At 40.7% G+C, this 72089-nt stretch overlaps 3 protein-coding genes across 5 annotated transcripts; all 3 read right to left on the reverse strand.

Annotated features, from left to right (window-relative positions):
- Positions 1-1153: 1153 nt before the first annotated feature.
- LOC120557798 (CMRF35-like molecule 8) lies at positions 1154-6506 on the reverse strand. The gene is made up of 9 exons (XM_039798422.1): positions 6285-6506; positions 5595-5855; positions 5029-5334; positions 4594-4905; positions 4047-4151; positions 3621-3644; positions 3413-3499; positions 2745-2791; positions 1154-2602 (listed from the first exon to the last, which is right to left on the reverse strand). Exons 1-9 carry the CDS (start codon positions 6325-6327, stop codon positions 2324-2326), a joined length of 1464 nt encoding a protein of 487 aa, XP_039654356.1. The 5' UTR covers positions 6328-6506; the 3' UTR covers positions 1154-2323.
- Positions 6507-12239: 5733 nt separating this feature from the next.
- Positions 12240-44744, reverse strand: LOC120557803 (polymeric immunoglobulin receptor-like). 3 transcript variants are annotated; one of them, XM_039798425.1, is made up of 8 exons: positions 44634-44744; positions 35521-35820; positions 34953-35261; positions 34518-34829; positions 33767-33790; positions 33563-33649; positions 32913-32959; positions 32120-32772 (listed from the first exon to the last, which is right to left on the reverse strand). In XM_039798425.1, the coding sequence occupies exons 1-8, from the start codon at positions 44674-44676 to the stop codon at positions 32494-32496; spliced, it is 1401 nt and encodes a 466-aa protein (XP_039654359.1). In that variant the 5' UTR covers positions 44677-44744; the 3' UTR covers positions 32120-32493. The 3 variants fall into 3 exon arrangements, 2 of the variants coding, with proteins under 2 accessions (XP_039654359.1, XP_039654360.1); XM_039798426.1 differs by lacking the exon at positions 33767-33790; XR_005639021.1 differs by lacking the exons at positions 32120-32772; positions 32913-32959; positions 33563-33649; ... (3 more) ...; positions 35521-35820; positions 44634-44744 and adding exons at positions 12240-12318; positions 12808-12894; positions 13523-13664.
- A 14785-nt stretch (positions 44745-59529) lies between these two features.
- On the reverse strand, positions 59530-62958 carry LOC120557804 (CMRF35-like molecule 8). Its single transcript, XM_039798427.1, has 6 exons — positions 62882-62958; positions 62322-62630; positions 61277-61381; positions 60645-60731; positions 60307-60353; positions 59530-60166 (listed from the first exon to the last, which is right to left on the reverse strand). Exons 2-6 carry the CDS (start codon positions 62542-62544, stop codon positions 59888-59890), a joined length of 741 nt encoding a protein of 246 aa, XP_039654361.1. The 5' UTR covers positions 62545-62630; positions 62882-62958; the 3' UTR covers positions 59530-59887.
- Between the last annotated feature and the right edge of the window lie 9131 nt (positions 62959-72089).

Raw genomic sequence — 72089 nt, forward strand, 5'->3', positions numbered from 1 at the left:
ATGGGGAAGTTAGGTAGTTAAATACGCTGGTTGCCTTACATGACACCATTGTATTCATATATCCTACTCCTACCAATCCAGGCTGTTATTAATAATGCATGCGTGTTGCTTCCCCTAAAATAAGGGGGCTTCCTGATTTTTTGACCTTCCTGTTCCTTCGCTTATTTTCATGTTGTGGTAAACGACTAGTGGGGCCTGCGCTGGTTGTTTAATACATTGATCAACATTGATTGTGATTGGTTGGTTCGCTGTGAATGCAGAGCCTGCGTGTCACGCACTAGCAACCAACTCCCTTATATCAGACACAGACTTCTCCTGTAGATTAGGGTTACTCTTCCAGCTCCGCAGCTTCAAACCGTTGTTTAGACAGACACACAATCACAAAGACACACTCACACAGACAACACACACACACACTCACACAGACACACACTCACAATGATACACACTCACACAGACACACACAGACACACTGACACACACTCACACACACACACTCACACAGACACACACACTGACACACACTCTCACACACGCACACAAACATACACACACCACACACACAGACACACATTCACACACTCACAAAGACACACACACACTCACACAGACACACACACACACTCACACACACTCACAATGATACACACTCACACAGACACACACAGACACAGACACACTGACACACACACAGACACACTCACACGGACACACACACTCACACTGACACACACTCTCATACACACACACACAAACATACACACACACTCAGACACACACACAGACACACATTCACACATACACACACTCACACACTCACAAAGACACACATTCACACAGACACACTCACACAGACACACACTCACACAGACAGACACACACACACACACACACACACACTCACAGACTCACACAGAGACACGAGGTGGAGGGCATGACATCAAGTCTCTTAAGAAGCCAAACAGCTAATCGTCCTGAAATGTTATGTCTTGTGTTGTGTACGTGTCTACATTTTGTGTTCTTTGTTTGTACCATTTTGGCTTGTCTATTTTTTCTTTCTTGTGTCTCTGTTAGTAAAACACTTATACTTATTGTTTTGTGCCATATAAACACATACGATTTGTAAATTCAATTATAAGATGAAAAAGACCACTTAAAAGTAAATCTTGTTTATTACCACTATTTAAGCATTTCATGTAAATCAAATACAATGTTGAAAAGAAAACAAAAGTGTCAACATGTCCAAATGCATTATGTTGGTTAAAAAAAAGGGAAGGTTTTCAAAAAGAAGAAACAAATAGATATTGCATAACATATTGCACAATAAATACAAGAATTGAAACCATATATACATTAAACCAGTCTGAGACATATTTGTGTGAGGGCTGAGGGTTTGTTGTTGCATACAGGCTGAAAAGGACATTCAAAACCAGCAGCAGTAAAAGAGCAAATTTGTGATGTAACCACTGTGGTTACATTAAACTGAAATATGATTCACAATGTTCTTGTAGCATTCAGTAATATTACTCATCAATGTGGTACAATTAAACAGGTAAAGTTGAAGCATGTTAGCGTTTAACAGTGGAGGTTGGACTCGACAACTAAGATCCATGTTTTTGCCTTTACTGTAATTCAGATGTTGATTGAGTTGTGTGGTCCTTATTGAGGTGGTAGTTGGACATGTCGTATTGAACTGCAGTGCTGGTTGAAGAAATTGAGCGTTGCGTCAGTTCTGGCAGGCCATGTAGTCAAGACGCTGCTAAACCGCTATTGGCCAATACATGGTCATCAGCTGAGCTGCATCAGCTGAGCTGCACAGCTGATCTGCATCAGCGCATCAGCTGGTCAACTCCCCTCGCTGCTAAATGGCTACATTCAAACAGGGCGCCCTACTTAAAGCGGCTTTAATGTGCTTCTAACTGCTTGCTGCTTGTATCAATGCTACCCACCTCCTCCCCTGCTCCACCTTGTTGTGTATAACGTGGCATTTGCTTCTATGTCATCGTTGCTGCTCTGTTCAATGGGGGAATAGTTTAGCTCTCCCAGTCTTAAACTGAGTGAGCATCCCCTAATGCTGCTGCTGCTGCTGCTGTCCCCTGACGCTGCTCTTTCATGGTGCTCATGAACGGTCAAGGGACTCTTCTGAACAGAGCCATACCGCCAAATTTAATTTGTAATTTATTCAATAACATTTTCTAAAGCATTTTTATTGTCTGTGTTGTTCTTGTCTTAATGGACCTGACAGAACTGGTAACTTGGTGTGTATCAGTGCAGAAACCATGTGACTAAATTTTAAACTGAAGTGAGAGTGTCAGGACTGGTCTCAGTGCTGCTGTGGGTTGTTGACAGTAGAATAGAAAGGGTCTTCAGGAAGTCTGGATGGATGATTGACAGCAGAGTGGGCGGGACTATGGCCGCCGTCCCACACAGTAGAATATGTGTCACCACTAGCTTCTCCAGAGCTGTTGGGAAAGTTGACCGTGGAGTAATGCTGCGAGGCAGAGGGGTTTGTGGGAGTGTTGGCTGTGACATAAATAGTGCTGAGTGCAGTTCCTGAGTCTGGCTTCTGGGGGCGCTCCTGTATCTCCTCATAGACACCATCCTTCCAGAGAACAAAGACAAACACAGGAGGAATATCATTCATATGTCATCCTAACATTAAACATTAACCAGAGTGGCAGAGGTTCTAGCATTCTAATGTTAGCATTTAGCTAGTATGGCTAGATAGACTTATGTACACTAACCTCATTGTTCTGTTCTCTATTTCTTGTGTCTTTTGAACGCTGAAATCCTGCAAAAAGAAAGAAAGAAATTAACAAGCAGAATCACACGCTAATCTGTCTCATCACAGCGGGACCTACTGTACAACGGACACAGTTACACCTGTTGATGTTTGAGTCTGTTGTACTGCATAGAAATTAATAACATATTGTAGCTAGGGCTGAGTTAAAATAATCGATTTTCCGATTAAAATCGATCTTTGTTTGAGTGATCGGAAATCGATTAATGTTAACATTAACCTTGTGCATTATAAGAAAAGTTTGACGGTTGCTTCTTGCTTGCACAATTTACAGCATACATTTTCTGAGAACCTCTTTTTTTAATCCAAGCAATATTGGTATTGTAACTGAAATTTCCCTAACCTAATTAATATCAATCAAACCGGAAATGTAACTGAATCGTGACCTTGTGAATCAGAATCAAATGAATTCGGTAAATCATTGGCGATAGCCAGCTCTACTGAAACTAAAAGCTGTACAAATATCAAATTTACAACCATGAAAAGGGCAGTCTGGACCTTTTTTATTATTTGTATTTATTTATTGATTCATGGATTTGTTGAATCACCGCTTGCCAGCCCACCCAAAAAAGTGTGTATCCATGTACGTGTGTGTTCCAAGAAGTCTCTTACGTTTCCAGACGAGAACCAAAATGAGCAGCACCAGCAGCACAGCCACACAGACGACCACAGGTATGGTTCCAGGTAACGAGGAGGCCCCTGCAGGAGACACAACCACACAACTAAGAGACAACCAGCTTTATTTAAACACACACACACAACTCATCCAGAAGGGTTTATCTGCTGCAGGAGGTTTCTGTCAACTAAAGTGCTTCCTCACCAGGACTTGATGTAGTTGGAGGACCTGAAAATAGATATAAAATAGATTAGAGATATACAGTAGGAAAGTATAGAAAATAAGAAATGTAATTTGCCAAAACTTGGCAGAAAACAAACAAATTGTGCTATCATGAGCCTGGGACTTTAACTGACTTGTCATGTAACTATTACTTTTGGACGGATCAATCTGTTTTTTTTTTAAAGAAGATGATATAAGTTGGATGAAAGTTGATGCCTGAAACTGTACAGGTCAACGCTGCTAAATTATGATCTTCCTAAAAACACAGTTATTTGTTAACATAACTTGCTAAGATGAACTATGAGATGATCAGTGTTCAGTGGTTATTGTTGCTTTTATTTTGATGCTGGTAAGCATTTCATTAAAGTTAAGCTCCGGCTGCAGTAGGTTTCAGAAATGCTTTCTTACCATCGCTGTGGGCAGATGCAGTGGTCGACTGGGTGGAAGAAGCAGATGTAGGAACTGGATGAGGTGATGTTGAGATAGTAGAGGAGTTCAATGTTGTTGGAGGCACTGCAAATAGATAAAATATGAGATAAACAAAATACTGTACATTTGTTACTGTGGGATGATGTAACACAATGGTGGTTGAGCAAATGGTCCACTGATTGACATTATTAGAGGTGTCTGTGGCGACATTTCAGACATCACAATCGTTGCACAGTTAGTGACGCGTTTTTCCATCAGTGAGCAGTGATTGGTCCACCAGAGAGGGTAGGAGGAGTTAACGCAACAGACTCACTCTTCAACTTACTTGTGTGTGAAGCGGCATCGTTTTTTGGTCTCTTAATTACCGCTTATTACCAAAAGGTGGCGCCAAAGACAACAAAACAGAGGTCTTTGGGGTTGTAACTTGAACCTGTCACAGGTGAACTTCACCATCCATCAATAAACTAACTACAATCTGAACTGGGGTCAGATTACATCCAAACCATACAATAATGTCACAACTCACCGACAGTCATCACAAGTTTGTGGAAGAATGGGTTGCTCTGTTTTGGGTCATTTCTTTCTGCTCCACACCAGTATGTCCCAGAGTCTTCTGTTGTTACGTTTCTCACTGTTATGGTGCTACGTCTCTTGTCTCTGTCCTCCATCATAGAAAACTTTCCAGCGTTGCTCTGTTGCGTGCTTACTATCTGTTTACATATAGATGGATCTTCTCCTTTACAGATAAATTTTTTTATCGGAGTACCCTCTGGATATTCACACCAGTATGTGAGATTCTGTCCAACAGTTGGAGACTTGGTGAAGCTAGTAATAGTATCTGTAGACAGACAGAAAGACAGTGTTGCCTATCAGTAACTGTATTTAACATCAGATTTCAGAGACATCTTCATTATATGTGTGAGTAAATCAAACCTAAAAGTGTCCGATGTTTGTTTCTCACCTTCAACCTCCAGTTGTATTTTTCTGAGTGCAGCTCGGTAACCTTTATCTGTTTCCACTCCACACCAGTAGACACCAGCATGCTGTGAGGACACATTACTGATGGACATGTTGAAGCTACTGCTGGTCTCTGTGAGAGTGAAGGACCCGTTTGTCTTCAGAGAAGATTTTGTTGATAAAATATCCTCACAGATTGAACCCTTCTCTTTGCAGAAAAACATGACTCTGGAGTTTCTTTTGTTACATGAGATGGTGGTTTTAACTGTTCTGTATGCAGTTTGATTAAATGGTGTCTGACAGCCGTCATCTGTAAATAAACAAGAAAGGTAAAACGTGTGAAATCTTTCCATCATGTCTAGTACTATGTGCTTCATGGCAAAATTATTCCCATGTTTTGTAACTTGGTTAGTCAGTAGATGATGACTAGAACAATAGGAGTACTGTATGTCTAAGTGTGCATATCTGATACCTTAGTTATCTGAGGGTGTAGTTACTCTTTAACACAGTTACAAAGTGCTTTAACAAAGGACATGAGAGACAGTGATAAAAAGAGGCAGCATTTCTTACCAACTTTCAAGTCCACTTCATCACTTTCAGATTTTTGGTCAAATATAAATGTACACTTGTACTTCCCAGATTCCCCATGTTGATGTGGTTTGTTGACCACTTTGTGCTTTCTGGTCTGCCACACATTCTTTTGAGTGCTTCGTATGATTTTTTGGCTGCCTTCAACTACAGATCTTTGATATTGTTTAATTGTTTTATGCTGGCAGATGAATTCCACCCATCTGCCTGTGCATCCCTTCACATCCGATGAGGCCTCCCAGCCTGTAGATCAGAGAGAAAAGTTCACATCATGTCAGATTCTAAAACAATCTCAGAACTGCAGTCTGAATATGATCTCTATCAACAAAACATACACAGTCTGTCTGGAACATGATCGGAAACACACTCTCAGGATTAATCAGTAGATTACAGATTAGTCCTATAAATCTCTTTCGTTGTATATTTTCTGAAAAAGCCTCTGCTTTTTTTCTCTACACTGTTTTTACACTTGATTGTTGTTGCAATTACTGGAGTTATGGAGCAGTACATTATGTTACTGTAGGATTTCTACTCATATTCATTTAGTAAAGCACTGTAAAGCACATTAACACAAAATTATTTGCTCAAACTGAACCACAGAACATATTGAAAACAGTTTTTCATTTGAATGATTGTATCTATCAGTGAGGAGGTATTAGGTATTAGTTGTACCTGTTATCATCAGTGAGAGGATGAGTAGAAGAAAGCTCTTCATTATGTTGCTGTTGGATGATGAGATCTTCCGTCAGATTATTAAACTCCAGCTGGTTATTTCAGGTCTGTCTGATTGCTGCGTCAGTTGGTCGCTCTCAAGAGTTGGGTTTCCTGAATTTCTGTCATAATATGTTACTTAAAAAACGTCTTGCCTTACCTTTCTATCTATCCTTCCCCTTTTTGTTCTTCACAATTAGAACTCCATTTTTAACCCTGTTCACAGTAAACAGAAACAGTCATGAGAAAGAAAATACACTTTGTATTAGAAAGTCCCTGACAAAAACGCCACAATATGCCACAAACAGTAGAATAGTGGTATAACAGAATGCCTCACCATTATTCATTATTTGGCTTTGATTCAATAAGTAAATCATATCAACATCACTTCCTAAATGTAAGAACAACTGACTTGGAAAAATACAATGACAAATAGAAGCAAGAGATTTTAAATAATCCATGAAGGGGAAGTTGGGGGTTTCAGCAGTGTTAATGTCAGGAGATATCAGCCTTTTTATACCATTACCTGTTATAAACAACAACCTTCTTCGACCAAGCTAATGGGGATCCTAATAATTAAAATAAATGACTATGAACATAAGTAGTAGTCATGATGGTACATCCCCCCCGCTGTCTACGACAGCCTTGCATCATCAATCTCGCAAGCTATTATGAAGCCAACATGATGTGACACAATGAATTTCCTGCTAACAACACAAAACCACAAGAACCTGCTGCTGATAGGGTGGTGTCTGTAATACTGTCACACAGCGGTCCATTATTTTACCTTCCTCAATCCTCTAGTGATGTACTACGTGTTGTCCAGGTTCTTTCCAACAACGCAGTAGTGTAACCTGTTTGGCATTTTAACTTTCTGCGGTTAACACAAGCTTAAGAGATGTTCACATCAGGGTTGCACGATATTGACAAAATGTGATATTGCGATATCGATCATGAATATTGCGATACCGATATTAATTTTGATATTTTTTAAACATATGTAAAATTACAAAAGTTACGGGAAAATGCATCAAAATAGATTCATAACAAATCAAACAAGTTTTCTTACAACACAAGGTTTATTTCAACTGACGGTCATATTGGACTGGTCCAACAGGAATAACTAAATAAGGACCATGTGTACAGAACAGGACATGTTTTACTGGTTGGACAGTATAAAATATATAAAGAGAACAGGACACAACTTTTCTTTCGCTTTTCTGATTTGTTCCATTTTTTGTCACTCTGTCGAAATATGTACACGTGGTACGCTCCATAGGGTTTGTCATGTACTGGACCCGTGTGCACTAACATGTGCAAATGGCACGGTAACTGGCCAATGAGACATGATCATTACAGCCTTTTAAGCGAACTCTAAATCAAACACAACTAAGCCACACAGCCAACAGACGGGACACAGCGCTCCACAGAATAAACAAAATATTGCATACTTATTGCGACACTTTCGATATAATATTGCGCAACGTGATATTGTGATAACAATATTGAGTCGATATACCATGCACCCCGAGTTCACATTTTGTTCTAAGACATAAAATACTTAGGTAAATACTCCACTTGTGAATTTCTAAGCTTTTATGAGTCTTAAAAAAGGCGGTGGCTAACAAGTGACTAAATGAGACAACAAAGGTTGTTGTTGGGGGCATTAAGCGTCTCCATGGAGACGTTGAAGTCATGCCAAGGTGGTGTAGTTTGTTTATAGCCTAACGTTTGCTTTTTACTCCTGGCTATGGTATTTATGCTTTTAAAATCATTCAAGTGGTGCCGTTTGTGATGATTTTCTTGTTAATCCAACTGTCCTGGATTAACTCTTCTTATTATTAATGAATATAGATCAGAGGTGTTGATTGAGTTGTGTGGTCCTTATTGAGGTGGTAGTTGGACATGTTGTATTGAACTGGTAACTTGGTGTGTCAGTGCAGAACCCCTGTGACTAAACCTTAAAATGAAGTGAGAGTGTCAGGACTGGTCTCAGTGCTGCTGTGGGTTGTTGACAGTTGAATAGAAAGGGTCTTCAGGAAGTCTGGATGGATGATTGACAGCAGAGTGGGTGGGACTATGGCCCACTGTCCCACACAGTAGAATATGTGTCACCACTAGCTTCTCCAGAGCAGTTGGGAAAGTTGACCGTGGAGTAAGGCCAGTTACACACTGGACGTCGCACGAGCGTGTCCGTTTATATATCGGCTCCCATGTTAACAGGTTAGAGCTTATACACTGCCTGCGCAAGACGCGTGCCTGCTAGAAATAGAACCGACGCCCAGGGGCGGATCTAGAAAAATATTTATGGGGTGGCGAGAGGGGGGCAGGAATTTTTGAGGGGTGGCAACATATGTCAGATGTATATTTACTGAATTTAATCAGTTATCACAGTTTGATGAGAAATAGTATGTACACACTACAAAAGGGCACAGGCTGCCATTTACAAACTCATACAGACAAACTTCATCTCATGCAATCAATGTCCTGCATTTGAGGTTTCATTTGAAATAGTTCATATTAGGAATAAGTGACCGTACAATGTGATCTCACTTAATAGGAGATATAGAAGTATGATAGAAGTAAGGGGCATTATCACAGGAAAGGCATTAAGGTAAGACACAGGTGATGAGAGGCAGATGTGTGAGAGGGGAAGCAAACTGTTTTCGACTGTGTCAGAGAGGCAGCGTTGCAGGCAGCATTTGCACAAAATTAGGAACTGTCATTGATTAGTTCTAACCATCAGACTGTGTTAACACACACTAACATTTTAGCCTGGGAGAGTATTTTTAGGTTCATTTGTTTATTTTTTGTTTTATTTATATATATTTTTTATTTTTTATATTTAATCTGAGCAATAGATCTAAAATACATTCTACACAAAATATAAAAACTCATCTCCCCATCTCATCACACTTTCACACTGCAACTTTCCCTAATTATTCATATTTAAAGGAATATTTCACCGCTGGAAAGCTGAATATATCTTTAAATTGGGTCACTTATGTAGTAGAAATGTGAAAAGAAAATTGAAATTGGTGCCTTCTAGGCCGAGAAAAGCCAGAAAATGTGTTTTTGGCTTATATGGATGAAAGACACCAAATCCCAGAATGCACCTGCTTCGTTGCTTTGAGTCCACTCCCAAGCCACGCCTACCGCTTGACAGACCGACAGAGGCATTCAACTCAACTCAAGCATGTTTTAATGTCATTTCAACCATATACACGAAACAACGTTTCATCGTGATTCAAGTGGTGTTACACATTTAATATAAAAACGACAATATATAAAAACGACATACGAAACGGGCTACATTTAGTACACACACTTTATAGGCTCCGTGAAGTTCAGCTGACACATACTAGCATTAGCGCTTGGTGGGCTGTAAACACCGAGCATAAACACATCCGTGAATTAGCGTGCAATGTAGAATGGTCGGCATTTAACGGTCATGTTTCCACAACAACAAAAACACAGCAGTCTCTGAACTCACGTTGGGAGTGTCGTTGAAGTTGGATGTAGTCCAGTTTGTGGCCTAAATGAGCAGACACTTGCAAGCAGGATCCGTAAAGTTCAGCTAAAGCATACTAGCATTGGTGTAGCTAAGCACAGAGTATAAACACAGCCGTGAATTAGCGTGGAATGTCGAATGGTCGGCATTTAACAGTCACAAGCTCCACCAGCAGTTAGCAGTAGCTAGTTGGATTTTATTTCTACACCAGTCCGTTTAACACTGCCCACCTCCACGGGCCGGCGAGAGCAGCCTGGTAGCTGGATAGTCCCGGTGCCGGTACACTGTTGTTCAGGCATGTTTCCACAAAAACAAAAACACAGCAGTCACTGAACTCACGTTGGGAGTTTCGTTGAAGGAGGATCTAGTCCAGCTTGTTGTTTAATGAGCAGACACTTGCAAGCAGAAAAGTTGGATGGGCAGGAATGGACGGTTACGTTAGTTCATGTCAGCCGGCTAGCGGCATTGAGCGACACCGCTGGTCTCCGTGCAGGCGAAGCTCACGTAGTGTGCCGAGTATTGCGTCTGTAATAACGTTTTCTACATATTCTCCGATCTGTACCGATGTATCCCGGTGGTACACACGTCCGGTAGTTTGAATGCAGATAATTGTTGTAAATGTTTTCTGCTGAAAACCGAAAGCCTGTTTAGCGAAGGTTCAAGATGGCTGACAGTCGTTTTCATTCGGAATACCTCGGCCAGACTCGGCAGTCCAACCCCCTGTGGGCGTGTTGAAAACATACGGAAGTAGATCCTAATACTGGCTGTAGCATGGGCTGTAGTCCTTGCCACTGGCCCAAAAATCTTCCGACGACGCAAAAATCGTCATTTTACGTCATCGGAAGATTTTTTCCAGGCCCCAAATGCAGAGATCTCTCGTCTCAGGGGGACACGAGGGAGGGAAACTCGGTCATTCAGAAATACTATCGGGTTTCTACTGATACAAAGCTGAATGCTAAATCGGTGAAGTATCCCTTTAAGCTTTGTCATTTGTTGTTCTTATTCATATCTAACTTAGTATACTATGCATCAACAATTTCCATACCGTGTGGACCAGCTTGACTGGAGATGGTTGGTGATGGCCCAGGCACTCTGCTTTCCCTTTCACTGTCTGAGCCCTGCACTTTCTCTCGCTTTCTCCCTCCTCCTCTCGGTGATGCTCTCCCTCCATATCTTCACCGCTGTGGTCTTCTCCCACCTCCTCCTGTCCCTGGTCGCCTTGGCCTTGTACTCTGTCTGTCGCGTTTCTGTTGCCCTTTTCTCTCTCCTTCCACCTCTTCTCTCTCTCCTTCCACCTCTTTTCTCTCTCCTTCCACCTCATCTTCTCCATCTACCTTGCTCACTTGTTCATTTTCTATTTCTCTCGCCTTTCTCTTTGGAGACAAAAACTGAATATACTACCTGTCCTCTTCATTTCTGTAAGATTCAAAGTAACAATGTTTTCCTTGACAGACGTTGAATCAATATTAGCTTTTGTAGCCTACTTTACACAGAACAAACGTCAGACCCTAAGTAACATTGTATAGTTGGCGAAATAACGTTCTTCAACCTGATTTTTATCATCTCAAAATCAGCATCGCAACTATGCTAGCACTGTGCTTTCGTTATAATTTCATCTCATGATAGATGTTAATCCGTTTTGACCTCTTTCCTCCTGTGTCTCCATTCATCGCGACTCCTGGCTCCCTCGCTTAGCGCCACTCAGTTTTCCAAACAAAACAGGCTGTCTCAGCTCTGGCGTCATCTTATGCTGCATTCACTGCAGTCGGACATATGGTCAAATTGGCCATAACTTTTACCGTAATTCGCTGCTGCCAACTGGGGTGGCAGCAGGGGTGGCAAGGCTTTCTTTTAGGGTGGCAGTTGCCACCCGATGCCACCCCGGTAGATCCGCTCCTGCCGACGCCTATTTTTCACGCGAGACGCGAGCGTGTTGGAAGCGTTTCCAGGCAAAATAGAATAGGAAAATATGTTTCTATGTCATTTAGACACTAATGCATATTAATAAATGACATGTTGATGTTTGCAAGCCTCTATGTTTTGATATATATGCAGATATATGAATGTAATTTTAAAAAAAAATCGATTTTCTAATATTGCACCTGTCAATACAGAATGAAATATTCTGTAGCCTACTTTGCCGTCAATACTGCCGACGTTGTCTTTGCTGTAATCAAATCAGTATATATTTATATTTAAAATGGTATTTCATTTTATCAATGGGAAACATACATGTGTACAGACAAGACCAGCAGCAGCAGCGCCGCGTCAGACACGTTTCTGGTGTGTAAAGACATAGAAAAATCCACGCAGCTGACACGCAACAGAAACGCCACGCTCACACCACGCCGGCAGTGTGTAACCGGCCTAATGCCGCGAGGCAGAGGGGTTTGTGGGAGAGTTGGCTGTGAGATAAATAGTGTTGATTGCAGTTCCTGAGTCCGGATTCTGGGGGCGCTCCTGTATCTCCTCATAGGCACCATCCTTCCAGAGAACAAAGACAGACACAGGAGGAATAGTTCATATGTCATCCTAACATTAAACATTAACCAGAGTGGCAGAGGTTCTAGCATTCTAATGTTAGCATTTAGCTAGTATGGCTAGATAGACTTATGTACACTAACCTCATTGTTCTGTTCTCTATTTCTTGTGTCTTTTGAACGCTGAAATCCTTCAAAAAGAAAGAAAGAAATTAACAAGCAGAATCACGCGCTAATCTGTCTCATCACAGCGGGACCTACTGTACAACGGACACAGTTACACCTGTTGATGTTTGTTTGAAAAATATTTTATGACTGAAATACTGAAAGCTGTACACATATTAATTTGCAGACAGGAAAAAAGGTAGTTTGGACCTTTTTATTATTTGTATTTATTGATTAATTCTTTTATTGAATCACCACTTGCCCACCTACTTCTTGTAAGTAAAAAAGTGAGTATCCATGTACGTGTGTGTTCCAAGAAGTCTCTTACGTTTCCAGACGAGAACCATAATGAGCAGCACCAGCAGCACAGCCACACAGACGACCACAGATATGGTTACAGGTAACGAGGAGGCCCCTGCAGGAGACACAACCACACAACTAAGAGACAACCAGCTTTATTTAAACACACACACACAACTCATCCAGAAGGGTTTATCTGCTGCAGGAGGTTTCTGTCAACTAAAGGGCTGTAAAAGAGAGCATTTCTTACCAACTTTCAATTCCACCTCTAAGTCTTTGCCAGAGTCAGGTCTTTGGGTTAATCTAAATTTACACTTGTACTCCCCATAGTCCTTGTGTTGAAGTTGTTTGATGACCACCTTTACATTTCTATTTGCTGCATCATTGTACACAGAAAATCTGCCCTGGGTCTGCCTCACATTCTTTCGAATGATTCGTATGATTGTTTGGTTGCCCTTAACTAGATCAACACTATATATATATCGATGTGGATATTTGCAGGTGAATTTTTAGCTTAAAAATATCCAGTCTGCCTTATAATTTATTTACCAGATAAAGGATCTGTACTATTTGTTGTTTTGTAATAAAGGACCATCTATTTTTTCAACTTTACTCTCTTGGATATTTTTTGGTTTATTGGAACAAACAAGCGTGAAAGATTCCCCCGGTCAACACCAAGGTGACAAGAGAACAAACTCAAGACAAAATAGTCACTACAATCAGTGAGGAGGTATTAGTTATACCTGTTATCATCAGTGAGAGGATGAGTAGATGAAAGCTCTTCATGATGTTGCTGTTGGATGCTGAGATCCTCCGTCAGATTATTAAAATCCAGCGGATTATTTCACTTCTGTCTGATCACTGCATCTCTGCAGGTTTCCTGAATTTCTGTCATGATATACTTAAAAACATCCCGCCCCACCTTTCTGTCTATCCTTCCCCTTTTTTCTTCTTCCTAGTTCTAACTTACTTACCATACGTTGCTTCTTGGCAATGCCAGTAAACAGGAACTACGTTGTCAGAAAGAGAGAGAGACGGTTGAAGAAAGAAAATACTCTTTGGATCAATAGGAAGTCCCTGACACAAACACTACATGTCAGAAATAGAAGAATAGTTGTATAATATAAAGTTCATTATTTGGCCTTAAATAAATAAGTAAGCAAGTGACTGGGGAACTAAAACTACAAATAGAAGCAAGATATTTTATTAATCCATAACAGCTCCAAAACTCCCTTTAGGGCCCGTTTCAGGCATTATAAACGTAACAGTGCTTTCCATGGTTTGTGCACAAATTTAGAGGTGAGTTTAGGGGTCCTCCTTCAAGAAAATGTTACGCTTTCCAATTAAAATAAACATGCAATTGTATATAATTTTGAACTGTTATTATCTCAGTCTTAAATGTTGAAAAAGCTAAAGACAAAACTTGCTAAAGAAGTCCACTGGGGACCAACTACAATCATTAAATCTGAGGAAAGTCTTAGTTTAGTTAGTTTTGATGCTCACACTGATTTGACATTCATTAGGCTTAGGTGCTGCCCCAAACAGCTTGGGTGCTGCGCCTAAGCCTTAGGGAAAACCCTGCTTAACATTGCTGACTTGATATATTTGGTTAAGTAAGGGCTTTTTGTTATGACATAGGTGACTTTTACATTAGTGCTTTATTCTAATTCTAATTTTGCATGATGTAGCCTGTGCTGTTTATTTTCTCTAGCCCAATCACATTTGATTCCATAACTTGTTTACTTGCATACGGACACTGATGGAGTTTAGCTGTTGAGCTAATTCTGGGACAGTCCATGAATGTCCATTGTCCCTGTCAAACAAGCAAATAAATAGTCATCATAGCATTTTGTCCTGCTAGTGTTAGCATAAGCACTGCTGCACATAAGTAAAGCCTTACAAAGCTGCAAACATGACTGTAGACTCACTGTAGTGAAATGAGAAGACTGTTGGTGGAAATCATCCATTTGTAAATATTGTATAGAAAAATGCAGCTTAGTGACATAACTATCTATACAGCAAAGATGATGTCAAACTAGGGCTGGGCGATAGGGAGAAAATCAGATATCACGATATTCTTGACCAAATACCTCGATATCGATAATGCGGCGATATTCTAGGGTTGACAATTGGTGCTTTAACAAAATATCTTCACACTTAGATTTTAGATAAATAATCATCAGTAATGTGGACATAATGTCTATGTGGGGAAAAGGTAAATAATAGAACAGCTAGAACAGTCAGGTCAGTTCAGAAAAGTACATCACTTTACTGTACTGCAGCCTTTAAAACCAGGAAAAGACAACACTTATGTCATATCACGATATTACGATATCCAAAATCTTAGGCGATATCTAGTCTCATATCACAATATTGATATAATATCGATATATTGCCCAGCCCACTGTTGTATAAAGTACTAGAAAGCAATACTTGAGTAAAAGTACAAGTATCATACTAGAAAAAGACTTGTGAAGTGAAAGTTACCTTTAAGACTTTTACCTTAAGTAAAATTCTTAAAGTATCTGATATATACTGTACTTAAGTATTTGAAATAAAAGTAAAAGTAAAAGTTTTTTTTTTTTTAAAAGCAAGCAGTTAGAACTTTTATTGTGAACTTTATTGTGGCTTTCTTATAGTAAAGCATAAAGCATATTTAGGGTTCCCATATCTTCTTAATCTCACAAATCAAAATCACATTCTTTTCTAGGACTTTTCAGGCACAATTCTCTTAAGTTCAAAGAACAAACAGCAGATTTTTAGGGCTGACATCAATGTAAAGAAACATTTCTTGCAAATACGGCCACGGGTGTGTGACGTTATCTTCACCACTACCCTGTTCACCAAGTTCACCACTATCGTCGGGGTGGTCGTCTACGATAACGGGAGGTCCTCCAGTAGGTGCTCGTGCTTCCATGGCGGTTTCAGTTGTGTGTCCTCCTCCTCCTTTAGCAACAAACAAATTACCTATAGAGCCTTACATGGCCAAGCTCCCTCGTACATCCAGGAACTACTGCACGCACACACTCCTGGTCGCTCTTTGAGGTCTTCAAGCCAGGAGCTCTTAATTGTTCCTAGAACACGTTTTAAAACAAGAGGTGATTGTGCATTTTTGGTGGTGGCCCCAGGGCTCTGGAACTCTCTCCCTTTAGCCTTGAGAGCTTTGGATTCTCTGGAAACCTTTAAAAAACACCTGAAGACTCATCTTTTTAGACAAGCATTTTATTAGCCATATAGCTTTGTATTTGTTGTCTTTGCTCTGTTTTTGTTTTACTGTAAAGCACTTTGTGAACCCTTTTGTCTGTGAAAGGTGCTATATAAATAAAGTTTACTTACTTACTTACAAGCTCTGAAATAACCTAAAAGTGTCTGTTTGTTTCTCACCTTCAACCTTCAGTTGTATTTTTCTGAGTGCAGCTCGGTAACCTTTATCTGTTTCTACTCAATTCAATTCAATTCAATTTTATTTATAGTATCAAATCTAGTGCTGTCAAACGATTAAAATATTTAATCGTGATTAATCGCATTAATGTCATAGTTAACTCGCAATTAATCGCAAATTTTTATCTATTTTAAATGTCCCTTGATTTCTTTTCGTCCCATTATTTTTTCTCATTTTAATGCTCTTATCAACATGATACGATACTTTTAAAACGGTGCCTGAACCAAAAGATATATATATTTAAAAAAGGAGCACCTTGTATTTGTCTGTTCTGTATGTTCAAAAATATAAAACAATAAAAAGTTGATCTAAAAAAAAAAAGGAGCACAAAACGGTGAAAACAACCACTGGATGGGAAAAGGGTATTTTACAATTACAGTGAATGCATCAGACAACGGCAGCTACAGTCCGGTGTTGGAGTCCTCTCCAGTGAAATACAGACACACTTTACACCGTTTAGCTGTAAACATTTTAACCGTGTTTAATCCAGCTGCTAGCTAACGGTAGGCTAACGTTACCTGCTGTTATCAGACCACCTCTCTCTGCTCCTCTCTCCGGCCTACAACCCACTCAGGAGGCAAACAAAACCTGCCACACAGACCATCACAGCCTGGCCTGAAAATGCTTTCACCCAGCTGCAAGACTGCTTCGCCTCTACAGAGTGGAGTATTTTTGAAGATCAGGACCTGGACACATACACTGAGTCTGTCCTCTTCTACATCAAGTGCTGTATTGCAAACGTCACAGAGGAGAAACACATCCGGATCTTCCCAAACAGGAAGCCCTGGTTGACAGGTGAAGTCCAGACCCTGATCAGAGCTCGTAACTCGGCCTTCAAGACGGGACACAGAGCTCTCTACAGCACCACCAGAGCTGAACTGAGGAGGGGTATTAAACAGGCAAAGGACTGCTATAAGAGGAAAGTAGAGGGACATCTGATCGATAACAACCCGCGACAGATGTGGAGGGGCATCCAGGCCCTAACCAACTACAAAGGTCGCTATGTGAGGATGCTCTTTCGTGGACTACAGCTCAGCGTTCAACACAATCATTCCAGACATTCTTTGTAGTAAACTGATGGAGCTACAGTTCCCCCCCCCCCACCTGCATGTGGATTAAAAACTTTTTGTCGAGCCGCCCACAATCCGTGAGAATCGGCCCACACCACTCCTCCACACTCACACTCACACTCAGCACTGGTTCTCCTCAAGGCTGTGTTCTGAGCCCTCTGCTGTACGCACTGTACACCTATGACTGTTCTCCAACCCATCAGTCCAACCACATAATAAAATATGCCGATGACAGTGATTGGTTGTATTTCCGACGGGGACAAGACAGCGTACAGAGCAGAGGTAATAGATCTGTTGTGCTGGTGCAAGGATCATAACCTGACCCTGAACATTCTAAAAACGGTTACACTTCCTGCGTGTGCTCAGGAAGAACAATCTTGACACAAAGATACTGCTGGCTTTTTACCAATCCTCTGTGGTGAGCGTACTAACGTACTGCTTGAGTGTTTGGTACGCAGGCTCCACAGCGGCGTACAGGAAGGCGGTGCAGAGAGTTATAAACACTGCACAAAAAATCATCGGCTGCCCACTGCCCAGCCTGGAAAACATTGCTACCTCCTGCTGCCTTAGGAGAACCAAGGCCATCACCACAGACCTCTCATACCCTGCTTACCCCCTATTTGATCTGTTGCCCTCGGGGAGACGCTACAGGTCAATCAAATCGCATACCAGCAGGCTGACAAATAGATTTTTCCCCTGGGCCATACGGACTGCCAATACTCATGGTTACTCATTTTGTCCATGACACTTATGGACACTCTGTCATAAGCTCCCACTCCACACCTTTTTTTTAATAACTACAGACATTTTTACCTTTTAGATTCTATGGATATTCATATTTAAATACATACGTTAAAAATTTATATCTTTTATATTATGTTAGTACATACTATTTTAAATGAGAGCATATTGCTCGCTGAGCCTGTTCTTGTCCTTGTCTGGACATATGTCGTTCCCTGTTTTGTTGTTGTTGTTTTTTTTGTTTGTTTTGTGTGGTGCAAGGGTGGCTCTGTGAGAGCACCCTAAATTTCGTTGTACCTTCACAGTGCAATGACAATAAAGGCTATTCTCTATTCATTCTATGCTAAGTGTAGTTTTGACTGGTCTCCTGTGCGGCAATGTTTCAGTTCCCTCTAACGTCCGTTTTCGGAGCGTCAGAAAGAAGCGCAGGCCTTTAAGTGGCACCTAAATAAGGCACCGAAATACGCGTTGCTATTTGGTCCGGTAGATAACGGTCGTTAAGGCACCAGTGCCGTATTAGCACCGGGTCTCGGACCCCATTCAAAACGGCGATTTTCGTCGAAAAGCGACTAGTTTGCAGGTATGTACTACTCTTTGGCCGGCTCGCAAGCAAGTGCAAACAAGTGTGTGCAGCGTGCCTGTTGTTGTGTTTCTGGTCTAGCTAGATCCGGTGTGGGGTTGTAGTTTTTCTAAAATTACTAGTTACATTACATTACATTACATTTCATTTAGCTGACGCTTTTATCCAAAGCGACTTCCAATTAAGTGCTTTCAACTGTGAAGGTTCAAACTCGAGACAACAAGTAGTAAATGCAAGTACATTAGCTTTAAATAAGCAAAGCTACAAAGAGACATATGAAAGTGCATGAAGGTTGAAGACAAGTCGAGCTGCTGCGTTCTGAATGAGCTGCAGGGGTCGGATGGCACATGCAGGCAGGCCAATCAGGAGGGAGTTGCAGTAGTCTAGACATGAGATGACTAGAGCCTGAACCAGAACCTGAGCCGCCTTCTGCGTTAGAAGGGGACGTATCCTTCTGATGTTATGCAGCATGTATCTACACGATCGGGTGGTTGCAGCAATGTTAGCAGTGAAGGAGAGTTGGTTGTCAAGTGTCACACCCAGGTTTTTAGCAGTCTGAGTAGTTGTTGCAACAGCATGTGAAAAAACTACAAAGTTTGCTGGGCCAAAAAGAACGTTAATCTTGCGATAAAAAAATTGACGCCGTTAAAATGGGTTTGCGTTAACGCCGTTAATAACGCGTTTAACTGACAGCACTAATCAAATCATAACAAGAGTTATCTCGAGACACTTTACAGATAGAGTAGGTCTAGACCACACTATAATTTACAAAGCCCCAACAATTCTAATAATTCCCCCAGAGCAAGCAGAGCGACAGTGGCGAGGAAAAACTCCCTATTAGGAAGAAACCTGGGACCGACCCAGGCTCTTGGTAGGCGGTGTCTGACGGTGCCGGTTGGGGATGTGATGAACAGTGGCATTAACAGTCACATTAAAGATAATTGAACAGTGACTTAAAATGGTAGTCGTAGTAGTTCATGTCATATCAAGGCACTGCAGGGCGTTACAGGATGTAGTGTGACACAGCAGAGCATTGATTTACGTAGCAGGAAGCAGCAGGTTTCAGCAGAACACAGCATGACATTGCAGAGCACTGCAGAGCTTAGCAGGGAGTGCAGCAGGACCACAGCGACAGCTGCAACCAAGATCTTGGTGCCAACGTACTCCAAGGAAATATTACACTCCACACCAGTATGCTGTGAGGATAGATTACTGATGGACATTTTGAAGCTACTGCTGGGCTCTGGGAGAGTGAAGGACCCGTTTGACTTTGGAGAAGATTCTGAAAAATCTCTCAGAGCTGCAGTCTGAATATGATCTCTATCAACAAAACATACACCGTCTGTCTGGAACATGATCGGAAACACACTCTCAGGATTAATCTGTAGATCACAGATTAGTCCTATTAATCTCTTTCATTCTATCTATCAGTGAGGAGGTATTAGTTGTACCTGTTATCATCAGTGAGAGGATGAGTAGAAGAAAGCTCTTCATTATGTTGCTGTTGGATGATGAGAATATTAAACTCCAGCTGGTTATTTCACTTCTGTCTGATCGCTGCGTTAGTCGCTGTCATGTCTGCGTTGGTCGCTCTCAAGAGTTGGGTTTCCTGAATTTCTGTCATAATATGTATATATATACTTCAAAACATCTTGCCTTACATTTCTATCTATCCTTCCCCTTTTTGTTCTTCACAACTATAACTCCTTTTTTAACCCTTTTGTTCACAGTAAACAGAAATAGTCATGAGAAAGAAAATACACTTTGTATTAGAAAGTCCCTGACATAAACTCCACAATATGCCACAAATAGTAGAATAGTGGTATAACAGAATGCCTCACCATTATTCATTATTTGGCTTTGATTTAATAAGTAAATTATATCATCATCACTTCCTAAATGTAAGAACAACTGACTTGGAAAAAGTACAATGACAAATAGAAGCAAGAGATTTTATTAATCCATAAAGGGGAAGTTGGGGGTTTCAGCAGTGTTAATGTCAGGAGATATCAGCCTTTTTATACCATTACCTGTTATAAACAACAACCTTCTTCGACCAAGCTAATGGGGACCCTAATAATTAAAATAAATGACTATGAACATAAGTAGTAGTCATGATGGTACATCCCCCCCACTGTCTACGACAGCCTTGCATCATCAATCTCGCAACATGAAGCCAACATGATGTGACACAATGAATTTCCTGCTAACAACACAACACCACAAGAACCTGCTGCTGATGGGGTGGTGTCTGTAATACTGTCACACAGCGGTCCATTATTTTACCTTCCTCAATCCTCTAGTGATGTACTACGTGTTGTCCAGGTTCTTTCCAAAATGCAGTAGTGTAACATGTTTGGCATTTTAACTTTCTGCGGTTAACACAAGCTTAAGAGATGTTCACATCAGGGTTGCACGATATTGACAAAATGGGATATTTCGATATTGATTATGAATATTGCGATATTGATATTCATTTTGATATTATTATAACTTGTAAAATTACTAAAGTTACGGGAAAACGCATCAAAACAGATTGATAACAAATCAAACAAGTTTTCTTACAACACAAGGTTTATTTCAACTGACGCTCATATTGGACTGGTCCAACAGGAATAACTAAATAAGGACCATGTGTACAGAACAGGACATGTTTTACTGGTTGGACAGTATAAAATATATAAAGAGAACAGGACACAACTTTTCTTTCGCTTTTCTGATTCATTCCGTTTTGTTGTCTCTATCTATTTCTTCACTTACACTGTCACTCTGTCGAAATGTGCACACACGTCACATGGTACACTCCATAGGGTTTGTCACGCAGTGGACCCGTGTGCTGACGTGCACTAACGTGCAAGTGGCACGGTAACTGGCCAATGAGACATGATCATTACAGCGTTTTAAGCGAGCTCTAAATCAAACACAACTAAGCCACACAGCCAACAGACGGGACACAGCGCTCCACAAAATAAACAAAATATTGCATACTTATTTCTTATTGCACTGATTGACACTTTCGATATAATATTGCACAGTGTGATATTAGAGATAACAATATTGAGTCGATATATATATCATGCACCCCTAGTTCACATTTTGTTCTAAGACATAAAATACTTTGGTAAATACTCTACTTGTGAATTTTGAAGCTTTCATGAGTCTTAAAAAAGGCAGTGGCTGGGCCCCTGGGTAGCTCACCTGGTAGAGCAGGCCCACATATAGAGGTTTACTCCTCGACGCAGCAACCGCAGGTTCGACTCCGACCTGTGGCCCTTTGCTGCAGGTCATTCCCTCCCTCTCTCCACTTTCATGTCTAGCCTGTCCTATCCAAACAAAGGCCTAAAATGCCCAATAAATAATAAAAATAAAAATAAAAGGTGGTGGCTAACAAGTGGCTAAATGAGACGACAAAGGTTGTTGGGGACATTAAGCATCTCCATCAGCGTAGTGGTGGAGACGTTGAAGTCATGCCAAGGTGGTGTAGTGTGTTAATAGCCTAACGTTTGCTTTTTACTCCTGGCTATTGTATTTATGCTCAGAGGTGTCAAAAGTATTCACATTCATTACTCAAGTAGACGTATAGATACTAGGGTTTGAAAAAAAGTATCAACTCAAGCTTTTTACTTAAATAAAAGTGTAAAAGTACTGGTTTCAAAACTACTTATAAAAGTAAAAGTAATGTAAGGGGGAAAAAATGCCATTAAGGACAAAAGCTTAGAAAACCCCACCTCCACAAAAAAAAAGGCCATAATGACTATAATAATGTTATATTAAAATCATACCTGCAAACTCAGAAGGGCTGAAAAAGGTGAAACATCTCTTGTTTTTTTTTCTCTCTCTGTGTTTTTCAGACAACGGCAGCTACAGTCTGGTGTTAGAATCCTCTACAGTGAAATACAGACACACTTTTACACCGTTTAGCATTTTAACCGTGTTTACTCCAGCTGCTAGCTAACGGTAGGCTAACGTTACCTGCTGTCGAGTGTAGTGTTAACTATCGTTCCGTGTGCCGATGTTTCAGTTCCCTATAACGTCCGTTTTCAGAGCATCAGAGAGAAGCACAGACTTTAAGTGGCACCTAATAAGGCACCGAAATCCGCGTTGCTATTCGATCCGGTAGATAACGGTCGTTAAGGCACCGATGCCGTATTAGCACCGGGTCTGTGCAGGTGCGATGGAACGCGTACAAACCAATAGGGTGTCAGAATGGCGGTAACCTCATACACTCATATTTATCTTAGTTCATGCTGTTTTCCTTAAGATTGGTTTCTATATCTTTTCAGACACATTATATATTTAGTTGTAAACATTTATTTAGTTTAAATAACTTATAGGGCACTGGATTTGGTTTACATATATACTTTATTAGTTTTGGATTGGTTTTCTAATATAACTGTTTTCTTTGAGCTTACCAGTGTTGCGGATTCCACACCCTGGAGTGAGGCATGCAGGCTGCAGGGACAGAGGTCTGGAACTACAGCAGCTTTATAGGGGTGGTGGCTAAATTGGACTCTACCACTACTTGTTATATCAGGGGGGAGTTAGCTGTATTTGTCCTCAAGATATTTGAGTTTTGATTTGTATTGTCTTTAGTACATTTATTCAGTTAATGTTAATTAAGATTACATTTCTTTTGGAGTAAGTGTTAAGTTGTTTTCTTTTGTTATTTGTAATTTACATATTACCTTGCGGTATGGAGGAAAGGAAGGAGGGGGAAGAAAGGGATGGTGATGAACCCCAAGAAGTGAACCCAGTAGCACCCCCAAGAGACCCAAGACCGGAGCCGAGCCAAAGAGCCAGGAACCTGAAAAACCCACTCCAAAGGAACAAGATCAAGTGGCCAAGGGCCAATGAGGCTGAGGAGTGGAGAAAATTAGATGAACATCTGAGTGGGCTGCTGCAAAATGCTCTACGTGGGTCAGTGGTAGCCAAGCTAAACCTATTCGGAGAAATCTTGTATGAAGAATGCAGCAACAGGTATGGCGAGGTGACCATCAGAGAAACCGTGATAAGATCAAAGGGCAGGAGGGAGAAAGAGATCGATGACCTGGTGGCAAGCAGAAGGCAGCTCCGCAAGCGGTGGAGGAAGGCAGAGGAGTCTGAGAAGGAGGGCCTAAAGACGTCAGAAGACGCCTTGCTAACCTCCGGAGGGCAGAACGCATCAGAAGACGGAGAAAAAGGAAGGAGAAGGAAAGATCAAGTTTCTTCAAGAATCCATTTCGGCATGCACGCGGGCTCCTTGAGAAGAAGACAAGTGGAACCCTGGATATCACCAAAGAAGAACTGCAAGAGCACATCCGCACTCAGTACAGTGACCCAGAAAGGAACAACCCCCTAGGCTCGCCAGGCTATGTGCCTAGACCCTCAGAACCATCAGCCCTGTTCGATGCATCATCACCCAAGCTCAGCAAGGTCAGGCAGGTGATCCAGCGGACAAGATCTGCTTCAGCACCAGGCCCGAATGGAATACCGTACAAGCTGTCTAAGAACTGCCCAGGAGTGCTGAAGCTGCTTTGGACCCTGATGAGAACCACCTGGAATAAGCAGAGCATACCGTCCGAGTGGCAGAGGGCCGTGGCAGTCTCTATTCCCAAACAACAGAACGCCAAGACCATCGAGCAGTTCAGGAGCATAGCCTTACTGAATGTGGAGGGGAAAATCTTTTTCTCTGTGATGGCGAGAAGAATGACAACCTACCTCACGGAGAACAACTACATAGATACCAGCTGCCAGAAAGCCGGGATTCCAGGTTTTCCTGGCTGTGTAGAGCATGCTTCTATGATTTGGGAACATATCCAGACCACTAAGAGGGAGAAGAAGGATCTGCATGTCATATGGCTGGATCTAGCAAATGCCTATGGTTCAGTGCCACACCTGCTCATTGCCTATGCTTTGGAATTCTTCTTCATCCCAGACAACATCAGGACCATGATCAAGAACTACTTCCAGGACATGCACATGTGCTTTGCACTGAAGAAGGTCATCACTGGCTGGCAACAACTAGAAGTAGGGATCGCAATGGGATGCTCCATTCCCCCATCCTTTTCATGGCAGTGTTTGAGGTCATCCTGATCGGGGCAAGGCAGGTGCCTGCAGGCCAGAGGCTCCCGCCCCTAAGGAGCTATATGGACGACATCACCTGCCTGCTACGAACTGCCCCATGCACATCCAGGCTGCTCAAGAGGCTGGATGAGCTTATCACCTGGGCCAGGATGAAGTTCAAGTCACAAAAGTCAAGGAGCCTCTCATTGCGAAAGGGAGAGAGAAATGACAGAGTCACCTTCACCATCAGTGGGGAAGACATCCCCCGCATCGTGGATCAGCCCATCCGAAGCTTGGGAAGACTTTATACATCTGGTCTCTCCGACAAGGATATGGGGAAAATCATCCTCCGACAGCTTTCGGAAGGCCTGTCCAAGATCGACGCAAGCCAGCTACCTGGAAAGTATAAGGTGTGGTGTTATCACTTCACCTTGTACCCAGGGTGATGTGGCCTCTGAAGCTGTGCGAAGTCCCCTCATCAGCCGTAGCGAAGTGAGGCAAAAGCCAACTCCTTCATCCGCCAGATGGCTCGGCCTACCACGGTGCTTCTCAGCTGCTGGCCTGTATGGATGGAATTCACTCCAGCTACCCCTGAAATCCATCACCTTGGGCTATAAGCAGGAGAAGGCAAGGCTGGTGATGGAGTTAAGGGACTCCTCCGACAGGGCTGTGGTTGATGCAAACGCCAGAGTTGAGACTGGAAGGAAGTGGAGGGCCAAGGAGGAGGTGCAGAAAGTGATGGGAAGACTGAAACATCAACAAGTCGTGGGCATGGTACAGACAGGGCGGGCAGGCCTCGGATGGAACGATCCACCCATCCTATGGTCAAAGGCAAGCAGGAAGGAGAGGAAGGATCTTGTTGTCGCAGAGGTCACCAGGATTGAGCAGGAGGAGCTCAGAGTGAGGTCTGTGGCACAGGGGCAGCAGGGGCGGTGGACAACTTGGGAGGGTGTCACGAGCCGAGCAATCAGCTGGGCAGAGTTCTGGAAACTGCCACAGGCTCGGCTCAGTTTCCTTATTAGGGCAACGTACGACACCCTCCCGACCCCTAAAAACCTCCATCAGTGGCTTGGAACAGAGCAATCCTGTGACCTCTGCGGAACCATCAATGCCTCACTCCAGCATGTTCTGTCAGGCTGTAAAACAGCAGACACAGGGTCGGCTCAGATGGCGGCACGACCAAGTGCTCAGGAAGCTGGCAGGGGTGCTGGAGAAAAGACGGCAGGAAGCAAACATCCAGAGACCATCAGAGAGCCGATGGAGGATCCACTTCCTCAGGCAGGGGGAACCTGCAAGGCATACCAGCAAGAGACCACCCGCCAAGCTATTAACATCTATTAACAAGACCCGACGTGGTGCTGTGGTCTGCAGCTGTGAAGTCAGCAATACTGATCGAGCTGACAGTGCCATGGGAGGAGGGTCTGGAAGCAGCCTACGAGAGAAAGAAGGCAAAGTATGCAGATCTGGTCGCGGAGTGCAGAGAAAGTGGATGGAGTGTGAGGCTGTACCCGGTGGAGGTGGGAGCCAGAGGCTTTGTGGGCAGATCAACATCACGTCTGCTCAAGGACCTGGGACTACGTGGAGCCACACTGAGCAGATCCACCAAAGAGCTCTCGGAGGAAGCGGAGAAAGCAAGCCACTGGCTCTGGCTGAAACGACGAGACAAGACTTGGGGAGTAACATCTAAGTAGGTTTTGCTGCAGGGGGTGTCAGGGAGACGTCCCTGTTCACTGCCCCGCCACCAGGAGATGTTCTGGGCTAAGGGGCGAAACGTCAATGAGCGGTAGTCCCCAGCTGAAGACCCTGCAGCAAAACCTTGCAGTATGCGGTCAGGTTTAGGCCTGCCTCAGGGAAGAGGACGCCCCTGCCTTGCATAGTCCACTACTGGCACCGTTGGAGGTGCGACAGGCCAAAAGCCCAGCAGAAAGAACACCTTGCTGTAATGAATGAGTGTTATTGTTAGTCTCCCCCTGGGTGTCAAACCTGGTCTGATCACCCAGTATATAAGTCCCCTTTGTTTCTTGTATAGGAGGTCAGTTGTATTTTTGAGTTTGTTATGTTCAGAGCTTAAGTTCAGTTGGCCATCTTTTAAGGGCCCAAACTTTATCTTTATTTGTTGTCAGAATTTTTTGTGGGTAAAATAAAAAACCCTTTTTTGAAATCTCCCTGCGACTCCTCATGCCTAACTGCTTGGTCCCTGACAAGCATCATGGATTTCATTTGCTAGTTTGTGCTCACCTTTCTTTCAAAAGAAGTCAGTTACCAATTGTTTCCCCTCATTCTGTTTTCTTTCCTTCTCCTGTCTTTCCTTTCTTTTTGGTAGCATGATTTGGCTTTCTTTGAGAAAAGACATTTCTACAGCAGAAGTTTGCGCTCCACCAGACGCTCTCAACTGATTAGACCTGTTCGAGTTGTGATTCACTCGGATCTTTAACCCGAGTCTTTAAATTGACTCACAAATCACGAGTCTTTAGCATCATTAACCCGGTTCAGTTGAGTCCTACTACAATTCAATCTAACATGATAACAGCGGCACACACAAACCTCTTGCAACATTAGCTTCTACTATTCCTAGCCATCTTAGCTGCAAAAAGCTTTATAATTTACAATTTCGTAGTTAACAGCAACTCCACAAGTCAACTCAAGCCTGAGTGAGCAGAGAGACAGTCCCGACCCGCAAACTCAGAGCCGGAAGCTCGCAGACCGTGGGATTCACTCGTGAACTCACAAGCCCTCGATGACTCGTGAGTTGTTGGTGATTCATGAGTTGTTGATGACTCGTGAGTTCTCGCGGGAGTCAGTAAATCCCGCGAATCAACTGAATCAGCCGGCTACGTTGTCATGAGTGGATCTGATTCAGATGAGCGAGCAGCGAGCGAGTGCAGCTTCTCCTCGAGCTCAGGGTAAAGCAAATCAACAACAAAATTCTTTCACTTCTGAAATAACATACAATGTTCTGCACGGAGCCTAGCTAGGCCTACTGTAGGTTTGGTGTATAAATGTAGTATATTAAAATGCAATTAGGTCGAGCAGACAGTGCGAAACATTATAAGCTCGCCTCGCCGACAACTCATGTTTTTTTTTTTTTTACTTCACAAAACTTTATTATTCAAATACAGATGCACATACACATTTTAAACATTAAATGCATACAGTGCATACATGAAAAAGGGGCGCATGGAATTTACATTAAAGAGATTTTAAGTCATTGTAAATGTTCAGAGTCCAGATGGCTTTCTTATTTGTCAGTCCTATTAAAGTTAAAAAATATTATTCCATGTCATTTTTAAATGAATATTCGGTTTTCTTTCAGACCATTTATATTTATGGATATTTTTTTCAAATAAAATTAAAAGATTCTAAATGAAAACATGGCATTTTATCCAAATCAAAAGCTCGCCTTGGATGTAGCATACAATACTGACTCAAGTGACTCGCACAACCCAGATCAGTTTAGTGAGTGACTCAGAATAACCTGAATCCTAAAAAGGAATCGAGTTAGCCAGGCCTACAACTGATCTAGCTAACGTAATGCGTGCAGGTGGACTAAACCATTTGGCACATTAGCAAGGGGGGGGGCGGGATGAGACCTTTTTGTATACAAAATAGTCAGTCAATCAACCAAGTTATTCTGCCAGTACACTAACTTTACATTTCATCTGATATGCATTATGAAATGTTATTAGGAAATAAAAATATCCAGGTAAAATAAAATATATTCCAGACTTTTCAAGGGCCCTTTCTCCCCTTGGGCCCTGGTAATCAGTATTGGTTTTACCCCCGGTCCGATGCCCCTGGTGTCTGTGCCGCTGCTCGTCTTTATCCAGAGAGAGCGAACACTAAGCGACGCACAGGTCTGCTTCAGAGCTCCTTTTATCGTGATATATTAATTACTGCTCAACCTCTCCCGCTGTTTTTCCTTTTGGTTAGATTCTACATCAGATTAAACAGCACAAACCAAAAATACAGACCACTGTACAATCTGCAGTGTTATTTTTCTGGCAAAATAATATTTCAACTTACCTCAATTTGTGAATGTCTGATAGAAGTTCTCCTTGAAGTCACAGCTAGCAGCAGTGCTTTACGAATGGACTGCTAACGTTTTGATCGCGAAACAAGGCCTTTGCATACAGGCCCCTTATAGATGTCCTAAGAACTGCCTGACCAAATAACAATTACATACAGTAAAATTCGTAAATTGAGAGAATTAACAAACGTTAACTGCTCCGCTGGCTTCATTATGAATGAGCCTAATTAGGTGTTGTGTGCATAACAGGCGGAAAGAGTACTGAAAATCTGTACTCAAGTACAAATTCTGTTACATTCCTAAAATATTACTCTGTTACAAGTAAAAGTACTGGTGTTAGAGAAATACTCAAGTAAAAGTACAATTTGTAAAAAAAAAAATAAAAATAAAAAAACACTACTCAGAGTATTAGTTACTTTTAACCACAGTCACTTCTCCAGACTAGGGCTGGATGTGTGTTTTCCTTTACCAAAACTTAAAATGCCAACAATCTATTAATCATTAATAATTGATTAGATACAAAACAAGTGTTTTTGCCTAATTATTTTCTCAAACAGATCTACTGTACCTTTTACAGCCAAGACATCAGTCATTGTTGGTGTATGAGCTACACCTTGATAGAAACACATGCTACTCCTTGGTCCAAGGACATCTAACAACACAGAAGTGGAAGACAGATTGATGATGAGGCCTCCTGCAAGTCCTTTTCTAACAAATATTGAATTACAATTTCCTAAGAGGTAATAAATGCATCATATTCATGTCCATAAAGGGACTAGCTGTCTGTGAGCTATTTGGCCTCATCTTCAAAAATGAAGTACCGTAAAACTTCGAATAGGATCCCGGAGTTTTATTTGATCAAATAGACCATTGGGACAGGCATCTATGGGATGTGGATAACCGTATTGGGTTATTTGTAGTGATGCTTGACATTGATTTTGTACCGATATCCGATATACCAATATTGTCCAATGCTTAATTTCCGATACCAATATTAGCCGATACCGAAACATATGATCGTTTATAGGCTTACTGCCCACTGTTCCATGACTCCCTTGATACTGGGGATTTTAATGTTTTGAAGGACTAGCCAGCAACTGGTAGGCTAACTGGGGTGCGGTGCTTACTACCCCTTCGAGAGAAGATGCCAACTGAACATTTCTTTGACTGAGGTAAACTGAAAACAAATAGCCACACAAGAACAAAAATTCAACTCATTCCACTCATTGGGGCTTAGATCTGCCCTGCTCAAGAATTTATTTACTCTACAAACCCTGTGTGTATGCTGGTTGGCCAAAAACCTACAGCAACACCCAAATTTTGTCTGCATTCACTTTGAGAGGAAACAAGCTTTCCAATAAGGTATAAAATGACATACTTTAGTCATTTTAAACCATTTCAAAAACCGATACTGATATTTACCGATATTGAATTTTAAAGCCAATATCGGCCGATAATATCGAGCATAGTTATTTTTCTAAATATGGGTTTCTGCCCCAAGGGACAGGCGTCTGGGACTGGGCTATTATTTGAAGTGTTACGGTAGGCCTGCAACCTTTCTGAGAGTCCACTAATCAGCATAATTCAACACAGCGTAAACTTTGACCTATTTTGATGTTTTTTACATTTTTGGGAAGTTAAATTTTTCATTTTCTGCACGACTAACAAAAATGACTGATGGATTGTTTTGGCAAAAGATCTACATGTATGCAATGTTTGTTCTTTGGTGACTAGCGTGACTTGAAATGTATTGAGTTACAATTACTCAATCTCAACATGCTTGATTAGCCTAAATGTAGAGTTACTACAAGTTACTAAAAATTGTACAGTAATTAATTACATAACTCAATAGGCCTACATAGTTACTTTGCGCCTCTGCCATGCAAGACCCATATATGTGTTCCCAGATCAAACCCATGCCCACTCGGCACATAAAAATGCCATGCAAAACACATATGTGCATTCCCAGTTCAAAGCCATGCCCACTCGGCCCATAAATGTGCCATGCAGGACCCATATATGTGTTCCCAGTTCAAACCCATGGCCACTTGGCCCATAAAAATGCCATGCAGGACCCATATATGTGTTCCCAGTTCAAACCCATGGCCACTTGGCCCATAAAAATGCCATGCAGGACCCATATATGTGTTCCCTGATCAAACCCATGCCCACTCGGCCCATAAAACTTCTATGCAGGATCCATATATGCATTCCCAGTTCAAACCCATGCCCACTCAGTCCATAAATGTGCCATGCAGGACCCATATATGTGTTCCCAGTTCAAACCCATGGCCACTTGGCCCATAAAAATTCTATGCAGGACCCATATATGTGTTCTCAGTTCAAACCCATGCCCACTCGGCCCATAAATGTGCCATGCAGGACCCATATATGTGTTCCCAGTTCAAACCCATGGACACTTGGCCCATAAAAATGCCATGCAGGACCCATATATGCGTTCCCAGTTCAAACCCATGGCCACTTGGACCATAAAAATGCCATGCAGGACCCATATATGTGTTCCCAGTTCAAACCCATGCCCACTTGGACCATAAATATGCCATTCAAGACCCATATATGTGTTCCCAGATCAAACCCATTCCCACTTGGCCCATAAATATGCTATGCAGGACCCATATGTGTGTTCTCAGTTCAAACCCATGCCCAATTGGCCCATGCCTGTCCCTCATGGGGCCCATGTAATCAGCTCATATGGGCTTCCTATGTGGGACTCATACTACAAAACCTACATGGGACCCGCTGATTTCACCCAGCCAAAGCCCATGCCCACACAGTAACCATGGAACCCGTACTTAACCCATCTGGGCCCCACATGTCATTGCTGGCTGGGCTCTGTTTATGCTTCTAAAATCATAGAAGTGGTTAGCATTGTGAGACTGTCCTCATCTCGCGAGCTCCAGTTTTCTACTCGCAGATCAGTCTGGCATCTTGAGACAGAGAAAATTTGGAGCCGTTCGCCAAACGACCGACCAATCAGCATTGGTTTTGAGGCGGGTTCAGGTGTGACGCAACGAGAAGCGTCTATCACCAACATAGGTGGTGATAGACAGATGGTTTATCCAATCAGCTAACAACTATTTTAAGACAGCGGTAGGCTCTAATTCTATTAGGCGCTCGCTAATGCTTTTTTTCTTGGATCCTTCTTTTGGAATATGGACCGGGTACCTGAAATGGTGCCTTTTATTTGTAAATTCTCGTTACACAAACGGCAAATATCCTTTACCGACATATTGCTTGCTTGCTGAGCTAACGAGCTATGCTTTGTCTGCAGCAGCAGGGGTAGCCTGGCTTGTGGTTGTATTTTCATACGCTTCGTTGATCTGATTGGTTGATTTGGCCCATCTATCACCAACATAGACAGATGGTGTATCCAATCAGCTAACCAGTATTTTCGCCCCTTCCAAAAAGTTCTCAAACGGAAAGTTCCCAGATGGATATGCCGAGCAAATGCGAAGCAATCTATCTGGCGGAGTCAGGTTAAGAAGTGGTACCATTTGTGATGACTTTCTTGTTAATCCAACTGTCCTGGATTAACTCTTCTTATTATTAATGAATATAGATCAGAGGTGTTGATTGAGTTGTGTGGTCCTTATTGAGGTGGTAGTTGGACATGTTGTATTGAACTGTAGTGCTGGTTAGAGGGCTGGTAACTTTGTGTATATCAGTGAAGCCCTGTGACTAAACCTTGAATCAAACAAAGTGAACAATGTCATGAATCCTGAATTCTGAAGCCTGGTGTGATCAAATAATGTCCCATTAAAAAACTGAAGTGAAGAGTGTCAGGACTGGTCTCAGTGCTGCTGTGGGTTGTTGACAGTAGAATAGAAAGGGTCTTCAGGAAGTCTGGATGGATGATTGACAGCAGAGTGGGTGGGACTATGGCCGCTGTCCCACACAGTAGAATATGTGTCACCACTAGCTTCTCCATAGCTGTTGGGAAAGTTGACCGTGGAGTAATGCTGCGAGGCAGAGGGGTTTGTGGGAGCGTTGGCTGTGACATAAATAGTGCTGAGTGCAGTTCCTGAGTCTGGCTTCTGGGGGCGCTCCTGTATCTCCTCATAGACACCATCCTTCCAGAGAACAAAGACAAACACAGGAGGAATAGTTCATATGTCATCCTAACATTAAATACTAACCAGAGTGGCAGAGGTTCTAGCATTCTAATGTTAGCATTTAGCTAGTATGGCTAGATAGACTTATGTACACTAACCTCATTGTTCTGTTCTCCATTTTTTGTGTCTTTTGAACGCTGAAATCCTGCAAAAAGAAAGAAAGAAATTAACAAGCAGAATCACGCGCTAATCTGTCTCATCACAGCAGGACCTACTGTACAACGGACACAGTTACACCTGTTGATGTTTGAGTCTGTTGTACTGCATAGAAATGAATAACATATTGTAGCTAGGGCTGAGTTAAAATAATCGATTTTCCGATTAAAATCGATCTTTGTTTGAGTGATTGGAAATCGATTCATGTTAACATTAACCTTGTGCATTATAAGAAAAGTTTGACGGTTGCTTCTTGCTTGCACAATTTACAGCATACATTTTCTGAGAACCTCTTTTTTTAATCCAAGCACTGAAATTTCCCTAACCTAATTAATATCAAATCAAACCGGAAATGTAATTGAATCGTGACCTTGTGAATCCGAAATCAAATCAATTTCGGTAAATAAGTGGCGATAGCCAGCCCTAAATAAAAGCTATACAAATATCAAATTTACAACCATGAAAAAGGTAGTCTGGACCTTTTTATTATTTTTATTTATTTATTGATTAATGGATTTGTTGAATCACCGCTTGCCAGCCCACCCAAAAAAGTGTGTATCCATGTACGTGTGTGTTCCAAGAAGTCTCTTACGTTTCCAGACGAGAACCAAAATGAGCAGCACCAGCAGCACAGCCACACAGACGACCCCAGATATGGTTCCAGGTAACGAGGAGGCCCCTGCAGGAGACACAACCACACAACTAAGAGACAACCAGCTTTATTTAAACACACACAACTCATCCAGAAGGGATTATGTGCTGCAGGAGGTTTCTGTCAACTAAAGTGCTTCCTCACCAGGACTTGATGTAGTTCGAGTCACTGAAAATAGATATATAATAGATTAGAGATATACAGTAGGAAAGTATAGAAAATAAGAACTGTAATTTCCCAAAACTTGGCAAAAAACAAACAAATTGTGCCATCATGAGCCTGGGACTTTAACTGACTTGTCATGTAACTATTACTTTTGGATGGATCAATTTAATTTTTTTTAAAGAAGATGATATAAATTGGATTAAAGTTGATGCCTGAAACTGTACAGGTCAACACTGCTTCCTAAAAACACAGTTATTTGTTAACATAACTTGCTAAGATGAACTATAAGATGATAAGTGTTCAGTGGTTATTGTTGCTTTTATTTTGATGCTGGTAAGCATTTCATTAAGGTGCTCATATTATGCTTTTTGGCTTTTCTCCTTTCCTTTATTGCGTTATATATATATATTTTTTTTCAGACATCACAATCGTTGCACAGTTAGTGACGCGTTTGTCCATCAACGGGCAGTGATTGGTCCACCAGAGAGGGTAGGCAGAGTTAACGCAACTCACTCTTCAACTTACTTGTGTGTGAAACGGCGTCGTTTTTTTTTCGGTCTCTTAATTACCACTTATCACCAAAAGGTGTCGCCAAAGAGAACAAAACAGAGATCTTTGGGGTTGTAACTTGAACCTGTCACAGGTGAACTTCACCATCCATCAATAAACTAACTACAATCTGAACTGGGGTCAGATTACATCCAAACCATACAATAATGTCACAACTCACCGACAGTCATCACAAGTTTGTGGAAGAATAGGTTGCTCTGTTTCGGGTCATTTCTTTCTGCTCCACACCAGTATGTCCCAGAGTCTTCTGTTGTTACGTTTCTCACTGTTATGGTGCTATTTATCCTTTCTTTGTCCTCCATCATAAAATACTTTCCAGTGTTACTCTGTTGCGTGCTTACTATCTGTTTACATATAGATGGATCTTCTCCTTTACAGATGAATTTTTTTATCGGAGTACCCTTTGGATATCCACACCAGTATGTGAGATTCTGTCCAACAGTTGGAGACCTAGTGAAGCTAGTAATAGTATCTGTAGACAGACAGAAAGACAGTGTTGCCTATCAGTAACTGTATTTAACATCAGATTTCAGAGACACCTTCATTATATGTGTGAGTAAATCAAACCTAAAAGTGTCCGATGTTTGTTTCTCACCATTAACCTCCAGTTGTATTTTTCTGAGTGCAGCTCTGTTACTTCCTTTATCTGTTTCCACTCCACACCAGTAGACCCCAGCATGCTGTGAGGACACATTACTGATGGACATGTTGAAGCTACTACTGGTCTCTGTGAGAGTGAAGGACCCGTTTGACTTCAGAGAAGATTTTGTTGATAAAATATCCTCACAGATTGAACCGTTCTCTTTGCAGAAAAACATGACTGTGGAGTTTCTTTTGTTACATGAGATGGTGGTTTTAGCTGTTCTGTACGCAGTTTGATTAAATGGTGTCTGGCAGCCGTTATCTGAAAATAAACAAGAAAGGTAAAACGTGTGAAATCTTTCCATCATGTTTAGTACTATGTGCTTCATGGCAAAATGATTTCCATTTTTGTAACTTGGTTCATCAGTAGATGATGACTAGAACAATAGGAGTACTGTATGTCTAAGTGTGCATGTCTGATACCTTAGTTATCTTAGGGTGTAGTTACTCTTTAACACAGTTACAAAATGCTTTAACAAAGGACATGAGAGACAGTGATAAAAAGAGGCAGCATTTCTTACCAACTCTCAAGTCCACTTTATCACTTTCAGATTTTCCTTCAAATTTAAATGTACACTTGTACTTCCCAGAGTCCCCATGTTGATGTGGTTTGATGACCACTCTGAGCTTTCTATTTGCTGCATCATAGTAAACAGAAAATCTGCCCTCGGTCTGCCACTCATTCTTTCGAGTACTTCGTATGATTGTTTGGCTGTTCTTAACTACATCAACACTTTGATATTGATGAGTTGGGTTATGCTGGCAGATGAATTCCACCCATCCATCTGTGCATCCCTTCACTTCAGATGAGGCCTCCCAGCCTGTAGATCAGAGAGAAAAGTTCACATCATGTCAGATTCTGAAACAATCTCAGAACTGCAGTCTGAATATGATCTCTATCAACAAAACATACACAGTCTGTCTGGAACATGATCAGAAACACACACTCAGGATTAATCAGATCACAGATTAGTCATGTTAATCTCTTTTATTGTATATTTTCTGAAAAAGCCTCTGCTTTTTTTCTCTACACTGTTTTTAGACTTTATTGTTGTTGCAATTACTGGAGTTATGGAGCAGTGCAGGGCTGAATGGCGATACACGATATATAGCTCTGTATTTTTTTATAGAGTGGGCTAAATGTTCAGTTTTAAGTCAAAGCCACTTTTCACAAGCTCTTTTATTAAAACAGATTGTGATTAAAATAAAATGCAAAGACAGGGTTTCCTTTACCAGTTTGAAAATATACAGCTGCAACACATGTAAATGTAAGTTATGTAAAATAAATAGCCTAGGATGTATAAAAAAATTTAATAAAAATGATATATATATATATATATATATATATATATATATATACAGTGCCTTGCGAAAGTATTCGGCCCCCTTGAACGTTTCGACCTTTTGCCACATTTCAGGCCTCAAACATAAAGATATAAAACTGTAATTTTTTGTGAAGAATCAACAACAAGTGGGACACAATCATGAAGTGGAACGAAATTCATTGGCTATTTCAAACCTTTTTAACAAATAAAAAACTGAAAAAGTGGGCGTGCAAAATTATTCAGCCCCTTTACTTTCAGTGCAGCAAACTCTCTCCAGAAGTTCAGTGAGGATCTCTGAATGATCCAATGTTGACCTAAATGACTAATGATGATAAATAGAATCCAGCTGTGTGTAATCAAGTCTCCGTATAAATGCACCTGCTCTGTGATAGTCTCAGAGGTCCGTGTAAAGCGCAGAGAGCATCATGAAGAACAAGGAACACACCAGGCAGGTCCGAGATGCTGTTGTGGAGAAGTTTAATGTTTATGTTTGGCGTAAAAGCAACACAGCTCATCACCCTGAACACACCATCCCCACTGTCAAACATGGTGGTGGCAGCATCATGGTTTGGGCCTGCTTTTCTTCAGCAGGGACAGGGAAGATGGTTAAAATTGATGGGAAGATGGATGGAGCCAAATACAGGACCATTCTGGAAGAAAACCTGATGGAGTCTGCAAAAGACCTGAGACTGGGACGGAGATTTGTCTTCCAACAAGACAATGATCCAAAACATAAAGCAAAATCTACAATGGAATGGTTCACAAATAAACATATCCAGGTGTTAGAATGGCCAAGTCAAAGTCCAGACCTGAATCCAATCGAGAATCTGTGGAAAGAACTGAAAACTGCTGTTCACAAACGCTCTCCATCCAACCTCACTGAGCTCGAGCTGTTTTGCAAGGAGGAATGGGCAAAAATGTCAGTCTCTCGATGTGCAAAACTGATAGAGACATACCCCAAGCGACTTACAGCTGTAATCGCAGCAAAAGGTGGCGCTACAAAGTATTAACTTAAGGGGGCTGAATAATTTTGCACGCCCAATATTTCAGTTTTTTATTTGTTTAAAAGGTTTGAAATATCCAATAAATTTCGTTCCACTTCATGATTGTGTCCCACTTGTTGTTGATTCTTCACAAAAAATTACAGTTTTATATCTTTATGTTTGAGGCCTGAAATGTGGCAAAAGGTCGAAAAGTTCAAGGGGGCCGAATACTTTCGCAAGGCACTGTATATATATATATCTGAGAAAGCTCCTGCACTTGTTTTCAACAACAATAACAGACTGATTAAAAAAGAAAGAGGACGCCCGGATAGCTCAGTTGGTAAATATAGAGGTTTGACTCTGACCTGCGGCCCTTTCCTACATGTCACTCTCTCTCTCCCCTTTCATGTCTTCAGCTTTCCTATCAAAATAAAGGCCGAAATCTTAAAAAAAACAACAACAACCGAATAGGGCTGCTTGATTATGGAAAAAATAATAATCACGATTATTTTGGTCAATATTGAAATCACGATTATTTGACACGATTACTCATTAACATTTGGCTATACTGGATAGTGTCCAGAGTATAATCTGTTAGTGTCCTTTATCTCACAGAAAGATCAGAATAAAATCTGTTTTACTACTGTTACACATATCACACATAACGCTACATAGCTAATGAACAGTTCCACAGATATAACACAATGTGCATCTCACATCACATGTTCACTCACTAGGACTACTACTACTGTCATTATAGGGTATGGCTGCATAGTAAAAAGAGAACTCCCGTCTCATGCCCTCCCGTTCATAGACTGTATATTAAATTCATATTATTATTATTAATAATAACATAATATAATATATTAGTAATACACAGTCTATGCTCCCGTCTCATGCTCTCCCGGCTGGTCCGCTCTTCTTCCTTTGGTGTTTTGGATGTTTTTGAACTAAACAGTACGGCAATCATGCTAATGAATACAATAACTTTTTCAGCAGATGTCTTACTTACAACATGATGGAGCAAGCAAAGCAGTTTTGTGTTTATGTGCGGGCAGGATTTATTCAGTTTGATAAATCCCACGGTAAATTGGCTGGTTTACTATTACAGGGAGGGACTATAAATCCTGTCTGTTTTTTTGTATTTCAAGAGCAAATTGCTCCACTATATGAATACAGATTGATCACTTATTTTGTTTGTATCATCACAATATTACATTTGCGGAGGCCTACACTTCAGTGATGCGCCTTTGGATCTGGAAATTAAACCCTGCATATAGGTGCCGATACCGTGGGTGCTCCGGAGCTTGAGCACCCATGGAAAATACTGAGCACCCACGTGTGCCAGACTGCCAGTTCATTTTTACGTTCATTTAAAATTAAACATTGCAGGTGGTGCTAAGGAGCGTCTGTCATGTGATTGGTTATGTCGGTGGCATTGATTTATAATTTCCCACGAAGCTGATTGTGGTTATACGTGTCAGTTAAAGGAATATTTCACTGTTGGAAAGATGAATATATATTTAAATTGGGTCACTTATGTAGTAGAAATGTGAATTTTATTAGAAATTGGTGGCTTCTAGGCCGAGAAAAGCCAGAAAATGTGTTTTTGGCTCATGTGGATGAAAGACACCAAATCCCAGAATGCACTTGCTTCGCTGCTTTAGCGTCTACTCCCAAGCCACGCCTACTCTTTACAGACAGACAGTGAGACGATCAACTCAACAAGTATGTTTTATTGTCATTTCAACCATATACACGAAAAAAAGTTTCACCGTGGCTCAAGTGGTGTTACACATTTAAAACATATACTTTTTTTGCCACAGCTGATACATTATCCGGACTTCTTTCAGCGGATTGATTGATAGCTCCAGAGTGAACAGAACTGTGTCCATGGCAACGCTCTGCTATGCATGGCAACAGTGTGTTGTCCTTAGCAGCGGTCTGTTATCAAGAAATAACAGACCGCATTCTACATTAGAATTCAACCAGCTATGTGTTAGCCATAAAAGAAGGCTAACACATAGCTACTAGCATTAGCTCTTGCTGGGCTGTGGTATAAACATCGAGTATAAACACAGCTGTACATTTGCGTGGGATGCAGCTAGAATGGTCGGCATTTTACAGTCACAAACTCCACCAGCAGTTAGCAGTTAGTTGGATACAAATCACCCCATTTCTGCAACAGGCAGTCCGGGGTAACACAGCCCACCTCCACTAGCTAGTCTTACCCGGTGACCGAGCAGCAGGCTGGATTGTCCACAGCAATATTTCCACAACAACAAAAACACAGCAGTCTCTGAACTCAGGTTGGGAGTTTCGTTGAAGTTGGATGTAGTCCAGTTTGTTTAATGAGCAGACACTTGCAATCAGGATTGGTGGAATAGGGGGCTGGCTAGCGTTAGTGTGTGGAGTATTGCGTCTGTAATAAAGTGTCCTGCATATTCTCCGATGTGTTCCAATGTATCCCAGTGGTACACGTGTGCGGTAGTTTGAATGCACATAATTGTTATTCTAAAATTTCCGCCAGGATGAACAGTTTCTGCTCCTGCTGAGAAGCTAAGCGAGGATTCAAGATGGCTGACACTCGTTTTTTCCTCGGCAATCTCTGGAAAAAGCCGACAGTCCAACCCCCTATGGGCTATGCGGAAGTGGCTCCTAATACTGGCTTTTGCCTCTGGGCAAAAAAGCCTCAGATGACGCACAAATCGTCATTTTGCGTCATCTGAGGCTTTTTTCCAGACCCACAATACAGAGATCTCCCCTCTCAGGGGAACATGAGGGAGGGAAGCACGGTCATTCAAAAATACTACAGAGTTTCTACTGATACAAAGCTTAATGCTAAATCGGTGAAGTGTCCCTTTAAACATTTCATATCCAATCCTGTCTGTATATGTGAGAAGTGGCGCTGTCCGGAGTTGAAAGATATCCTACCTTACGGCTTTATTATGGTGTCTGTGTCAGCCGCTGTCCATTTCCTAAGGTTCTGAGATGCAAACATTTTTGACTACTTTTTTCTTCTAAAAAGCACCCACGGAGGAATAACATAAATCGGCGCCGATGCTCCCATGTAATATGGCTTAAACAAAGTTCAACGTTAAACGCTGATGCAGTTTTAAATGTTTTATTACCACGAGTTTACAGACACGTCTCTGCTGATTGAGTATCACCTGTGACTTGAGCCGAGACACACCCAACAAATGAGATAAAACATATCTCAAATAGAGCTGTAATCGGGCCTTAAAAGTACGGCCCGAAAAGGCCCGAGCCCGACAGAGTTCGGCCCGAGCCCGACCCGTACATTTTGATTGACAGCTTTTTAAAAGCCCGAACCCGTTTACAGCCCGACTGTAAAGGCCGTCTATCAGCATCATTAGAGTGTCGGACACGCGTCCGCGGTGAACGGGCACACGCACCACTTGCGGCGGAGAGAAAGGAAAAAAAAAAAAAAGAAAAGAAAAAAAAACTGCGCCGCACGCACACAGCTCCTTTGTCTTTCGTAAAAAATTTGTCATTTATACATGTTTTAACATCATTTATTCATGAATAACGGAGGCTATAGGCCACTTGGAAGTTGGAACATAGAAATTAATTAAGTCCTCCAGAGACCAGCCTCCGTTTCACCTCCTCAGGATCCATTTTCACGCTAATCGAAACGCATCAGCTGACCGCTCATATACCATGCAGCCCGAAGCGCAAGCCCGAGCCTGGCCCGAGCCCGTGAAAAATAATAGAAATTAAGCCCGAACCCGACCGAACCCGTCGGGTCCCATCAGGTCCCATCAGGTTCGGGCAAAGCTCTTCAGCTCTAATCTCAAACATAGACTAAATATTTACAGTCTATGATCTCACCGTTGCACACCGTTCTGAGATTGAACGTCTCTCTCTCTCTCTCTCTCTCCATCCCTGACCCGTGGAGTCAAAAATCCAGCTGTTCAACTCAGCTGCTCCCTCTAGAGGTCTGGAGAACTTCCGTTGTGTAATCTGGATGCAGCGTTTTTTTGTTGCATTTGTTTTCGGGGTTTGTGTGCTTTTCTTTTTGCATTGTTTTTTATTCGCAGTGCGTTTGTGTATTTGGTTGTGTTGTGTGTATTTGCATCGCGTTTATGTATTTGGTTGTGTTGTGTGTATTTGCATCGCGTTTATGTATTTGGTTGTGTTGTGTGTATTTGCAGTGTGTTTGCTGAATGCTGTGCATGTGTTGTCAAATTAATGAAGTTGTTTTCTTAATTTGCTTGTGTTTTGTCTATTTGCATGTGTTTTCTGAAGTTGCAGGGCGTTTGCCCCTGTCAGCCACCTTACTGACTGGCTTTGGGAGGGGCGGATGTGCGCATGCGCGTGTCATTCAGAACACAAGACAAAATAAGCGTGTTCTTGCAAAACAAAACATGGCAAAATAATCGTTTTTTCTCGATTATACTATTTTGGTGATCGTTGGGAGCCAAAATTGAAATTGAAATTCAATAAATTGCACAGCCCTACAAACGAAAGACATAGCAGAGCTGCCAACTTTTCCCAAAACCTTGGAGTGAGATTTGGTGGGGCGAACCCAAATTTTGCTGCGTACAAAGCAAATTTCTTTGGCTCATTCAGCATCATTCCTGGCAGGGTTTAAATTGTGATTTTTTATGTGGGGGGCGTGTTCTCCCTAGTGGGGTCCGGGGGTATGCCCCCCCCGGGATAAAAAAAAAAATAAACCATTAAATGGCACTTTCTGGAGAGTTTTGTGCAAAGAAATGGAGAAATTGAGTCTTACATGATATGTGCAAAACTGCAAACTTTGCATTGTTGTAGTATCAACAGGTATTAGGGCATTTAGCATTTACATTACTGTTAATCAGTCATCACTTGATTACACATTGTATTACCTTGTTATGATATAAGAAGTAACATAATGTGCCACATGAAGAGACAGTGCAGCATATGACAGTAGCAACAGCTGAGAAGATTTGGGTCTGTGGTGACCAGGTCCACCTCACACAAACTTCCTTCTCCCATTCTCTCTCTTTACTACTACTACAACACACACACACACACACACACACACACACACACTAGTGGTTCTCAGTGTTGGGACCAGGGACCCAAAATTAAATTAACCAAAGGGATCTACTAGGACCACTGGAATTCTAAAGAATGAAAATCACTGATTTACATACATTCTAATCCTTTAAAACTAAATAAATAGAAATAACCATTTTTTGGACATCAGGGGGACTGGTGGCCAAAGACCAAATCTCATTAGATTAGGCAGTGAGGGAAATTCATTCTTCAATCAAGCTCTTTCAGAAGGCCAAGGTCCAGTAGAAAATAGGCTGAAAAATACCAACAGCAAGACAAAAAAGACACAGCATGGCTCATTTTGTGCATGTGTTATAGCACAGCCTTTCTCAAACTTTTTTTGTGCCAAGGCCCAGTAATGTTTGGCCCTCATCTTCTGTGCCCATGCGTCCATTTTATGAAACATTTAATGAATTATTTAAAGTTACATTTAGAGATGTTAGAGAAGCACAATACTGACCCAAAGTTGTGAGGAGACATATAATTTTGAGCATTTTTATGTATTCTACCCTTTTCTACATCAATTTATGCTGGAAACAATTGAAAATATTGAAAAAGGCATTCTGTAGTACTTTCAACTATTCTCTAGTCAAGTAGATCAACTTTTTCTAATTTAACGTCATCTCTCTGAGTCAACAATTTACTCTTCCCTCCTCTTTTGCGTCTTTTGTTGGGGAAGTAAATCTCTTTAAATGTGCATGTGGCACTTGTTCATGTGAATCATACATTAATTCATTTTAATTAATTTATAAACCCCTGGACTTCAATAGCTCAGATGTGTTACATCAGATTTCTGCTCATGTTTACAACTTTGTGCACATTCAAAATATAACTCCTCCCATCTGTGTTCTCCAAAATTTGGAGAGTTGTAATATAGTCTGCTGTGCATGTTATTGCTCTGCTGATATGGTATCCATTCCACAGTTTGCAGCCAGCTAGCAGGATAGCATTGAGGCTAGCCAACATGTCCGCTGTGTGGAAATACTTTACACTGGAAACACCGCAGAGTAGAGACAGCAAAATGCAATGTTTGCAAAGCCGTAATTCAGAGAGGCTACAGTTTATTGGAAAATAGTGTTGGGCACACTGACTTTGATGAATTTACTGTTTATCAGACCCCAGATGAGACAACAAGCTAACGTTAGCGAACGCTGCAGTGACGGTCTCTCTGCCTCTTTCTCCCGTTGCAGGAGAACGCTGTATTCCTCCGACACGCTGTATTAACGTTACAGTTTTTAAACAGTTTTCCAGGTTAGTTGGGGTGCATACCGCTCAAAACCAACATGAAAAACGGAGCTACTACTCTACGGTACCGTCTATTTGCTGGATGGTTTCAAGGTAACGGTCGGCAGCTAACTTTAGCAGATAAGCCCGTACACTGACGTCCAATTCACCCCCGGCCCCCAGCTGAAAAAAATTCTGGAGGAAACACTGCCAGGCAGAAAACGTGAAAGCTAAAGGGATTACCGTGAATGTGTGTGTGTGTGTGTGTGTGTGTGTGTGTGTGTGTGATGTTTACAGTTATTGCACTTTTCTTATATTTCAGATATTTGACTTTTTAAAACCTTGATTTGTTGATGCTACAATTTATACATGTAGTCTAGCCAGTCTTTTATGTAATATTGGAAATAAATCTTTAATTCCAGTTTGTGATGGAAAAGAGTTTTAATGTGGGCATGTGTTAAGTTCTGCCAGTTTATTATGTTAAGGTTTTTGTCAAGGTACTTGATTTGTGCTGTTCAGATGCACACTGTTTTATTGATAGTCTGTGTGTAAGATGTTTACACTTATTGCACTTTTCTTATATTTCAAGGGAATTTAATAAATATTGAAACAACAATCAATATGAAACCCTTACAGTTGCATATTTGTTTTCAGAATGGGATTTTTCCTGTTAATAGGATTTCCTGTTTTTCTGGCTTCCTTTTCTGACCTTATACTTACCTCAAGTTGCCTTATGGGACATACATGCATACATACGTACATATCATACTTGCCTGTTGAGAAGAGTTTATTTCAGCATCATATAAAATCAACAATAATGATAATAATAATATAGCATTTGCGACCAAATTGGTCGCACTCCAGAGCCCTGGTATAGTACAGTAGTACAGTAGCAGTACAGAATGTTACTGTAGGATTTCTACATTCATTTAGTAAAGCACATTAACACGAAACAATTCGCTCAAACTGAACCACAGAACATATTTAAAAACTTTTTCATTTTAATGATTGTATCTATCAGTGAGGAGGTATTAGTTGTACCTGTTATCATCAGTGAGAGGATGAGTAGAAGAAAGCTCTTCATTATGTTGCTGTTGGATAATGAGATTATTAAACTCCAGCTGGTTATTTCACTTCTGTCTGATCGCTGCGTCTCTACAGTTGGTCGCTCTCAAGAGTTGGGTTTCCTGAATTTCTGTCATAATATGTTACTTAAAAACGTCTTGCCTTGCCTTTCTGTTTATCCTTCCCCTTTTTTTTTCTTCACAATTAGAACTTTAAAAAAAAAAAAAAAAAAAAAAAAAATACACTTTGTCATGAACAACCCTCTCACTTACAAATAACAAGCGGGGTTTCTACCGTGCAATGTGTACGCGAAAGTGAAATTCTACGTGCATTACATTCCAATTGAAGTCATGGGGACCGGTGCGTTTTATATGCACGCAGCTCGCGTCACCACGTTGTGTGTTATCGCAAGAACAGCATCACACACAAAAACATAGATATGGTTGGGTTTAGAGAAAGAATGCAGGGAAAGGCTTTAATAACACAAGAAAATCACAAAAACACACTAATAAACGGTTGGGTTTAGGGAAGAAACATTGGGGAAGGCTTAACAAAAAAACACTACAAAGTCGCAAAAACGCGCCACATAAACACGCTAATAAACGGCCTAAAATCGCCTGTGTTTTACCCATCCACCACCCCAACCAACCTCCTTACGCGGGCCCACGTCCCTTCATACTATAAACGCAGTGGTTTCCATTACTGTAATTGGAGCGCTCCGCGTATCTGCTGTACGCACAATTTCAATTTCGCGTACACATTGCACGTATTTCACAGGTAGAAACCCGTGGTATTTGTACGCTTTTCAGTGAGACTGGGCTGATTAGAAAGTCCCTGACATAAACTCCACAATACGCCACAAATAGTAGAATAGTGGTATAACAGAATACCTCACCATCATTCATTATTTGGCTTTGATTCAATAAGTAAATCATATCAACATCACTTCCTAAATGTAAGAACAACTGACTTGGAAAAAGTACAATGACGCAAGATATTTTATTAATCCATAAAGGAGGAGTTGGGGGTTTCAGCAGTGTTAATGTCAGAAGATATCAGCCTTTTTATACCATTACCTGTTATAAACAACAACCTTCTTCGACCAAGCTAATGGGGACCCTAATAATTAAAATAAATGACTAGGAACATAAGTAGTAGTCATGATGGTACATCCCCCCCCACTGTCTACGAGTATTTGACAGCCTTGCATCATCAATCTCGCAAGCTATTATGAAGCCAACATGATGTGACACAATGAATTTCCTGCTAACAACACAACACCACAAGAACCTGCTGCTGATGGGGTGGTGTCTGTAATACTGTCACACAGCGGTCCATTATTTTACCTTCCTCAAGCCTCTGGTGATGTACTACGTGTTCTCCAGGTTCTTTCCAACAATGCAGTAGTGTATCATGTTTGGCATTTTCACATTTTGCGGTTAACACAAGCTTAAGAGATGTTCACATTAGGGTTGCACTATATTGACAAAATTTGATATTGCGATATTGATTATGAATATTGCGATATCGATATTCATTTCGATATTATTATAACATGTAAAATTACTAAAGTCACGGGAAAATGCATCAAAAATAGATTCATAACAAATCAAACAAGTTTTCTTACAACACAAGGTTTATTTCAACTGACGGTCATATTGGACTGGTCCAACATGAGTAACTAAATAAGGACCATGTGTACAGAACAGGTTTTACTGGTTGGACAGTATAAAATATATAAAGAGAACAGGACAAAACTTTTCTTTCGCTTTTCTCATTCGTTCTGTTTTGTTGTCTCTATCTATTTCTTCACTTACACTGTCACTCTGTCGAAATGTGCACACACGTCACCTGGTACACTCCATAGGGTTTGTCACGCAATGGACCCGTGCGCTTACGTGCACTAACGTGTGCAAGTGGCACGGTAACTGGCCAATGAGACATGATCATTACAGCGTTTCAAGTTAGCTCTAAATCAAACACAACTAAGCCACACAGCCAACGGATGGGACACAGTGCTCCACAGAATAAACAAAATATTGCATACTTATTGCGACACTTTCGATATAATATTGCGCAACGTGATATTGTGATAACAATACTGAGTCGATATATATCATGCACCCCTAGTTCACATTTTGTTTTAAGACATTAAATAGGTAAATACTCCACTTGTGAATTTTGAAGCTTTTATGAGTCTTAAAAAAGGCGGTGGCTAACAAGTGGCTAAATGAGACAACAAAGGTTGTTGGGGACATTAAGCGTCTCCATCAGCATAGTGGTGGAGATGTTGAAGTCATGCCAAGGTGGTGTAGTTTGTTTATAGCCTAACGTTTGCTTTTTACTCCTGGCTATGGTATTTATGATTCTAAAATCCTTCAAGTGGTGTCATTTGTGATGATTTTCTTGTTAATCCAACTGTCCTGGATTAACTGTTCTTATTATTACTGAATATAGATCAGAGGTTTTGACTGAGTTGTGTGGTTCTTATTGAGGTGGTAGTTGGACATGTTGTATTGAACTGTAGTGCTGGTTAGAGGGCTGGTAACTTGGTGTATATCAGTGAAGCCCTGTGACTAAACCTTGAATCAAACAAAGTGAACAATGTCATGAATCCTGAAGTCTGAAGCCTGGTATGATCAAATAAAGTCCTATTAAAACTGAAGTGAAGAGTGTCAGGACTGGTCTCAGTGCTGCTGTGGGTTGTTGACAGTAGAATAGAAAGGGTCTTCAGAATGTCTTGATGGATGATTGACAGCAGAGTGGGTGGGACTATGGTCGCCGTCCCGCACAATAGAATATGTGTCACCACTAGCTTCTCCAGAGCTGTTGGGAAAGTTGACCGTGGAGTAAGGCCGGTTACACACTGGACGCGTCGCACGAGCGTGTCAGCCGCGTGGCGTGTCCGTTTATATTTCGGCTCCCATGTTAACAGGTTAGAGCTTACACAGAAATAAAACCAACACCTATTTTTCATGCGAGACGTGAGCGTGTTGGAAGCGTTTCCAGGCAAAATAGAATAGGAAAATATGTTTATATGTCATTTAGACACTAATGCATATCAATAAATGACATGTTGATGTTTGCAAGCCTCTAGGTTTTTATATAAATGCAGATATATGAATGTAATAAAAAAAAGATTTTCTAATATTGCACCTAATATTATATCTATCTAATATTCTGTAGCCTATTTTGCCGTCAATACTGCTGACGTTGTCTTTGCTGTAATCAAATCAGTATATATTTATGTTTAACATGGTATTTCATTTTATCCATGGGAAACATACATGTGTCCAGACAAGGCTAGCAGCAGCAGTGCCGCGCCAGACACGTTTCTGGTGTGAAAAGACATAGAAAGATCCACGCAGCTGACACGCAACAGAAACGCCAAGCTCACACCACGCCAGCAGTGTGTAACCGGCCTAATGCTGCGAGGTAGAGGGGTTTGTGGGAGCGTTGGCTGTGACATAAATAGTGTTGAGTGCAGTTCCTGAGTCTGGCTTCTGGGGGCGCTCCTGTATCTCCTCATAGAAACCATCCTTCCAGAGAACAAAGACAAACACAGGAGGAATATCATTCATATGTGACCCCAACATTAAACACTAACCAGATTAGCAGATGTTCTAGCTTTCTAATGTTAGCATTTAGCTAGTATGGCTAGGTAGATTTATGTACACTAACCTCATTGTTCTGTTCTCTATTTCCTGTGTCTTTTGAACGCTGAAATCCTGCAAAAAGAAAGAAAGAAATTTACAAGCAGAATCACACGCTAATCTGTCTCATCACAGCGGGACCTACTGTACAACGGACACAGTTACACCTGTTTGTTTGAAAAAGATTTTATGACTGAAATACTGAAAGCTGTACACATATTAATTTGCAGACATGAAAAAAGGTAGTTTGGACCTTTGTATTATTTGTATTTATTAGTGGTGCACGATATATCGGCCACCGATATAATATCGGCCGATATGGTCATTTTTTTACACATCGGTATCGTTCCGATGTCAAAATAGGGCCGATGAATAGGGCCGATATGAATCATTCCTGTGTATTTGACGTGTGTTAGATCTAAATCTGACCTGTGGAGGGCAGTATTATGCTTAACAGCGTCTATACTGCCGAAATCAGAAGAAGAAGAAGAAGCAGCAGCAGCGAATTCGAGGGCGGGGATGTTAACCACACCGGCCCTCGGTGGGCGAGAGGAGAGAAGATGAATGTTCGGAAATAAGAGGTTGCTGTGGCCTGCCATAGAGGTTAGTTTGACCAGCAGGCAGCAGCGGCGCGGATAGGGCAGTGGCCGGAGCAGCCAGCAAGCGGCCGGAGCGGGCAGCCACGGGCGGCCGGAGCGGGCATCAGCGACGGCCGGAGAAGGCCGGCCGGAGCGGGCAGCGGCCAGATCGGAGCGATCATGGGGGACATTCTCAGCGGTGAAACACAAACGGGGCTGGAGTATAGCTAACCTTGCTAGGTGGAAAGCTAATGCTAGCCAGCCACCTGTTCCATCAATGCTGCTTGCAAGTGTCTGCTCATTAGACAACAAACTGGACTACATCCAACTTCAACGAAACCCCACATCGCGAAGTTCAGAGACTGCTGTTTTTCTTGTTGTGGAAACATGTTGCCGGGTAAGAGTGGAGATGGGCTGTGTTAACACGGGCTTTAATTAGCTGCTTGTATCCAACGAAATGCTAACTGCTGGGGGAGTTTGTGACCATTTGCCGACCATTATACATTTCACGCAAATTTACAACTGTGTTTATAATCGGCTACATTTAGCTATTGCACACACACGTAGAGTTCAGCTAACGCATACTAGCATTAGCGCTTGGTGGACTGTAAACACCTGTTTCGTATGTCGTTTTTATATATTTTAAATGTGTAACCATTAGAGCCACGTTGAAATGTTGTTTCGTGTATATGGTTGAAATGACAATAAAACACATTTGGGTTGAGTTGAATGCTGCCTCACTGTCGGTCTGTAAACGGTAGGCATGGCTTGGGAGTGGAGTCTAAGCAGCGAAGCAAGTGCATTCTGGGATTTGGTGTCTTTCATCCATATGAGCCAAAAACACATTTTCTGGCTTATCTCGGCCTAGAAGGCACCAATTTCTATAATTTTGAGGGTTAGGCCTAACCCTAAAGTACTTGGCAGTTACTGTACTTACAGTTCAGAAGACTGTAAAAGCCGGTGTCTGTTCAGTCCAGTTTGTTCTGGCTCCACTGTCACATTTTACCTTTTTCAATACTTTTGGCTTTGGCCATTTAAGGCCTACTACTGTACTTTAAAGTTTTGAACTGTTGTACAATGTTCACAGAATACAGTGACTCAAGTGAGTTAGATGTTTATTGTGAATACTCTTGGCCCGAATAATTTCATCTAAATAATCCTATCTAAAGGCTTTTCATTCGACGAAAGTACTTTCTTTAGTACAACAATTTTGTTGCGCTTTGAACATCCTGATAAATATGCCGAATCCAAAGAAAATGGACAACAAGAAGCAAGATGCTACAGATAACGTTACGAGACTGCAGTTAGCGGACCCTCCGCCATGGTTTCATGCAAAAATGGAAAAGGGATTTCTTAGAATTCAGGAGTTAATCGATGGACGCCTGAGTAAATTATCAGAAACTGTGCAGAAAATGAGCAATGAACTACAATCAACAAATCTGAAAATGGTGGAGGTGGTAACAAAGCAGATGGATTTGGAAGAAGCATTAACAGGCCTTCACACGGATGTCGTGGATGTCAAGTTGGCTGTTGACAGCGAAATCAAACCGTTGAAAGACAAAATTGATGAACCCGGAAATCAATCTCGCCGTCAGAATTTACGTCTGGTAGGTTTCCCTGAGGGAGTGGAAGGGAGAAACCCAGTAGACTTTATGAAGGAATGGCTGCCTAAGATTCTGGGGAAGGAGGACGAGATCTACTAAATTGAAAGAGCTCATCGCACTTTGCAACAACGACCAGCAGAAAATGGCAAGCCACGAGCTATTGTGATTCGTCTACTTCGGTATGGTGACACACTTAAGATTCTCAATGCGGCAAGAGAAAAGGGCAAGCTCACTTATGGCAACTCTACCGTCATGATATTTCGTGACATGTCATCGACATTGTTCAGAAAGCGACAAAACTTCAGCGCACTCAAAAGACATCTACGCAATAACGACGTCACTTATGCTATGCTTCATCCCGCGACGTTGAGGATTCATCTGCCGGAGGGACAAAGATCCTTCAACTCCAAAGCATCAGCAGAGACTTATCTTCGACAACACCATCCACATTTGATTGCCGGATAAGACACTAGCTAATGGCGTCTCAAAGTATTCCAGGGATCCACACTAAACTCCACTAAAGTAATCACCCAAAACCTGTAAAAGAATAACTGTAACGTTACCAAAGCCAAAGGGGTGAGTGAATTTTCTTTTCAATGAACATTAATGGAAAAACTCTGGTGAGTAAGCCTATTTATAAAATTTTTTTTTTTTAAACGGTTCAAGGAGAACGTGGTTTTATTTATATTTTGGACATTGAGCAGCTTCGTTACGGTTTACCAAAATATGTGAATTTATGGACTCAAGGATTGTTCGAAATAATTTATTTGTTTGCTGGAAAGTACGTAATTTAAGTTTAACATTTGATAGGTTTGACAATACATCTAACGTTACTTGGGAGTTAGGATGGATAAGGAAGAGGAATTTGGGGAAGTGGTGGGAGTAATAGGGGGAGGTGGACAGAACACATGTTTTAGTTATTTTATTTATGTGTGGGGTAGAGATCAGTTCCTTAAGATCTAAATGCAAATATAACAAATAATGTACAGTTAACGTCAACTACACTGAAATACAAGTATGTTACTTGGAATGTCAATGGGTTAAATCAAAGACTCAAAAGGAAAAAAGTAATGCTATACCTTAGAAAAAATAATATTGGAATTGCTTTGCTACAAGAAACGCATTTGACCGATTCTGAACATCAAAATCTTAAAAAGCAGTGGCCTGGACAGTTTTTTTTTTCTTCCTTTACATCACAATCCAGAGGGGTGGCTATACTCATTGACAAAAATATACCCTTTCAAATGGAATCTGTTGATAAAGACAAATCCGGTAGATATATTATTTTAAGAGGAATAATTGCTATGCAGAGAATAACAATGGCGAATGTATATCGTCCTGAAGTGGAAGGTGCTGATTTTATTCACCATCTATATTTCAAATTTGCATGTCCTATGGCAGAACTAATGATTGGAGGGGACTTTAATGTAGTCATGGACCTATTATTAGTATTAGATAGATCGTCTACCAAAGTGTTAGCATTACGTCAAGTTGCCCTAGCTTTAAAATACGAATTATCAAGTTTTAATTTAATTGACATATGGCGATTTAAGAATAAAACAAAAAAAGAATATTCTTTCTACTCGCATAGGCATAATAATTACTCCAGAATTTACTATTTTTCCGTTCCAAAAGCGAAGGACTATTTGATTGAATTATGTGAATATCTACCTAGAATATTGTCAGAGCATGCCCCTTTACTTATTTCAGTGCAACATCCTTCGGAATTGCCGAATTGTAAGCTTTGGCGATTTAGCAACTATTTACTGAACAGTTTTGAAGCGGTGAGCTTCATAAATAATAATATAGACAACTTTATGATTACAAACAGGAATTCTGCTTCTTCGGGCATAGCTTGGGAGGCTATGAAGGCATTTTTACGGGGCCAAATTATCAATTATTCTTCCAGTATGAAAAAAATATATAATAAAAAGTTACAATTACTAGAAAAAGAAATTTTCACAATGGAAAGAGATCATTTCAAGACTAAAGATGCCCAGTTGTTTCTACAATTGCAATCAAAAAAATTGGAATACAATATTATGACTTCCAGAGAAGCCAAAAATGCGCTTCTTAGAACACGGCACAAATATTATGAACATGGGGATTAGCGTGGCAGATAAGAAAAGAAGAAATTAGTAAAACTATTACTACATGTTCACCAGGCCAAAAAATTATTAAGCACCCTAAATTGATTAATCAAGAATTCTTAGATTTCTATAAAATCTCAAGGAGTAGATGAAGAAGAAATCCAAAAGTTTGTAAGCAAATTGGATATCCCAGTCTTATGTGACAATGACCGAGAAAGAAGAGATTCATCTTGCAGTTAACAAACTGGCTGGAGGTAAAACACCGGGTTTAGACGGTTTCTCTATGGATTTCTATAAAACCTTCTTTCCAAAATTGGCCGATCCGATGCTTTCAATGTATACAGAGGCAATTCATAAAAAAGAATTACCAGAGACTTTAAATCAGGCTTTAATTACAGTTTTGCTGAAACCTGGCAAAGATCCGAATCTACCTTCCTCATACCGACAAATCTCACTGCAAAATTCGGATTATAAAATTCTCACTAAAATGATCACTCTATGTTTAGAACAGGTTCTGCCTAATTTAATTCACATGGATCAAACTGGATTTATAAAAAATAGATCCTCCTTTGATAACATATGAAGGTTTATGAATATTATTTATTCGGCGAAACAAATTGACTCTGCGTTGATTGCTCTCTCTTTAGACGCAGAGAAAGCTTTCGACCAAGTAGAATGGCATTATTTAATAGCTATCTTGCAAAAAATGAATTTCGGTCCTAAATTTATTGATATGATTCGTATGTTGTATAGATCTCCTTCTGCATACTAACTCCGATTTATCTCCGTACTTTAATTTGTCAAGGGGAACTAGACAGGGATGTCCATTGTCTCCACTACTTTTTGCACTGGCGGTGGAGCCCCTGGCCATTGCAATATGGGCACACGAATCAATCTCTGGGATAGAGATAGGAGGTTACGTACACAAAATATCATTGTACGCAGATGATGTAATAGTATATCTTACTAACCCTGAATCATCACTACCTACCTTATCTCAATTATTAGAAAACTTTAGAAAAATATCTGGATATAAAATTAATTTAAATAAAAGTGTTATGATGCCATTGAATTTGGCTGCAGAGAAAATGCCCTTAAATAATATCCCTTTTTCATGGAACCCAGATAAGATAGTTTAGTTAGGACTAGATATTCCTTCATAGTTGGAAGAAGCATATTCTTTGAATTACTGGAAAGATGGAACTCACTACCATTATCGTTAATTGGCAGAATAAATTGCATAAAAATGAAGTTCTTCCTAAATTTTTATATTTATTTCAAACTCTTCTCGTCTCTATCCCACTAAAGTTTTTTAATACTCTTAATAGCTCGATTAGGAAATTTATTTGGAATAATAAAACTCCAAGGGTTAAACTTAAGACATTACATATGTCATTTAAAAAAGGTGGATTACAACTCCCAGATGTCTTCCCTTATTTCTGGGCAGCACAAATGAGAGCGGAATGGCTTTGGCAGATGAATAGTACATCTCCGCCAGCATGGTTGCAAATTGAAAAATATCATGCAGGAGAAATACCTCTAGACAAGGCTTTATTCATTCCCCTGACCTGTTAAGAAGGAGGTCGATAACCCATTTATTAGACACACTTGTAAATTGGGGTTTGAGATTAAAACATTTTTTTATTGGCTTTTACCAGTCTACAACAATACTCCATTTCACTGCAACCCAGCTCTTCCAGAGATTCTAAGAGACGGGGTAAGACAATATTGGTACAAAAAGGGCATTCACGTGTTTGGAGATCTATATGAGGAGGACACATTTATGACATTTGAACAACTGCGAGCAAAGTTCTCTCTTCCTGTAAAACATTGTTTTAAATATTTCCAGGTGAGACATTACGTAACTACATTACAAGGAGGTCATCTGAGGCCCCTGTCCTCACTTGTATTAGAAAATATTTTAAGAGAGAAAAAAGGGTCCAAAAGTTTTGTGTCTTATATGTATACTAACTTCAGTGACTTATATGGGGAAGATGTATCATCTTCTAGACTTAAATGGGAACAAGATCTAGAATGTACTTTTGATCAAGATACCTGGGAATGTCTCTGTAAAAGTGCTTTAACATTTTCATATAACCGTAGACATAGATTAACACAATTTAATATTATACATATGGTATATTATACAATGGAAAGATTACACAAGATAAGCGAGTCATATTCAGATTGTTGTCCTAGATTTAAAACAGAGGTGGGTACTGTATTGCATATGTTTTGGACTTGTTCGGAACTTGAAAATTATTGGAGAAATATAATACAAACTATTGACAAGATTATTAAGGTTAAACTTCTATATGACCCGAGATTCATATTACTGGGGGATGAATCGGCCCTCCAACTTGATCAAAGGAAGAATTTACGCTTTGTTAAAATGGCTCTTATAGCAGCGAAGAAATGTATAGCTACACACTGGAAATCAGAAGAACCATCCAGTCATGTTGTATGACTTAGAGAACTTTCGTCCTATGTGCCGGTTGAAACATCGTTGATGTTCCAACAGATATGGGGCGGTTTTATCGAATATGTTAATAATTTAAATGTCACATTGATTGAAAATGCTGATCTGATAATGTGACCCTTCTCTACTTTAACTTATGAAAACCTCTCTCTTACATACCAGCTGAGTGCCTTGTAATACTATACATTTGAGTGTTCTGTCTATTTGGGGTGGGACAGGGGTGGGAGGGTGTTCAGAAAAGGTTGTTTACCTATACCCTTTACCTGTATACTGAATTGAATCTGTGAACTGTTCATGTGAAAATTAATAAATATATTGATAAAAAAAAAGAGTGTGTATCCATGTACGTGTGTGTTCCAAGAAGTCTCTTACGTTTCCAGACGAGAACCAAAATGAGCAGCACCACCAGCACAGCCACACAGACGACCACAGATATGGTTACAGGTAACGAGGAGGCCCCTGCAGGAGACACAACCACACAACTAAAAGACAGCTGGTAAGCATTTCATTAAAGTGCTCATATTATGCTTTTTGGCTTTTCCCCTTTCCTTTATTACGTTATATATCTTTATTTTCAGACATCACAATCGTTGCACAGTTAGTGACGCGTTTGTCCATCAGTGGGCAGTGATTGGTCCACCAGAGAGGGTAGGCGGAGTTAACGCAACAGACTAATGGCGCGTTCATGCCACCTCGGAATAACAGGGACCGCCTCCGTGGTTACGTTGTTTTTCCGACTGGCAGCGTTCACATGGTCGGCATGCGGGTTCTTGTTCTTCTGTTATATTGCCGTTTGGCATAACAACTTATTGCATGACCGCCACCAACTGTTGGCCATAGCCTAGAGCATCAGGTGTGTGAAAACATGGAGGCCACAATAACAAAGGATTTGCTGCTGTTTTCTTATGCGAGCATCCAAACAGCACATCGCCAGGTGTTTGTTTGTGTTATCTGCAGGACAACCAACGGGAAAGGACACAGATAAGGTGTTTTTTTTTTATACATAAGCCTATTTATGAATATTAAATAATATAATAATTATGTTATGTCTGTGTTTGTTTCTTGGCAGAGGCGTTTGTCCACAATAAAAAGTTTATGGTCTTTGAAATATGTTCAGTGAACCAAAGTCGCCTACATCAAACGTCAGTTGTCAACAACGCGTCACCAACTGGGAAACTCGGTTAGCAAAATTCAGCCCGAGTTTCCCACCTCTGATTCCCACAGGACGTTAAGTGAGATATGATGGATATCAAGGTGAACTTCACCATCCATCCATGGACCTTTTTCACAGCAGACATTTTGACTTTTCATAGTAGGAAAAGCACAGCTGAAATTGATAACCTTAACGATGGCTCCATTCCATCAAGTGTCCCAGTAAGCTATTTCAGTGAGTCAGCATGCACAATACCAGGACCTCTCCTAAGTGGAATGCAGCCATCATTAATGGTTTTGAATACACCTCACCGCTTTTCCTACTATGACATGTCAACATGTCTGCCGTGAAAAAGGTCTATAAAATAACTACAATCTGAACAGGGGTCAGATTACATCCTAACCATACAATAATGTCACAACTCACCGACAGTCATCGTGAGTTTGTGGAAGAATGGGTTGCTCTGTTTTGGGTTATTTCTTTCTGCTCCACACCAGTATGTCCCAGAGTCGTCTGTTGTTACGTTTCTCACTGTTATGGTGCTACTTCTCTTTTCTTTGTCATCCATCATAGAAAACTTTCCAGCATTGCTGTGTTGCGTGCTTACTATCTGTTTACATATAGATGGATCTTCTCCTTTACAGATGAATTTTATCAGAGTACCCTTTGGATATCCACACCAGTATGTGAGATTCTGTCCAGCAGTTGGAGACTTAGTGAAGCTAGTAATAGTATTTGTAGACAGACAGAAAGACAGTGTTGTTCAGTTACTGTATTTAACATCAGATTTCAGAGACACCTTCATTATATGTGTGAGTAAATCAAACCTAAAAGTGTCCGATGTTTGTTTCTCACCTTTAACCATCAGTTGTATTTTTCTGAGTGCAGCTCGGTAAACTTCATCTGTTTCCACTCCACACCAGTAGACACCAGCATGCTGTGGGGACACATTACTGATGGACATGTTGAAGCTACTGCTGCTCTCTGGGAGAGTGTAGGACCCGTTTGATCTCAGAGAAGATTTTGTTGATAAAATATTCTCACAGATTGAACCCTTCTCTTTGCAGAAAAACATGACTGTGGAGTTTCTTTTCTCACACGAGATGGTGGTTTTAGCTATTCTGTACGCAGTTTGAATAAATGGTGTCTGGCAGCCGTCATCTGTAAATAAAAAGTAAAACATGGAATCTTTGTCATGACCTGTGCTATGCGCTTTATGGCAAATAGATTTTTGGACCTGGTTAGTTATGTAGATGATGACTTAAAGAGTGTGTCCAAGCAGGGGCGATTCTAGGATCTTTAGGGGGGCTCAGCCCCTAATGAGAATGTGACACGGATGCACTGCCTTGCAAAAGTGTTAACCCCCCCTCCTTAATCAGTAATTTCAGTAGCCAATTATTGCTGAGCTATCTACTGAACGTCAGCTAACGTTTTTGACACTATTAACATTATGATGGAACTAAACCTGACAATTTATAAGTCACAGTAATAATGACCAATTTGCCACAATGTTCTGACATTCAACAATTTTAGTGCTTACCTTTCAATTTGGGTTCTAATCTGCGCCATGAAATTACCAACTTCTTCTCTGGGGACTACCAACGTTAAATTTGACAGATTAGATAGAGACAGAGTCAAAGGCGGGAGTCTGGCACAACCACCTCCGATTGGCCAACATTATGTTTCTGTTCATCCTTTGCTTGACTGGGTTACAGGTGCATGGCATCGGCGACAGACACACAGGATATTAAACCTGTTTCAAGCCCTTTGAACCTGTAATTGTTTGTCCTCTGTCACTAACAGACAAGTTCGCAAACTCTAACTTGAAGCACTAAAATGTATTTATTCTTAAATAATAATGAAAAATATACAGTATTATTATAATTTTTAGGGGGCTTGAGCCCCACTAAAGAGGGTCGCCAATATGTCGCAACTGTGCATGTAGATACCTTAGTTATCTGAGTGAGATTGTAGTTACATTTTTAAAGTAAACAGTTATAAAGTGCTTTAACAAAGGACATGAGAGACAGTGATAAAAGAAAGAGACAGCATTTCTTACCAACTTTCAATTCCACCTTTAAGTCTTCGCCAGAGTCAGGTCTTTGGGTTAATCTAAATTTACACTTGTACTCCCCATAGTCCTCGTGTTGAAGTTGTTTGATGACCAACAACAATAGAAGCAAGAGATTTTATTAATCCATAAAGGAGGAGTTGGGGGTTTCAGCAGTGTTAATGTCAGAAGATATCAGCCTTTTTATACCATTACCTGTTATAAACAACAACCTTCTTGGACCAAGCTAATGGGGATCCTAATAATTAAAATAAATCACTAGGAACATAAATAGTAGTCATGTTGGTACATCCCCCCCACTGTCTACGAGTATTTGACAGCATTGCATCATCAATCTCGCAAGCTATTATGAAGCCAACATGATGTGACACAATGAATTTCCTGCTAACAACACAACACCACAAGAACCTGCTGCTGATAGGGTGGTGTCTGTAATACTGTCACACAGCGGTCCATTATTTTACCTTCCTCAAGCCTCTGGTGATGTACTACGTGTTGTCCAGGTTCTTTCCAACAACGCAGTAGTGTAACATGTTTGGCATTTTAACTTTATTTTAAGCTTAAGAGATGTTCACATCAGGGTTGCACGATATTGACAAAATGTGATATTGCGATATCGATATTAATTTCGATATTTTTTAAACATATGTAAAATTACAAAAGTTATGGGAAAATGCATCAAAATAGATTCATAACAAATCAAACAAGTTTTCTTACAACACAAGGTTTATTTCAACTGACGGTCATATTGGACTGGTCCAACAGGAATAACTAAATAAGGACCATGTGTACAGAACAGGACATGTTTTACTGGTTGGACAGTATAAAATATATTAAGAGAACAGGACACAACTTTTCTTTCGCTTTTCTGATTTGTTCCATTTTTTGTCACTCTGTCGAAATATGTACACGTGGTACGCTCCATAGGGTTTGTCATGTACTGGACCCGTGTGCACTAACATGTGCAAATGGCACGGTAACTGGCCAATGAGACATGATCATTACAGCGTTTCTATAGCGAGCTCTAAATCAAACACAACTAAGCCACACAGCCAACGGACGGGACACAGCGCTCCACAAAATAAACAAAATATTGCATACTTATTGCGACACTTTCAATATAATATAGCGCAACGTGATATTGCGATAACAATATTGACTCGATATATCATGAACCCCTAGTTCATATTTTGTTGTAAGACATAAAATACTTAGGTAAATACTCCAGTTGTGAATTTTGAAGCTTTTATGAGTCTTAAAAAAGGCGGTGGCTAAAAAGTGGCTAAATAAGACAACAAAGGTTGTTGGGGACATTAAGTGTCTCCGTCAGCATAGTGGTGGAGACGTTGAAGTCATGCCAAGGTGGTGTAGTTTGTTTATGGCCTAACGTTTGCTTTTTACTCCTGGCTATTATATTTATGCTTCTAAAATCAAGTGGTGTCATATGTGATGATTTTCTTGTTAATCCAACTGTCCTGGATTAACTCTTCTTATTATTAATGAATATAGATCAGAGGTGTTGATTGAGTTCTGTGGTCTGAAGTCTGGTGTGATCAAATAAAGTCCCATAATAAACTGAAGTGAAGAGTGTCAGGACTGGTCTCAGTGCTGCTGTGGGTTGTTGACAGTAGAATAGAAAGGGTCTTCAGGAAGTCTGGATGGATGATTGACAGCAGAGTGGGCGGGACTATGGCCGCCGTCCCACACAGTATAATATGTGTCACCACTAGCTTCTCCAGAGCTGTTGGGAAAGTTGACCGTGGAGTAATGCTGCGAGGCAGAGGGGTTTGTGGGAGCGTTGGCTGTGACATAAATAGTGCTGAGTGCAGTTCCTGAGTCTGGCTTCTGGGGGCGCTCCTGTATCTCCTCATAGACACCATCCTTCCAGAGAACAAAGACAAACACAGGAGGAATAGTTCATATGTGATCCTAACATTAAACACTAACCAGAGTGGCAGAGGTTCTAGCATTCTAATGTTAGCATTTAGCTAGTATGGCTAGAGAGACTCATGTACACTAACCTGATTGTTCTGTTCTCTATTTCTTGTGTCTTTTGAACGCTGAAATCCTGCAAAAAGAAAGAAAGAAATTTACAAGGAAAATCACACGCTAATCTGTCTCATCACAGCGGGACCTACTGTACGACGGAAACACTTACACCTGTTGATGTTTGATTGAAAAATATTTTATGACTGAAATACTGACAGTTGTACACATTAATTTGCAAAAGGTAGTTTGGATCTTTTTATCATTTGTATTTATTGATTAATTAATTTTTTTAATCACCGCTTGCCAACCTACTTCCAAAAAGAACAAAAGTGTGTATCCATGTACGTGTGTGTTCCAAGAAGTCTCTTACGTTTCCAGACGAGAACCAAAATGAGCAGCACCAGCAGCACAGCCACACAGACGACCACAGATATGGTTACAGGTAACGAGGAGGACCCTGCAGGAGACACAACCACACAACTAAGAGACAACCAGCTTTATTTAAACACACACACAAAACTCATCCAGAAGGGATTATCTGCTGCAGGAGGTTTCTGTCAACTAAAGTGCTTCCTCACCATGACTTGATGTAGTTGGAGGGACAGGAAATAGATATATAATAGATTAGAGATATACAGTAGGAAAGTATAGAAAATAAGAACTGTAATTGGCCAAAACTTGGTAAAAAACAAACAAATTGTGCTATCATGAGCCTGGGACTTTAACTGACTTGTCATGTAACTATTACTTTTGGACGGATCCATTTTATTTTTTTAAAGAAGATGATATAAGTTGGATGAAAGGTGATGCCTGAAACTGTACAGGTCAACGCTGCTAAATTATGATCTTCCTAAAAACACAGTTATTTGTTGACATAACTTGCTAAGATGAACTATAAGATGATCAGTGTTCAGTGGTTATTGTTGCTTTTATTTTGATGCTGGTAAGCATTTCATTAAAGTTAAGCTCCGGCTGCAGTAGGTTTCAGAAATGCTTTCTCACCATCGCTGTGGGCAGATGCAGTGGTCGACTGGGTGGAAGAAGCAGATGTAGGAACTGGATGAGGTGATGTTGAGATAGTAGAGGGGCTCAGTGTTGTTGGAGGCACTGCAGATAGATATAATATGAGATAAACAACTGTAACTGTAGCTTTTATTTTGGTAAATATTTTATATAGGGGATTTTCCATCTAATCATTATCTCTAACAGCAAATGTTTTACAGATCCGTCACAGGGTTTTAGAGGGGCTGGTCTAGGGGTTAGAATCTTTACATTCAATGGTGGCTCATTGGTCATAATTCTTACTGTGAGAATTAAGGCACTCAAACATTGGTATGGCGATGGCATGGTGTAGGTTTGGGGAGTTGAATTTCAGATTATTGACAAATCTGCATCAAGCCATAATCTTTCAGAGAGAATCACTTAGCGTCTAAGAATCAACTTTTTTCCCCAGCCCCAGGCTGTACCCGATCCATTTACTTTGAATGCATGCGAAAAAAATTTAGATCGATTCAACAGGACTTCACACATTTAAGTGACACTCCCATCGCCGCACAACCCTGCGGTGAATTGCACCCCCCTCCAAACCTAAAATAATGTCATAACTCACTGACAGTCATCACAAGTTTGTGGAAGAATGGGTTGCTCTGTTTTGGGTCATATCTTTCTGCTCCACACCAGTATGTCCCAGAGTCTTCTGTTGTTACGTTTCTCACTGTTATGGTAATATTTTTCGCTTTCACATCCATCATAGAAAACTTTCCAGCATTCTTGTTAATCTGTTGCGTGCTTACTATCTGTTTACATATAGATGGATCTTCTCCTTTACAGATAAATTTTTTTATCGGAGTACCCGCTGGATATTTACACCAGTATGTGAGATTCTGTCCAACAGTTAGAGACTTAATGGAGTTAGTAATAGTATCTGTAGACAGACAGAAAGACAGTGTTGCCTATCAGTAACTGTATTTAACATCAGATTTCAGAGACACCTTCATTATATGTGTGAGTAAATCAAACCTAAAAGTGTCCGATGTTTGTTTCTCACCTTTAACCTCCAGATGTATTTTTCTGAGTGCAGCTCTGTTACGTCCTTTATCTGTTTCCACTCCACACCAGTAGACACCAGCATGCTGTGAGGACACATTACTGATGGACATGTTGAAGCTACTGCTGGTCTCTGTGAGAGTGAAGGACCCGTTTGACTTCAGAGAAGATTTTGTTGATAAAATATCCTCACAGATTGAACCCTTCTCTTTGCAGAAAAACATGACTCTGGAGTTTCTTTTGTCACATGAGATGGTGGTTTTAGCTGTTCTGTACGCAGTTTGAGTAAATGGTGTCTGACAGCTGTTATCTGTAAATAAAAAGTAAAAGTAAAACGTGGAATCTTTACATTTTATCTGTTTGTCACGACCTGTAATATGTACTTCATGGCAAATAGATTTTTGGACCTGGTTGTAGATGATGACTTGAAATAGAAGAGTATGTCCAAGTGTGCATGTCTGATACCTTAGTTATCTGAGGGTGTAGTTACTCTTTAACACAGTTACAAAGTGCTTTAACAAAGGACATGAGAGACAGTGATAAAAAGAGGCAGCAACTCACCAACTTTCAAATCCACCTCTAAGTCATCGTCAGAGTCAGGTCTTCGTTTTAATTTAAATTTACACTCGTACTCTCCAGAGTCCCCAGGTTGAAGTTGTTTGATGACCACTCTGAGTTTTCTATTTGCTTCATCATGGTACACAGAAAATCTGTCCTCGGTCTGCCACTCATTCTTTTGAGTACTTTGTATGATTGTTTTTTCGTCCTTATCTACATCAACACTTTGGTATTGTTGAGTTGTTTTATGCTGGCAGATGAATTCCACCCATCCGTCTTTGCATCCCTTCACTTCAGATGAGGCCTCCCAGCCTGTAGATCAGAGAGAAAAGTTCACATCATGTCAGATTCTGAAACAATCTCAGAGCTGCAGTCTGAATATGATCTCTATCAACAAAACATACACAGTCTGTCTGGAACATGATCAGAAACACACTCTCAGGATTACTCAGGAGATCACAGATTAGTCCTATTAAACTGGTTTGTTATATTTACTAATACTTTTCTTGTATTTCCTGCTCCTAAAATCTCCACAAATTATACTTTAAAATGCTAATTAATTTTAATGATTGTGTCTATCAGTGAGGAGGTATTAGTTGTACCTGTTATCATCAGTGAGAGGATGAGTAGATGAAAGCTCTTCATTATGTTGCTGTTTGATGCTGAGATCCTCCGTCAGGTTATTTCACTTCTGTCTGATCACTGCATCTCTACAGGTTTCCTGAATTTCTGTCACGATATACTTAAAAACATCCCGCCCCCACCCTTCTGTCTATCTTTCCCCTTTTTCTTCTTCCAAGTTATTCCTTACTTGTCATACGTTGCTTCTTGACAATGCCAGTAAACAGGAATTACGTTGTGAGAAAGAGAGAGAGGGTTGAAGAAAGAAAATACTCTTTGGATCAATAGGAAGTCCCTGACACAAACATAACATGTCAGAAATAGTAGAATAGTTGTGTAAAGTTCATTATTTGGCCTTAAATAAATAAGTAAGCAAGTGACTGGGGAACTAAAACTACAAATAGAAGCAAGATATTTTATTAATCCATGAATGGGGAGTTGGGGGTTACAGCAGTGTTAATGTCAGAAGTTATCAGCCTTTTTTAACCAGGAACTGTTAAACACAACACCAGTGGTTATGACTATGATAATAATAGTTATATTGATACATCCCCCACTGTCTACAAGTTTCACAGCATTACATCATCAATCTTGCAAAATATTTAAAGCCATCAGGATATGATACATTGAATTTCCAGCTAACAACACCACACAAGAAACTGCTGCTGATGACGTGGTGTCATATACTTCCATTTTCATATTCCATTACTAGATTTTATTATTTAAATTATGAATCTGTAATATTTTCACATTGCATACTTTCCCAATCACCTGTACACATGTCGCGTTGTTGTCCAGCTTTTTTTCCAACAACGCAGTAGAGTAACATGTTTGGCATTTTCACCATTTATTGAACATTTGACAGTAAAGACAGGAGATGAGGAGTATGACATGCATAAAAAAATCTCTGACTGTAGTTGACGTGCTGTAGTTCACGTGTCTTAACCTTGAAGGCAATATCTGTCAAAAACTTTGTTCTGGTGTAATGCTCATTTTCTATATTTGTTGCCACACATCAGCATCATGTAATGGTCTACTCTGTGAAGCTAACTGGTAATTAGCAAGTCGTTCTCACTCCAAACTCGTAAAATACGGACATTTGGGCAGTGGCTGTCAGCATCAGATACGACAAAAAAGCACCCTTCAGCATGTTTGTAGAACGCACCGGGGAGAGCAGCAGCTACACGGCGTTTGAACATGACATAGCATTAAGAGCGACTATGGTAGCGAGTAGTATGAAAGCCTGAAAATTGGAGTGGTGGATGGGTCAGACAACACAGGACTTTCACCCCAGAGACCGGGGGTCACGTCCCGCATGGAACGTTTCCTAAACCCAACCGTCGCTTTGTTCTTTTCCTAAACCCAACTGTCCCATTCTTCTTTTCCTAAACCTAACTGTCCCGTTCTTCTTTTCCTAAACCCAACTGTCCCGTTATTATTTTCCTAAACCCAACCGTCCCGTTATTCTTTTCCTGAACCCAACAGTCCCGTTGTTGTCCCGCGTGTCATGGAAACGTAAGCCCACCCACGACCTTTTCCTTAACTTAACTGCGTCAAAAGTGGCAGCAATAGTCCCGACCAAGGGCGTTTTAAAGTGTGTTTAGATATGACGTTAAAGGAGAATTTTAGCGTCAATAAAAACGGCAAAGGCACCTGACCAAGCTTCCGTATTTTACGCGATGGGAGTGAGAATGTAGGTGTTTGGCCTAAGATCCCCTGGAGTCTAAATGGGGAAGTTTTGCAACAAGAAAGACACTGTGTTGAATTTCGTCTTCCACAGCAGAGTGTGTGAATGTGTGAAGCATGGCGGTACTGGAGTAAAACAAGTGTGTAAAGGAGCATCCTGCAGTGTGTGAGTACCAGAAGGTCCTCACACTGACCTCCACACACACCATTAGATTATGTTGATTGTGTTGAAACCTACAATTTAAAGCCATCTCTCGCAACTAATAACACAGATGGTTTTTCCTGACAGTCCTCTCTGGACATCTTGGCTGCGTGGACTGGGGAGGGACACCCGCCTTATTTCACAAAACCTTAATGTGTTTTGGCTGATGCTGTTGGTTTGCAGTCTGATAACGTTTGTCATCTGCTCCAAGTGAAACATGGAACAATGGCTGAGTGTGCGTTTATGGTTTATGAGTAGTATGTGTTCGCAACAGTTCACTGCAGTGGGACTGCCAGCCAATCTGGAAAGAAAACACAGATAAGATAAAGATTTTATATGTTTTAGGGGTCTGTAGAACAAACGCAAGTGCTCAAACACACACACATGCAGAGTTGATTGGTGTTTATAAAGACCCTGGCTGTGATTCATTGTGATTTATTAGTTATTTACAACCTGCTGGTGGGAAGAACATTCAAAAGGGTGATTGAGTTAAATCTGGAGTCTTGGCTTAAAGGAATAAGCCACAGTTTGTTGAAATAGGGTTATTCACCGTCCTCTATATTTATATAGGTGGGCAAACGCATTTTTGTCTCAGTGCATGCATTGCCTTAGTCTGGCAGCCCCCCCGCTAGCTTAGTTTAGGCAGATATCAACTTGGGACTATATTGGGTGGAAGCACAGCTGAAGCACTGCTCCTCGGGCAGAGAGATATCACGCAGCAACTCTGTGTGAGTACAGGTCTAATAAGGGTCAATCTATCCCATAAAATAACCATGCGTCATGTTTACCGTATTTTCTGGAGTATAAGTCGCTCCGGAGTATAAGTCGCATCAGTCAAAAAATGCGTCATGAAGAGGAAAAAAACATATATAAGTCACACCGGACTATAGGTCGCATTTATTTAGAATTTTATTTTTTTTCATCTGTCAACTACACAATAGCACACAGAACAACAGGCTGAATACGGTAGGTGTCCGGTATGTTAACGTAACACATTAACAGTTATTGAACTATATAATAGCACACAGAACAACCAGCTACCAGGGCGTGGAGCATGGACGTATTAAAAGGCGTGGAGACGTAACTGCACCGTTGACAAGCCCCTCCCGACTCGTTCCTCCAGCTCTGGCCATCTTGCTTTCAGCCCGTGATTAGCCGATTAGCTTTCTTTGTTTTCTTCATTGCAGTAAGAGTAATCTTTTCGCCAGTCCCTCACAAGTTTCTCCCTCATTTCAAACTTTCTTTCTGCTGCTTGATTACCGTTTTCGGCTGCATATTTTACTACCAGGAGTTTGTTATCTCTTTTCTTTCTCAGTTGTCTTTAGGAGCAGCATTCTAGTTGTCACAAGCCTAGAGCGCCCTCTCGCGGCTGTAGACGGTAATGTTTTCAGTATGAATTAACATGTAAAAACATGTTAAATTATATATATTTTGATATATAAGTCGCACCTGACTATAAGTCGCAGGACCAGCCAAAGTAGGAAAAAAAGTGTGACTTATAGTCCGGAAAATACGGTACAATAATCACTCTGTGGACAGCTGTTTATTGGGTCCATTCGGCATTTTTTCCAGTTGACTTTATCGCACCGAAAAAAAAGTCGAGGACTGCAGGATGGATCAACGCCGAGAAATCCTCGGTAGCTGTGACACAACTGCAGGCACGCTCATTTCAGTTGGCATATGTTGGCAAATTCCCCCACACTCACACCACCAGTTTGCAGGATACCCAGGGCTCGGTTTACACCTGTCGCCATTTCTAGCCACTGGGTGGACCATAGGCAGGCTGGGGGAACGCATATTAATGTTAAAAAACCCTCAAAAAGTTTTCATGCCATGGGACCTTTAAGAAATGGATTGTACAGCCTAAAAGTTTTTTAATAACTTTTTATTTTTATTTTGTTTTAATAACATTGTTTTTAACTGTTTAACTGATAATATTAATCGGTCAAAATCCTTATTGTTATTTTTGGGTGAACTACGGTTTTAATGCTTCCATTTTGATGGCTGGCAGTCGATTTGGTAGAGTGTGAGGTTGTGGCTATTTTCCTGGAAGCAGTACGTACAGGTGCAGACCGGGTGTACGTAAAACTCAAAAAAGAATCAATACAAAGGATTTGTTCGTTCATATTTTTCCTAGCGCTGATTGCGATGGACAGAAAAATTACTTCATAAGGAGAGGGAATTCTTAATACGTGTCTTTAGAAAGGTCCCTGGGACCGAATAGTCAACAAGCAAAACCAAATGCAGAGGTGGAAAGTGTGTGTGAATTTAGATTTTCTTGCTTTTAAAAAAGAACATTCTTAACGGCATCAAATATTTGCTTCATGCTTCTTTCCGTACCAAAGTGAGTCATGATTAAAGAGAAAAGGTGTATGTGACAGGTATTATTACTACTGTATAGTTAGTTAAAAGGATCCTGTTGGTACAGAGCGAATGCGCTGTACTGTGAGGTTTGATTGATGAGGGTTGATGTTACCCTGCAGCGAGGGGAGCTTTCGAGTGTTTACTTAAGGATTTAAAAGCCTGTCAGTAACCGCGGGCTGCAGGCTGTCCTCCTGGTCTAGACCTAGGCTCTGATTGGCCCACAACAAGGACAGATGCTCTGCCACTGATTAATAATGTGAGCCATCCTTTTAAAATAAATAGTCCTGCAATTTCACACTCATCAATGCTATATTTCACTTCTGAAATGCCTCTAAAGTAGGTAGATAAACTTCCTTTTAATACCACACTGAGTGCCCTTGTTAATCTTAATAGCTGCTTTTATCAGGTTTTGAATTACTTTTGTGATAGAGTGAGAATGAAGCAGATAATACAGTATAAACATGATCATCACTAATGGTGGGAAATCTCCCTCCATTAACTCCAAGCTTCTGAAATCTCTGACGTCTTTCTGAAGATGCAACTGCATTCTATTCCATAAAAAAAAAAGTAATGATATGTCTTTACTCCCTGAAAGCATTCCTGCCTCCTTTTCTTTCCCCAACACTTGACAATGAGATTAGTTTACATGCTACTGTGTATAAACTATGAGACATTTTCATTAAATAAAACATTATTATCTCTTAATGAAACACATAAAAAGGCTTAGCGCTTTAGTTTATCTTTGAGCCATAACTGGATGCATAGAAGAGTAAGAGAAGATAAGAAAAATCCCATTGACTTCTCTTAATCTGTTAGATATTATCAATTTGTAATGCTCAGTGCATTCCTGGAGATTTTTATTTATTTATTTTTTTGTAGAGAAATTTATTTTAGATACCAGCTCATATTTAGGAGGAGTCCTAACTTGTACAGAGCTGTCAGGAGATGTCGTTAAGGGAGAGATTTGCTCACACACTGTCTGACGATGAGTTTTTTAATTGGTGACTTTGAGCTTATTAAAAAAATTATTACTGATTCGCCAACAATTATCATTATACATTGTTTGGGATGTAAAAAATGACAACTTCACTGACACAGAAAACAAACTTTGATACAGTTATAATTTGGGATTTTACATATTAATTCATTTTCCACCACTTGGCGTCAAGTTATTGAAAAACAACCTGCATTTATGTGTAATTAATTGATTGATTAATTAATTTGTTTGTTTTAAATTACTGATGGCGGGGCTATTTAAGTATTTAAGAGGTACATTCAGTAGATGCTGTGTGTAAAAAAAAGAGACCCAAAATAGCAAAAATAAAATGGAAACTCTCCTGGTCAAACCATAAGAACAAATGATTTACAACTGTGTTAGAAAAACGTTTTTTAATTAAAAGTCAAAGGTACAAGCCTGCAGACGTAAAAGTGGGTTAGTGAGTTACCACCAATGTGCATTTTTTTGGCAAGAAACATCCAATCACGGAGTTTAGTTAAATGCATTACTGAGAGCAGATGGTAGCTAAAGGTCGCACTGTTGAGAAAACTGATATCATAATCTATATCTTAAATCAATTCACTTTTGTATTCTGGATCAGTTTTGGATGAATTCAGAAACTATGATGATGTCAACACACTGCACGTCAAACTGTGACACTCCACTGCGGCCGTTTTTTTAATCACATGGAACACATTGTTAACGTTGTGAATTCAAACTAAACTATTTAGGGATGAGAAAAGATCGTGAGGGAGGTGGTGAAAAAAAGTTTGTACACAAGTCTCCTGGGTGAAAGTCCTGTGTTATTTGACCCATCCCCTATCCCAATCTACTTCCTTATGCAGAGTGTCTCCCTGCGTTCCAATACCCATACTAATAATACTATTTAATATGCCAGACAAAGATTTCCTATGTCCCAATACATAGTATGTCCAATGCAGTATGCCAAAAATACAAGGATGTCCTACTGCATCCGGATTGGATTTTGCAGTGTGCAAGCCACGGTGCTTTTCTGGCTATTCTGACCTACAATCCTTTGAGTATAATATATGAACAAGAGGGTCAAAGGTCATGTTAAGAACAGGTAAAAAAGAAGTAGTATGTCCCAATTGTATGCATACAGCATGCACCAGTAGGCAAGTTGGCAAGTTTAGTAACAGCACATGCTAAAGCCCAGTTCAGACCATAGATTTGCGACAAGATGAAAAGAACGTCGCGGAGAAAAGTTGCAGCCCGGTCGCATCTCGTCTCAAACCAGCTGATGGTGCCGCTGCGACTCAGCTGGTCCAATCGCAGAGGCTGTTTTTAGAACGTAAGGGATGCCACCAGTTTCAACAGTCAATAGAGAAGGCAGTTTATAATGTCAGCTACAATAAAATTATCCATAATCCATTTTGTTTCTCTTACAAACTGTTAACTGAGGCTAAACGTGCGCCTGCAAGCATGTACGGTCGAGCGAGCTAGAGAGTGTGTGAAGAGAGGGAGCGCCTAGGAGTCGTTGCTATGGAGATGATACAATGGCTCGTCTCGTTGCATTGGTGTGAACTGACAGATTTTAGAACGCTGCAGACTGACGCGTTGCAATGGACCCTTTCACGGCAGACATGTTGACATGTCATAGTAGGAAAAGCACAGGTGTATTCAAACCCATTAATGATGGCTGCATTCCACTTAGGAGAGGCCCTTGTATTGTGCATGCTGACTCACTGAACTAGCTCACTGGGACACTTGATGGAGTTGAGCCATCGTTAAGGTTATCAATCTCAGCTGTGCTGTTCCTACTATGACATGTCAAAAATGTCTGCTGGGAAAAAGGTCCATAAGTTGCAAGTTTCAACTTGTCTCGTCGCAAATCTTTGGTCTGAACTGCTTAAAAGTTAAAAGAACAGAATGCGATTTGGAACTCATCCTCAGTCTGTAGTACTACTTCCTACCATTGTCGTACCATCTTACAGCGCGGCGGTCAAACACCAAAGCAGAGATCTTCAACAGGGGGTCCGGGACGCCTAGGGGGTCCTCAGAGTTACCGCAGAGCAGGGGGCACCAAATTATTGTTAATTCTTTAGAGTTGTTTTTTTCAAAAATTTAAATGAACCCAACATATTAATGGGAAATACAAATCAGCCTATTTGTGAAGAAAAAAACTCACTGATGATAGGCTTACTGGCCTGTAGGTAAATGTGCAGTAGGTAAGACTTATAAAACTAACTTTCTGTCATATTTGCTGAAACTGACCTTATGTTTGAGTAGAACTACATGAAGCAGGTAATTAAAAAAAGAAATCCGGCTCCTCTGGCACCACCTACACTGTAGTGCGATTTGCAAAAATCCACCGCTCCCTGTTCAGATGCACCAATCAGGGCCAGGGCCACTGTCTAACTGCGTGCCAATCACTGCTCATGCACACACATTCATTCTCCCTTGTGGGAGGAGGGGCTTAGGAGACAGCAGAAAGGGGGGAGGGACTGAGAAGTTGTGGATGATCCAATTTTTTGGCTAAGTCTTGGACCTTCACATTCCTACCTACGGCACCTTTAATATGCAACTTATTTTATACAATATATTCAGTAGAGGGTCCCTGATCCATCTCTCTTTCAGATAAGGGGTCCTTGGCTTTAGACCCCTGCACTAAAGGGTGTGCTGTGCGTCAGTATCAGATGCTGAGGGCCACTGACCCTTATTTGACGAGTTGGGAGCGAGAACTGGTTAAATATTTAGACCGGTTTCTGTTTAAGGGAACATTGAGAATATTGTTTAAAGTAAACTGAATACACAATTGGGAAAATAACTTTTCCATTGGCGCGTCCCACGTCTCAGCTCTATAACCATCCCGTTGAGCAACAGATGAAGTTCATACAGAGTAGAACAAGTACATCTCATTCATCATTCACTATCTTTAAATCCTAGCACATGATGAATGATTATTGGCACCATAGCTCGAAACAAATGAAGTGTCTTGCTCAAGGACACTAAGGCAGAGGTGATGGTTTGCTGACACCAGCAGTCTGCTTTTTCTTTTTTTTCAACATGATTTTACATCCCTTTTTTTCAAATGAAGAGAAACATGTGTGGAATGAAACTACACAAATAAATCTCTGCCAGTGTGCTGGCTTTGGTTTATTTGTGTTTTTAATAATATTTGTCAGTTTTGCCTAATGTTACTTAGCAACATTTCCTGGATGTATTGAAGGAATCCCTGAAGCTTAAAAAAGATCAACTCTTTGAGATAAAAGGCTTTGTTCGGAGCCATAAAATCTCCAGTGGACAGATTGAGACCTCAGGCTCTTTTAAGTGCTGCTCAGTTCATCTTTGAGATGCATCATGTGACATGAGACATAATG

The sequence above is a fragment of the Perca fluviatilis genome, chromosome 4, assembly GCF_010015445.1.
Source record: "Perca fluviatilis chromosome 4, GENO_Pfluv_1.0, whole genome shotgun sequence".
NCBI lineage: Eukaryota > Metazoa > Chordata > Actinopteri > Perciformes > Percidae > Perca > Perca fluviatilis.

What these genes read in the sequence shown, in the direction of transcription:
- LOC120557798 (XM_039798422.1), bottom strand. Translation starts at nt 6,327, where the DNA reads ATGAAGAGCTTTCTTCTACTCATCCTCTCACTGATGATAACAG. An exon ending in CCTCTCACTGATGATAACAG is followed by an intron (nt 5,856 to 6,284) that starts GTACAACTAATA and finishes TCTGATCTACAG; the next exon opens with GCTGGGAGGCCTCATCGGAT. An exon ending in CAAACTTGTGATGACTGTCG is followed by an intron (nt 4,152 to 4,593) that starts GTGAGTTGTGAC and finishes ATCTATTTGCAG; the next exon opens with TGCCTCCAACAACATTGAAC.
- LOC120557803 (XM_039798425.1), bottom strand. Translation starts at nt 44,676, where the DNA reads ATGAAGAGCTTTCTTCTACTCATCCTCTCACTGATGATAACAG. An exon ending in CCTCTCACTGATGATAACAG is followed by an intron (nt 35,821 to 44,633) that starts GTACAACTAATA and finishes TCTGATCTACAG; the next exon opens with GCTGGGAGGCCTCATCTGAA. An exon ending in AATACAACTGGAGGTTAATG is followed by an intron (nt 34,830 to 34,952) that starts GTGAGAAACAAA and finishes GTCTGTCTACAG; the next exon opens with ATACTATTACTAGCTTCACT.
- LOC120557804 (XM_039798427.1), bottom strand. Translation starts at nt 62,544, where the DNA reads ATGTTTTTCTGCAAAGAGAAGGGTTCAATCTGTGAGGATATTTTATCA. An exon ending in AATACATCTGGAGGTTAAAG is followed by an intron (nt 61,382 to 62,321) that starts GTGAGAAACAAA and finishes ATCTATCTGCAG; the next exon opens with TGCCTCCAACAACACTGAGC. An exon ending in TGCATCTGCCCACAGCGATG is followed by an intron (nt 60,732 to 61,276) that starts GTGAGAAAGCAT and finishes TGTCTCCTGCAG; the next exon opens with GGTCCTCCTCGTTACCTGTA.